The following is a 72,089-nucleotide window of genomic DNA, read 5'->3' as shown; positions in this document are numbered from 1 at the left end:
TTTTTTCCCCACAAATAGAGCTTTCTTTTGGTGGTATTTGATCACCTTTGTGGTGATCAAATTTATTATTTATTTGTTTTATTATTTTTTGCGCTATAAAACAAAAAAAGAGCGACAATTTTGAAGAAAAAAAAAAAAAAAAAAAAAAGATTTTTTTGCCATAATACAAATATCCCCCCCCCCAAAAAATAATTGTATTCATCAGCTTTTACCGATATATATTTTTCTACATATTTCTGATAAAAATGCCAATAAGTGTATATTGATTGGTTTGTGCAAAATTTTTAGCGTCTACAAACTATGGGATAGATTTAGGGATTTTTTTTTTTTTTTTTTTTTTAATTGTTTTTACTGGTAATGGCGATGATCTGCGATTTTTAGCAGCACTGCGACATTGCGGCAAAAATGACACTTTTTGGGGACCAATGACATTATTACAGTGATCAGTGCTATAAAAATGCACTCAATGTAAAAATGACACTGGCAAGGAAGGGGTTAACACTAGGGGGCGATCAAGGGGTTAAGTGTGTTCCCTCAGCGTGTTCTAACTTTAGAGGGGGGGGGGGGGGGGGAATAGGCTGCCATGAACATGACAGATCACTGGGAACAGAAGATCTCCTGACATGTCATCTGGCAGAGCGGGGACATCGCCTTGTTTACATAGGCGTTCTGCCTCTGTACACCGCGATCGCGGGTCTCCGGGCCGACATGGAGCCCGCCAGACCAACAGGCACGCTCCCGCTATCTCCTATGTAAAGCCCGACAAACTCCCACGGCGGTTTGCGCAGGAGAGCCGACCTGTCGCAGTATAATGATGGTGGCTGGTCGCCAAAGCGGTTAACCACTTACTGCCAAATCAGGTACCTAGTACGTCATTTAAAGCGGAGCTCCACCCAAAAAGGGAAGCGCCACTTGTTCGCACCCTCCCACTTTCTGGTAAGATCACTGCACGGCAATCTGCGTCGTGTCCAGCACTTCCTACTTCCCCCTCCCCCCCCCGCTGCCTTCTGGGACCTGTGTGTGTCCCAGAAGACGACGGAACCATTCAGGAAAGCGCAGAGCGACTTGCAGTAGGAAATGGGCCTTGAAGCCCGAGGGCTTCAGGCTGGTTTCCCCTTACTTGCAATGCCGATGCCTGCACCCAAATGATGGACGAAACACGTTCGGGGAGCCGACATCACAGGATCCACAGACAGTTCAGTGTCCTTATAATAACAGTCAGCAGCTACAGCTGCTGACTTTAATTTTTTTTATTTTTTTTTGGTGTTTGTTTACAGGCTGGAACTCTGCTTTAACGTCAAGTGATTGTACCTGTACCTTGTAGCTGCAGGCATCACCATGGCACCATTTTTTTTTTGTTTTTTAGAGCCGACGGTCGGCTCTCTTGTAATATCGATCGAAGCGGATAACAAGGGATCCCCCACTGCCCGTTCTGTCCCACCCGGAAAAACAAGCTACAAGCCGGCGCGTCCGCCAGCTAGTCAGAGACCCATACAAAGCCAGGATTGGCTTTGATCGGCTTTTCGCTATGGTATCCCAGTAGCGAGGACATGACATCCACTTCCGGTTTGCCCAGGTTTCAGCTGCACAATTTTTTTTGAAAATTGAAAAAGTAGTAAAAAAAAAAAAAAAAAAAAAAAAAAAAAAAAGCAGATTTTGGCGTTTTGAATGCTTCCAAAAGGCAGAGGAGGAATTTCGGGGTTTTATAGACCCCAGATCCCTCCATAAAGAATACCAGTCTCGTGCCTATTGCTGTCATACGGGATGTTTACTTACACCAATAAAAGTGATCAAAAAAAAAAAAAAAACATTTTAAAGATAGAGCAGAATATATATTGGTCTAAACTGATGAATTTTTTGGAAATGTTTAATAGCAGAAAGTAAAAAAAAAAATAACATAAAAAATAAATATATATATATTTTTTTTTCCCCTCAAAATTGTCGCTTTTTTTTTGTTTATAGCGCAGAAAAAAAAAAAAAAAAAAAGCTCTATTTAGGGGGGGGAACGGACATCAATTTTATCTGGGTACAGCGTCGCACGACCGTGCAATTGTCAGTTAAAGTGACGCAGTGCCGTATTGCAAAAAAATGGCCTGGCCAGGAAGGGGGTAAATCCTTCCGGGGTTAAAGCGTCACCTATGGACAGTAAATTCTGCGCCAATTGTCTCAGTGGCACGGCGTGTGCAATTTTAAAGTGTGACATGTTTGGTATCTATTTACTTGGGGTACACATTGTCCTTTATAATTTTACAAAAAAAAAAATAAATAAAATTAATATATATTTATTATGTTACGTATTTTTTTGCATTTAAAATTCAAAAAAAGTGTATTTTTTTTTTCCCCAAAAATTGCGCTAAGCAAAATTTCACGAAAAATTGCAAAACCTGTCAAATGCTATCAGCCCTGCCCTAATCCCCTGTGTACATAAAAAAAAAAAAAAAAATAAAAAAAACACACTTTTCCACTGTAAAAGATGGAGAGGAAAGTCCTAACATACTTCCTGTCCTAGGGTGACAACGCTCCATAGATGTGTCCCAGGAAGTGCACAGCAAGTCACAACCTGCTGTATGATAGTGAATGGCAATCTCAGCCTGGAACCTCGCCAGGCCACGCCCCCAACGTGTTTCACTCCGAACACCAGAGCTTACTTATGGATGCAGCACAGTGAGCGTGTGTTGTCACCTAAGACAGGAAGTGTGTTACTGGCAGGATCATCAGGTGAAAAAGAGAAGTAAGCTTGAATTAAAATAAAAATACAAAAGCAGCCACTACATCTAATGACTGTTAGGACTTGTTTACACTTGTTTTGACTTTAACAAACATTAATGCACCTACCATTTCAACATGCTTTTTTTTATGTGTTTTTGAAGATTTAATAAAGCTTGGCAAATACCGTGTGTGTTGTCTGTCTGTTTAAAAGGGGCCTAGGAGAACCCCAGCTCAGTACTAACCCCCAGCTCTGCCAAGCCCCCGCCCGGTACTGACCCCCCGCTCAGTACATCCCCCGCTCAGTACTAAACCCCCCAGCTCTGCCAAGCCCCCGCCCGGTACTGACCCCCCCAGCTCTGCCAATCCCCCGCTCGGTACTAACCCCCCCAGCTCTGCCAATCCCCCGCTCAGTACTAACCCCCCCAGCTCTGCCAATCCCCCGCTCAGTACTAACCCCCCAGCTCTGCCGATCCCCCGCTCAGTACTGACCCCCCCCAGCTCTGCCGATCCCTCGCTCAGTACTAACCCCCCCAGCTCTGCCGATCCCTCGCTCAGTACTGACCCCCCCCAGCTCTGCCGATCCCCCGCTCAGTACTGATCCCCCAGCTCTGACGATCCCCCGCTCAGTACTAAACCCCCCCAGCTCTGCCGATCCCCCGCTCAGTACTGACCCCCAGCTCTGCCGATCCCCCGCTCAGTACTGACCCCCAGCTCTGCCGATCCCCCGCTCAGTACTGACCCCCAGCTCTGCCGATCCCCCGCTCAGTACTGACCCCCCCCAGCTCTGCCGATCCCTCGCTCAGTACTAACCCCCCCAGCTCTGCCGATCCCTCGCTCAGTACTGACCCCCCCCAGCTCTGCCGATCCCCCGCTCAGTACTGATCCCCCAGCTCTGCCGATCCCCCGCTCAGTACTAAACCCCCCCAGCTCTGCCGATCCCCCGCTCAGTACTGACCCCCAGCTCTGCCGATCCCCCGCTCAGTACTGACCCCCAGCTCTGCCGATCCCCCGCTCAGTACTGACCCCCCAGCTCCCGCTCAGTACTGACCCCCCAGCTCCCGCTCAGTACTGACCCCCCAGCTCTGCCGATCCCCCGCTCAGTACTAAACCCCCCCAGCTCTGCCGATCCCCCGCTCAGTACTGACCCCCAGCTCTGCCGATCCCCCGCTCAGTACTGACCCCCAGCTCTGCCGATCCCCCGCTCAGTACTGACCCCCAGCTCTGCCGATCCCCCGCTCAGTACTGACCCCCAGCTCTGCCGATCCCCCGCTCAGTACTGACCCCAGCTCTCCCGATCCCCCGCTCAGTACTGACCCCCCAGCTCCCGCTCAGTACTGACCCCCCAGCTCCCGCTCAGTACTGACCCCCCAGCTCTGCCGATCCCCCGCTCAGTACTGACCCCCAGCTCTGCCGATCCCCCGCTCAGTACTGACCCCCAGCTCTGCCGATCCCCCGCTCAGTACTGACCCCCAGCTCTGCCGATCCCCCGCTCAGTACTGACCCCCAGCTCTGCCGATCCCCCGCTCAGTACTGACCCCCAGCTCTGCCGATCCCCCGCTCAGTACTGACCCCCAGCTCTGCCGATCCCCCGCTCAGTACTGACCCCCAGCTCTGCCGATCCCCCGCTCAGTACTGACCCCCAGCTCTGCCGATCACCCGCTCAGTACTGACCCCCAGCTCTGCCGATCCCCCGCTCAGTACTGACCCCCCAGCTCCCGCTCAGTACTGACCCCCCAGCTCCCGCTCAGTACTGACCCCCCAGCTCTGACGATCCCCCGCTCAGTACTGACCCCCAGCTCTGACGATCCCCCGCTCAGTACTGACCCCCAGCTCTGACGATCCCCCGCTCAGTACTGACCCCCCAGCTCCCGCTCAGTACTGACCCCCCAGCTCCCGCTCAGTACTGACCCCCCAGCTCCCGCTCAGTACTGACCCCCCAGCTCCCGCTCAGTACTGACCCCCCAGCTCCCGCTCAGTACTGACCCCCCAGCTCTGCCGATCCCCCGCTCAGTACTAACCCCCCCAGCTCTGCCGATCCCCCGCTCAGTACTAACCCCCCAAGCTCTGCCAATCCCCCGCTCAGTACTAACCCCCCCAGCTCTGCCAATCCCCCGCTCAGTACTAACCCCCCAGCTCTGCCAATCCCCCGCTCAGAACTGACCCCCAGCTCTGACGATCCCCCGCTCAGTTATGACCCCCCAGCTCCCGCTCAGTACTGACCCCCCAGCTCCTGCTCAGTACTGACCCCCCAGCTCCCGCTCAGTACTGACCCCCTAGCTCCCGCTCAGTACTGACCCCCCCGCTCCCGCTCAGTACTGACCCCCCAGCTCTGCCGATCCCCCGCTCAGTACTGACCCCCCCAGCTCTGCCGATCCCCCGCTCAGTACTGACCCCCCCAGCTCTGCCGATCCCCCGCTCAGTACTGACCCCCCCAGCTCTGCCGATCCCCCGCTCAGTACTGACCCCCCCAGCTCTGCCGATCCCCCGCTCAGTACTGACCCCCCCAGCTCTGCCGATCCCCCGCTCAGTACTGACCCCCCCCAGCTCTGCCGATCCCCCGCTCAGTACTGACCCCCCCAGCTCTGCCGATCCCCCGCTCAGTACTGACCCCCCCAGCTCTGCCGATCCCCCGCTCAGTACTGACCCCCCCAGCTCTGCCGATCCCCCGCTCAGTACTGACCCCCCCAGCTCTGCCGATCCCCCGCTCAGTACTGACCCCCCCAGCTCTGCCGATCCCCCGCTCAGTACTGACCCCCCCCAGCTCTGCCGATCCCCCGCTCAGTACTGACCCCCCCAGCTCTGCCGATCCCCCGCTCAGTACTGACCCCCCCAGCTCTGCCGATCCCCCGCTCAGTACTAACCCCCCCAGCTCTGCCGAACCCCCGCTCAGTACTGACCCCCCCAGCTCTGCCGAACCCCCGCTCAGTACTGACCCCCCCAGCTCTGCCGATCCTCCGCTCAATACTAACCCCACCGCTGTGCCGATCTCCCGCTCAGTACTACCCCGCCAGCTCTGCCGATCCTCCGCTCAATACTACCCCCCCCCGCTGTGCCAATCCCCCAATCACCTCCTGCTATATTACTCCCATGCTACCACGTGTGACATCTGCTAATCTCTTCTTCCCATTCCCCCAGCTCTGCTGATCCTCTGCCGCTCAGTCCTCTCTCTCCAATCCTGTTCACCTTCCACTATTGCGTATCCATGTTGCACACCACATCTTCCGTATCCTAGTTGCTTCACTCCAGCCCTGCCCCCCACTCACCTTCCTGCTGCTCCGCGCTGCACACCAGGAGCCACGTCTGCACCAGACACTTCCACAATACATACACATGAATCGGAAGCGACTACTGAGGTCTTTCTGGTTTGCTTGCCGATTTCCCAGTGCATCCTGGGATATCTCATACCTGCAATACCTCCAAAACAAAAGTAAAGCTAAATAAAAGCCCCTCAAAAGCTGCAGGCGCTGTAATCACTCTGCATTCCCAATAGGGCTTTATCCTAAGCCCCTTGAGGTAAGGGCATTGGGAGCACATATACAGGGGGAACGAGTTCAGCTGCTGTATTCACTCCAATATAAAGAAAAGTCAGAAATACCATCACTGCAGTCACTTTACTTAGCTGATTGATCGCATCATTGTTTTCACCATACACCTTTTGGCTGGAGGCTAGTGGCCATTCCTTTTTTTGTGCTTTTATCACCATTTTACCACTATTACACACTTGGATTGGATTTATAATTAGTTGTTGTACACAGATCACGTGACACATTAGTTAGTATTTATGTATGATTATTTCATTGATTTTTATGTGCTTGCGCGAAATCCTACTTATATACAATTTATTATATGGTGATACAGTGTGCACTATTGATTTCGCTGTAAGCGCGTGTTGTCAGACTTCTATAGAGGCTTTGGAGGACGCTTTGAAGCACCAAAGTATAATTTTTGAAGCAAAGCAAACACAATGTGTGAACAGGACTATACAGAAACCATTTTATTTAGTGAGGAGCTTTGATTGGCATTTACAGTGCTAGAAAAAAAAAAAAAAAGTGTCACGTGCCACAATTTGAAGCAAGTGTAAACAAGCCCCCAGGCTGCAATGTGTTACATTTTTGTTCTCGGGTTTAGATAAACTTTACCTGAATTCACCGGAGCCCTCCGGCCTGGATAAAACCTGCAGATGTGCCGAGATATCTGTGCCGGATTTTGCAGCAAACGTCAAATGCCGACTGCAAGAAGAAGTTGCTGTGTAGCAACAACTGAGGATTGCGTAACTGAGGAGTGAGCAAATTCCTTCACCTGATTACAACACACATTACAGCTGACTGTTTAACCCCCAATACAAATATACCGAGTCCTGAAGTCTCCGAGTTCTCTAAGGATCTTTTCAGCCGGTTGAGGCAGAGGACAATGTATGTGAACCCGAAAAAAAAAATAAATAAATTATTATATATATATATATATATATATATATATATATATATATATATATATATATATATATATATATATATATATATATATATATATATATATATATATATATATATATATATATATATATAAAAAATAATGTGAAAAATAATGTGAAAAAAGACCAATAGACTGACCTGCTTAGTAGTGAAGCTTCCTGCTTCCCCTGTGCCGCTTCCCTGAACTTTTATTTTGGAGCATGCAATGATTGCAGCATAGGACCCCCCCCCCCCCGATCCCCTTTCACGAGTCCAGGCACCGCTGAGCATGCATTAAGCATCTACTCCTCTGTTGCCAGCTTCAACATGCATAGGAAGCAAAATTCCAAACCCCCAGCAGAGATCTGTGGACTCCAGGAAGTGAGGAACGATGTTCTCCTCTGGCTGCCCATGTAACACGTGTGTGTCAGGGAAGAGCGTGGGCTTCAATGGCCATGTGATGCACATATGTTTTCGTTGGCTGCAGAGCTTTCTACGCGCTCCCAGCACAGTGATGGAGATATAACAGACCGCTCTCTGTCTCTGCTCATAACAGGGAGCCAAGAGGGCCAGATTCCAATCATGTGACAACTGTGACAGCCAAATTATAGCGGTCACATGATCAGCTAATATTTCCAGCGCTTGGTGTAAAGACGCTACAGGGGAATGATTGCTCCCACCGACACCAACGCTGGGACACTATTCCCCCCACTGATACCAACGCTGGGACACTATTCCCCCCACTGATACCAACGATGGGACACTATTCCTTCCACTGATACCAACGATGGGGCACTATTCCTTCCACCGATACCAACGATGGGACACTATTCCCCCCACTGATACCAATGATGGGACACTATTCCTTCCACTGATACCAACGATGGGACACTATTCCTCCCACCGATACCAACGATGGGACACTATTCCTTCCACCGATACCAACGATGGGACACTATTCCCCCCACTGATACCAATGATGGGACACTATTCCCCCCACCGACACCAACGCTGGGACACTATTCCCCCCACTGATACCAACGCTGGGACACTATTCCCCCCACTGATACCAACGATGGGACACTATTCCTTCCACTGATACCAACGATGGGACACTATTCCTTCCACCGATACCAACGATGGGACACTATTCCCCCCACTGATACCAATGATGGGACACTATTCCCCCCACCGACACCAACGCTGGGACACTATTCCCCCCACTGATACCAACGCTGGGACACTATTCCCCCCACTGATACCAACGATGGGACACTATTCCTTCCACTGATACCAATGATGGGACACTATTCCTTCCACTGATACCAACGATGGGACACTATTCCTTCCACCGATACCAACGATGGGACACTATTCCCCCCACTGATACCAATGATGGGACACTATTCCTTCCACTGATACCAACGATGGGACACTATTCCCCCCACCGATACCAACGATGGGACACTATTCCTTCCACTGATACCAATGATGGGACACTATTCCCCCCACCGATACCAACGATGGGACACTATTCCTTCCACTGATACCAATGATGGGACACTATTCCTTCCACTGATACCAACGATGGGACACTATTCCCCCCACTGATACCAACGATGGGACACTATTCCCCCCACCGATACCAACGATGGGACACTATTCCCCCCACTGATACCAACGATGGGACACTATTCCTTCCACTGATACCAACGATGGGACACTATTCCTCCCACTGATACCAACGATGGGACACTATTCCTCCCACTGATACCAACGATGGGGCACTATTCCTTCCACTGATACCAATGATGGGACACTATTCCCCCCACTGATACCAACGATGGGACACAATTCCCCCCACTGATACCAACGATGGGGCACTATTCCTCCCACTGATACCAACGATGGGACACTATTCCTCCCATGGACAGCAATAATAGAGTCATTTTAACAGCATTGTCCGGTGGGAAGTGTCTGCTGTGAACAGATCTAATAAAAACGGTGCCAACAGCCTGCGAGTTCCTGCTATGGCCTGAAAAACAATAGCTTCAGGTCTCTTTATGAGCAAACAGAAACACAATGGAGAGTCAATGATACAATAATAAATATAAAAGAATTGTCCATAACCTCGGAGGTGACATGTGATCAATACGCACACAGCTTCTGCAGACCCACACCCATTGGGTACACACAATACACGGATCCTGCCAGGTTTACCAGCAGACTTTGGACCCTCCAGGTGCCCCCCCAACCCCCCACCATATATTGGTACAGATCTAAAATCAATTTTGCCACATTTATGTAAGCACAACCATTAACATATGAAGAATTTTTAACACGGTGATGTAATCTTATAAGAAATTTTAGTCGTTTTTAAATCTGCAGCTTGCAAAATTTGGAGATCCCGCCATGGAGGTCCTTGTTCAGGCATTTCCTTTTATAGGGGGGGCAACACTCTGTCCCCCCCTCTCCTAACTGCGCGCCTGTGTTGTCACCATCAGGAGACTCAACTTGAGAAATGCAGACGTAGCTGGAGTTCATGTGGACAGGAAGTGGCTGCAAACAGCGGGCAAGGGACCAGCGGGAGATGGTACACAGTGCCCACAGGAAAAACAATCTCATTCAGTTAGTGTTTACATCGACTGGTAAATGGGTGTCATGTGACAGGAGGTGATTGATTCAGGGGTTTTTTTTGTTTTGTTTTTTAAGGATCTTAAAAGGTTTGACCACAAGTTCTCAATGCCACTTGCTGCCAAATCACTAAATATATACAATAAAAATATATTTTATATATATATATATATATATATATATATATATATATATATATATATATATATATATATATATATATATATATATATATATATATATATATATATATATATATATATATATATATATATATATATACATACACACACACACACACACAGTATCTCACAGGAGTGAGTACCCCCCTCACATTTTTGTAAATATTTTCTTCTATCTTTTCATGTGTCAACACTGAAGAAATGACACTTGTCTACAATGTAAAGTAGTGAGTGTACAGCTTGTATAACAGTGTAAATTTACTGTCCCCTCAAAATAACTCAACACACAGCCATTAATGTCTAAACTGCTGGCAACAAAAGTGAGTACACCCCTAAGTGAAAATGTCCAAATTGGGCCCAATTAGCCATTTTCCCTCCCCGGTGTCATGTGACTCGTTAGTGTTACAAGGTCTCAGGTGTGAATGGGAACAGGTGTGTTAAATTTGGTGTTATCGCTCTCACTCTCTCATACTGGTCACTGGAAGTTCAACATGGCACCTCATGGCAAAGAACTCTCTGAGGATCTGAAAAAAAAAAGAATTGTTGCTCTACATAAAGATGGCCTAGGCTATAAGAAGATTGCCAAGACCCTGAAACTGAGCTGCAGCACGGTGGCCAAGACCATACAGCGGTATAACAGGACAGGATCCACTCAGAACAGGCCTCGCCATGGTCCACCAAACCAGTTGAGTGCACGTGTTCAGCGTCATATCCAGAGGTTGTCTTTGGGAAATAGACGTATGAGTGCTGCCAGCATTGCTGCAGAGGTTGAAGGGGTGGGGGGTCAGCCTGTCAGTGCTCAGACCATACGCCGCACACTGCATCAAATTGGTCTGCATGGCTGTCGTCCCAGAAGGAAGCCTCTTCTAAAGATGATACACAAGAAAGCCCACAAACAGTTTGCTGAAGACAAGCAGACTAAGGACATGAATTACTGGAACCATGTCCTGTGGTCTGATGAGACCAAGATAAACTTATTTGGTTCAGATGGTGACAAGCGTGTGTGGCGGCAACCAAGTGAGGAGTACAAAGACAAGTGTGTCTTGTCTACAGTCAAGCATGGTGGTGGGAGTGTCATGGTCTGGGGCTGCATGAGTGCTGCCGGCACTGGGGAGCTACAGTTCATTGAGAGAACCATGAATGCCAACATGTACTGTGATATACTGAAGCAGAGCATGATCCCCTCTCTTCAGAGACTGGGCCGCAGGGCAGTATTCCAACATGATAACGACCCCAAACACACCTCCAAGATGACCACTGCCTTGCTAAAGAAGCTGAGGGTAAAGGTGATGGACTGGCCAAGCATGTCTCCAGACCTAAACCCTATTGAGCATCTGTGGGACATCCTCAAATGGAAGGTGGAGGAGCACAAGGTCTCTAACATCCACCAGCTCTGTGATGTCGTCATGGAGGAGTAGAAGAGGACTCCAGTGCCAACCTGTGAAGCTCTGGTGACCTCCATGCCCAAGAGGGTTAAGGCAGTGCTGGAAAATAATGGTGGCCACACAAAACATTGACACTTTGGGGCCCAATTTGGACATTTTCACTTAGGGGTGTACTCACTTTTGTGAGATACTGTATATCTATACTATATACCCAATCGCAGCGCCACATGAAAATGCTACACCAACTATACCAGGGGTCTCCAAACCACGGCCCTTCACTTCTATTTAAATTGTCTTTGGGGCACTATTCCTCCCACTGATACCAATGATGGGACACTATTCCTCCCACTGACACCAATGATGGGACACTATTCCTCCCACTGACACCAACAATAAGGCACTATTCCTCCCACTGATACCAATGATGGGGCACTATTCCTCCCACTGATACCAATGATGGGGCACTATTCCTCCCACTGATACCATGTTACAAATATACATGTAATGCGCATATATATATATATATATATATATATATATATATATATATATATATATATATATATATATATATATATCTCAGTTGCTGCATTATTTATAATAACAGCTGAAAATAGGTCAGACAGCATATATATACTGATATATCCTGTACACACACACAGATATAGTGAATAGCATTACACAGAATATAGAATACACATTACACAACAACTAAGTGCCTACAGACTATAGATAATATGACTGAAGGTGCAGAATGGGTCCAGGACGAGTTACCTGCAGGTGCTGGGGCCCCTCTCGGGTTCAGGGCTGGCAGTCAGGGGCCCCTGGGACTCCTCAGGCCTCTCTGCTTGTTTATTCTCACCAACTTCACTCCAGCCTCAGGTCACCACTGAAGACAAGCAGCCGGACAGACAGTACCCAGCGCGCTCTGCTGACACCTGCCGGCAGGGGGGAGGCACTGCGTTCTTCTAAGGCAGGACTATAGAGTAACGTAAGCCAGAAGGGACACGGCGCGCTCTGCTGACACCTATTGCCCGGAAGAGATAGCGCGGGGAAACCATAGAGTGATGTACGTAGCCGACCAGAAAGCACAAAGCGCGCTCTTCTGACACCTTGTGCCCGGAAGAGATAGCGCGGGGAAACCATAGAGTGATGTACATAGACGACCAGAAAGAACACAGCGCGCTCTGCTGACACCTGCTGCTTGGAGCAGGTAGTTGATTTGTGTTGTCAATAGCAACCTGTAGAATATTATATATATATATATATATATATATATATATATATATATATATATATATATATATATCTAGATATAGATATATATATAGATATATCTCTCTCTCTCTCTCTCTCTCTCTCTCTCTCTCTCTCTCTATATATATATATATATCTATATATATATATATATATATATATATATAGATATATATATATATATACACAGTCAGTGGCATTGCAAGTTAAGACTGGTTGCTATGAACAACCACACTTTTTCTCTTCAGCCCATTTACCGTTTCTGTAGAGAATAATTGTATTTATCCTTGTAAAACGCTGGCCTAACCCATATCTCTCTGACCATTCCATCACTTTTCCATGCGATGTGACTAAATTGATTGATTTGAGTAAGGATCATAAAAAAAAAAAACAAAGACCCTCCAATCGATCGACTTAGTGATCTCTTCATCAATTTCGACTCCGCAAGTCAATAGGCCCTGGTGAAATTTTTATTGATCGCTTCTGATTAAAATATCAGCATGTACGTCAGAACACAAATCGAAATTCAGATCAATCGGATGATCATTTTTACTAGATCGCTTCTGATAGACCGTATTTTCGATCAATGCTGCGTGTGCTGCATCGTTCGGTATTTTAAAGGGTTAGTTGACTTTTACTACATATTTGTCTATACAGATAAAGGGCATCTATAGATAGTCTATAGACCTAAGTTGGATAATGCCCCTGCTATAGGTGTACCTCATGAAGCCTGAGTTGAAAACTCCCAGGACGTTGCTAAGGAAGTTGCTAAGAGACTTCCAGCTGTTACCGCTCACCTTCACCATCACAGGAGTGAGCTGTCAAATGCTGAGCTCAGAGCTACTGCCTCATGGGAGAGAAAGTGCATGTGAGGAGCTTTGAATCAGAGAAAGAGCTCCCTCCTGTGATGGCGGAGGTGAGCAGTAATGGCTAGACCTCTCGTAGCAATGTCATTAACAACATCCAGGGAGTTTTCCAGTCAGGCTTCAGGAGGTACGCAAATGGCCTACATCTATAGCAAGGGTGTTATCCAACTATGGTCAAAGCTGTACAGTTTGCTTTTACTTACAGATGTCCCTTATCTGCATAGGTAGTTTTATGGTAAAGGTGAACTATGCCTTTAAATGATGATAGAATGTTTGTGATCGCTCAGGACCCAAGAGCTTACCTTTAATTCCAGGTGTCTTCAATATAAACTGCCTGCCTCCATCTCTGCCTGGACACTGACCATTATCTTGCCTGCTGCTTGCCCTGATCTCTGCCTGGACTCTGACTATACCTTTGTCTGTCTCCTGCCTTGACCTTTGTCTGGACTCCAACAATTCTCTTGCCTGCTTCTACCTCTGCCTGGGCCCCAGCTTTTCTGACTACTCTATTCTTGCTTGTCACCCACCTTGACCCTCCATATTATCACACCACTGTCTCCACAAGAAGCTATCCTGTCTCAGTGACCCCTCAGTGGGGCAATTCTGAGGGCCACACTCTGGTGTCAGCTTGTAGCAAAGTAGCTCGGGGGCCACAAGGTCAATTGCCTGCCTCTTACCAGCACATCAGAGCCCCCCTTCGCATCAGAGGTCCCCCCTTCACATCAGAGCCCCCCTTCGCATCAGAGGTCCCCCCTTCACATCAGAGGTCCCCCCTTCACATCAGAGGTCCCCCTTCACATCAGAGGTCCCTCCATCACATCAGAGCCCCCTTCACATCAGAGGTCCCTCCATCACATCAGAGCCCCCCTTCACATCAGAGGTCCCCCCATCACATCAGAGCCCCCCTTCACATCAGAGGTCCCCACAACACATCAGAGCCCCCCTTCACATCAGAGGTCCCTCCATCACATCAGAGCCCCCCTTCACATCAGAGGTCCCCCCATCACATCAGAGCCCCCCTTCACATCAGAGGTCCCTCCATCACATCAGAGCCCCCCTTCACATCAGAGGTCCCTCCATCACATCAGAGCCCCCCTTCACATCAGAGGTCCCTCCATCAGATCAGAGGCACATTACATCGGAGGTCGCCCCATCACATCAGAGTTTCCCCTTCATATCAGAGTCCCCCCTTCCCTCTTGACATCAGAGTCCCTCCTTTTATGTCAGAGTTCCACCTTCATATCAGAGACCCCCCCCCCCATCACATCATAGATTTCTTGTCATGTCAGAAGTCCCCCATCACATCAGAGGTCCCCCTTCACATCAGAGGTCCCCCTTCATATCAGAGGTCCCCCTTCACATCAGAGCCCCCCTTCACATCAGAGCCCCCCTTCACATCAGAGGTCCCCCTTCACATCAGAGCCCCCCTTCACATCAGAGCCCCCCTTCACATCAGAGGTCCCCCTTCACATCAGAGGTCCCCCTTCACATCAGAGGTCCCTCCATCACATCAGAGGTCCCCCTTCATATCAGAGGTCCCTTCATCACATCAGAGGTCCCCCTTCATATCAGAGGTCCCTCCATCACATCAGAGGTCCCCCTTCATATCAGAGGTCCCCCTTCATATCAGAGGTCCCCCTTCATATCAGAGGTCCCCCTTCATATCAGAGGTCCCCCTTCACATCAGAGCCCCCCTTCACATCAGAGGTCCCCCTTCACATCAGAGGTCCCCCTTCACATCAGAGGTCCCCCTTCATATCAGAGGTCCCCCTTCATATCAGAGGTCCCCCTTCACATCAGAGCCCCCCTTCGCATCAGAGGTCCCCCCTTCACATCAGAGCCCCCCTTCGCATCAGAGGTCCCCCCTTCACATCAGAGGTCCCCCTTCACATCAGAGGTCCCTCCATCACATCAGAGCCCCCTTCACATCAGAGGTCCCTCCATCACATCAGAGCCCCCCTTCACATCAGAGGTCCCCCCATCACATCAGAGCCCCCCTTCACATCAGAGGTCCCTCCATCACATCAGAGCCCCCCTTCACATCAGAGGTCCCTCCATCAGATCAGAGGTACATTACATCGGAGGTCGCCCCATCACATCAGAGTTTCCCCTTCATATCAGAGTCCCCCCTTCCCTCTTGACATCAGAGTCCCTCCTTTTATGTCAGAGTTCCACCTTCATATCAGAGACCACCCCCCCCCCCCATCACATCATAGATTTCTTGTCATGTCAGAAGTCCCCCATCACATCAGAGGTCCCCCTTCACATCAGAGGTCCCCCTTCATATCAGAGGTCCCCCTTCACATCAGAGCCCCCCTTCACATCAGAGCCCCCCTTCACATCAGAGGTCCCCCTTCACATCAGAGCCCCCCTTCACATCAGAGCCCCCCTTCACATCAGAGGTCCCCCTTCACATCAGAGGTCCCTCCATCACATCAGAGGTCCCCCTTCATATCAGAGGTCCCTTCATCACATCAGAGGTCCCCCTTCATATCAGAGGTCCCTCCATCACATCAGAGGTCCCCCTTCATATCAGAGGTCCCCCTTCACATCAGAGGTCCCCCTTCATATCAGAGGTCCCCCTTCATATCAGAGGTCCCCCTTCACATCAGAGCCCCCCTTCACATCAGAGGTCCCCCTTCACATCAGAGGTCCCCCTTCACATCAGAGGTCCCCCTTCACATCAGAGGTCCCCCTTCATATCAGAGGTCCCCCTTCATATCAGAGGTCCCCCTTCATATCAGAGCCCGCCTTCACATCAGAGCCCGCCTTCACATCAGAGGTCCCCCTTCACATCAGAGGTCCCCCTTCACATCAGAGGTCCCCCTTCACATCAGAGGTCTCCCTTCACATCAGAGGTCCTTCCATCACATCAGAGCCCCCTTCACATCAGAGGTCCCTCCATCACATCAGAGCCCCCCTTCACATCAGAGGTCCCTCCATCACATCAGAGCCCCCCTTCACATCAGAGGTCCCTCCATCACATCAGAGCCCCCCTTCACATCAGAGGTCCCTCCATCAGATCAGAGGTACATTACATCGGAGGTCGCCCCATCACATCAGAGTTTCCCCTTCATATCAGAGTCCCCCCTTCCCTCTTGACATCAGAGTCCCTCCTTTTATGTCAGAGTTCCACCTTCATATCAGAGACCCCCCCCCCCATCACATCATAGATTTCTTGTCATGTCAGAAGTCCCCCATCACATCAGAGGTCCCCCTTCACATCAGAGGTCCCCCTTCATATCAGAGGTCCCCCTTCACATCAGAGCCCCCCTTCACATCAGAGCCCCCCTTCACATCAGAGGTCCGCCTTCACATCAGAGCCCCCCTTCACATCAGAGCCCCCCTTCACATCAGAGGTCCCCCTTCACATCAGAGGTCCCTCCATCACATCAGAGGTCCCCCTTCATATCAGAGGTCCCTTCATCACATCAGAGGTCCCCCTTCATATCAGAGGTCCCTCCATCACATTAGAGGTCCCCCTTCACATCAGAGGTCCCCCTTCACATCAGAGGTCCCCCTTCATATCAGAGGTCCCCCTTCACATCAGAGCCCCCCTTCACATCAGAGGTCCCCCTTCACATCAGAGGTCCCCCTTCACATCAGAGGTCCCCCTTCACATCAGAGGTCCCCCTTCATATCAGAGGTCCCCCTTCATATCAGAGGTCCCCCTTCACATCAGAGGTCCCCCTTCACATCAGAGGTCCCCCTTCACATCAGAGGTCTCCCTTCACATCAGAGGTCCTTCCATCACATCAGAGGTCTCCCTTCACATCAGAGGTCCCTCCATCACATCAGAGGTCCCCCTTCACATCAGAGGTCCCTCCATCAGATCAGAGCCCCCCTTCACATCAGAGGTCCCTCCATCACATCAGAGCCCCCCTTCACATCAGAGGTCCCTCCATCACATCAGAGCCCCCCTTCACATCAGAGGTCCCTCCATCAGATCAGAGGTACATTACATCGGAGGTCGCCCCATCACATCAGAGTTTCCCCTTCATATCAGAGTCCCCCCTTCCCTCTTGACATCAGAGTCCCTCCTTTTATGTCAGAGTTCCACCTTCATATCAGAGACCACCCCCCCCCCATCACATCATAGATTTCTTGTCATGTCAGAAGTCCCCCATCACATCAGAGGTCCCCCTTCACATCAGAGCCCCCCTTCACATCAGAGCCCCCCTTCACATCAGAGGTCCCCCTTCACATCAGAGCCCCCCTTCACATCAGAGGTCCCCCTTCACATCAGAGGTCCCCCTTCACATCAGAGGTCCCTCCATCACATCAGAGGTCCCCCTTCATATCAGAGGTCCCTTCATCACATCAGAGGTCCCCCTTCATATCAGAGGTCCCTCCATCACATCAGAGGTCCCCCTTCACATCAGAGGTCCCCCTTCACATCAGAGGTCCCCCTTCACATCAGAGGTCCCCCTTCATATCAGAGGTCCCCCTTCACATCAGAGCCCCCCTTCACATCAGAGGTCCCCCTTCATATCAGAGCCCGCCTTCACATCAGAGGTCCCCCTTCACATCAGAGGTCTCCCTTCACATCAGAGGTCCTTCCATCACATCAGAGCCCCCTTCACATCAGAGGTCCCTCCATCACATCAGAGCCCCCCTTCACATCAGAGGTCCCTCCATCACATCAGAGCCCCCCTTCACATCAGAGGTCCCTCCATCAGATCAGAGGTACATTACATCGGAGGTCGCCCCATCACATCAGAGTTTCCCCTTCATATCAGAGTCCCCCCTTCCCTCTTGACATCAGAGTCCCTCCTTTTATGTCAGAGTTCCACCTTCATATCAGAGACCACCCCCCCCCCCCCCATCACATCATAGATTTCTTGTCATGTCAGAAGTCCCCCATCACATCAGAGGTCCCCCTTCACATCAGAGGTCCCCCTTCATATCAGAGGTCTCCCTTCACATCAGAGCCCCCCTTCACATCAGAGGTCCCCCTTCACATCAGAGCCCCCCTTCACATCAGAGCCCCCCTTCACATCAGAGGTCCCCCTTCACATCAGAGGTCCCCCTTCACATCAGAGGTCCCCCTTCACATCAGAGGTCCCTCCATCACATCAGAGGTCCCCCTTCATATCAGAGGTCCCTTCATCACATCAGAGGTCCCCCTTCATATCAGAGGTCCCTCCATCACATCAGAGGTCCCCCTTCATATCAGAGGTCCCCCTTCATATCAGAGGTCCCCCTTCACATCAGAGGTCCCCCTTCACATCAGAGGTCCCCCTTCATATCAGAGGTCCCCCTTCACATCAGAGGTCCCCCTTCACATCAGAGGTCCCCCTTCACATCAGAGGTCCCCCTTCACATCAGAGGTCCCCCTTCATATCAGAGCCCGCCTTCACATCAGAGGTCCCCCTTCACATCAGAGGTCCCCCTTCACATCAGAGGTCCCCTTCACATCAGAGGTCCCCCTTCACATCAGAGGTCCCCCATCACATCAGAGGTCCCCCTTCACATCAGAGGTCCCCCTTCACATCAGAGGTCCCCCTTCACATCAGAGGTCCCCCTTCACATCAGAGGTCCCCCTTCATATCAGAGGTCTCCCTTCATATCAGAGGTCTCCCTTCATATCAGAGGTCCCCCCTTCACATCAGAGCCCCCCTTCACATCAGAGGTCCCCCCATCACATCAGAGGTCCCTCCATCACATCAGAGCCCCCCTTCACATCAGAGGTCCCTCCATCAGATCAGAGGTACATTACATCGGAGGTTGCCCCATCACATCAGAGTTTCCCCTTCATATCAGAGTCCCCCCTTCCCTCTTGACATCAGAGTCCCCCTTTTATGTCAGAGTTCCACCTTCATATCAGAGACCCCCCCCCCTATCACATCCCATCATAGATTCCTTGCCATGTCAGAAGTCCCCCATCACATCAGATTCCTCCCTTCACCACAGAGTCTCCCCTTCACATCAGACGGGGGGACCGCTCTCCATTTTTTAAATTTTGACATGGGTTCCCCCTCAAGATCCATACCAGACTCAAAGGGCCTGCCAAAATTGAAAAAAAAAGACGGGGTGGGGTTCCCCCCCAGGATCCTCAGAACACAAGTCGCATGCCACAAGTCAGATCAGTTAAGATGATAATCCCGACTTCCGTTCAAATCCATGGGCTGAAATCGTGTCCAAGTCGGACCAAAGCAGTGCAGGAACCATATTCAAAGTTGGGCAACCACAAGTGGGACCAGTTAAGACGGCTCTCATAAGGAACCATTCATTTTGACATATCATGCGACTTGTGCTCTGGAAGTCGGATCGCATATCGCACCAGTGTGACCCGGGCCTTAGTGCCGGTTCACACAGGGGCGACTTGTCTGGCGACCTAGCCGCCTGATAAGTCGCGTCCCGTTCTCTACTACGGAACCATTCTAATAGGAGGCACGCAAGTCGCTCCGACTTAGAAAAAGGTTCCTGTAGTATTTTTGCTGCGACTTCAGGTGACTTGCATTGACTTCTATACAGAAGTCGTTTTGCAAGTCGCCGCTGAAGTTATGTGCAGGTCGCCTTGGTGAGGCGACCTGCAAGTCGTGCCGCCCCTGTGTGAACCAGCACTTACTGTCAAAGCTTAATTGAACAAGCTGAAGTTAGAAACTGATTGGCTACTATGCACGGCTGCACCAGATTCTTAGTACTTCAGTTTTAGTAAATCTACCCCTATGTAATACAACATAATTTTATAGCATATAATATTAAAAAATAATGAAATTGTAATATAATATAATGCACTGCAATGCGATGCAGTTTACTACTGTGTAATATAAATTAATATAATAAAATTATATTTTAACATAATAAAATGTAATGCAATTGACCTGAACACCATAAAACATAAAAAATGTAATTAAGAAAAATTCTAAATAACATAATAAAGTATAATGCAATATAATTTAATACCATATTATATAAAGTAATAGACAAAAAATATATAATATAATGTACAACAATATAGTTTAATATCATATAATATTAACAAAAAAATGACATTTTAATATAATATAATGCAATACAATACCGTTTTCTACCATTTAATATAATAAAATTATAGTATAACTTAATATAAGGTAATGCAATTGAACTGAATATCATAAAACATAGAAATATAATTAAGAAAAATGTTAGATAACATAATAAAATATAATGCAATATAATTTAATACCATATAATATAAAGTAATAGAAAAAAATATATAATATAATGTACAACAAAATAATTTAATACCGTATAATATTAACAAAAATAAAGACATTTTAATATAATATAATGCAATACAATACAGTTTTCTACCATGTAATATAAATAAATATAATACAATTATAGTATAACTTAATATAAGGTAATGCAATTGAACTGAATATCATAAAACATAAAAATATAATTAAGAAAAATGTTAAATAACATAATAAAATATAATGCAATATAATTTAATATCATATAATATAAAGTAATAGAAAAAATATATAATATAACGTGCAACAACATAATTTAATACCATATAATATTAACAAAAAAAAATGACATTTTAATATAATATAATACAATACAGTTTTTTACCATTTAATATAAATTAATAGAATAAAAATTTAGTATAACTTAATATAATGTAATTACAATTGAACTGAATACTGCATAATATAAAATACATAAAACTTTTTTTTTTTTTAAATAATATAATAAAATATAATGTAATATAATTTCATACCATATAATATAACGTAATAGAAAAAACATGTAATGTAATACAACATAATTTAATACCATATAATATAAAAAAAATAAAAGAAAATGTAATCTAATATATGTCAATTCAATACAATGCAGTTTAGTGCTGTTTATTATAAGCTAACATAATAAAATGATAATACAATGTACAACAACAACATGATTTAATACCATATAATATTAACAAAAAATTACATTTTAATATAATATAACCCAATACAATGCAGTTTTCTACCATTTAATATAAATTAATATAATAAAATTATAGTATAAATTAAAATAATGTAATGAAAATTGAACTGAATGCCGCATAACATAAAATACATTGAAAAAATGTAAATAATATAATAAAATATAAGTCAATATAATTTAATACCATATAATATAACGTAATATATAAAAATATACAATGTAATACAACATAATCTAATACCATATAATCTAAAAAAAAAAAAAAAATGTAATCTAATATATGTCTAATATATGTAATGCAATGCAGTTTACTGCTGTTTATTATAACATAAAAAAATGTAATTCAGTTTAATTTCATACCATATATAATAAAATGTGATTAAAAATACTATAATACAATATAATATAATACATAAAATATAATATAATATAATGCAATACAATATAATGTAATACCATATAGAATAAAATAATCTAAATAATAATAATAATAATATAGTAACATAAAAATGTATGAAATAATATACAAAATAATATAATAAAATAAAACTGAATATAATTTAATACCAGGTGAGATAATATAATATAATATAATATTATATAATATAATAGAATGCATCATAATTTAATCCAATAAAACTATAAAATACAATGCTTTTTTAGCAAATGATATAAAATATAAAGTATCATGTTCTGATGTAAGATTATATTTAGTAACATATAATTGCACAGGAAGTAAACAGTAAATATTGTAGCTCATAGTAATAAACAATGTAACACGTAGGCTCCTCTGTAAACAAACATCTCTGTTGGCCCCACAGTCACATGTGACAGCCCAGCACTCTATCCCCCAGAATGCAGTGCGGCGGGGCTGTGTGTGATTCAGGCTCCAGCCTTGTGCTCAGAGTACAGAAGGGGGAAGAGTCTTGAGCAGACAGAGCTGTGTGTACACTGGGTAGCATGGAGCATTTCTTGCAAGGTTGCAAATCCGCCTTACAGGTAAGCAAACACCCTTTAATTCACTGCATGGGCACAGGTCTGCATTGCATGCTTGCCTGAAGAGCTAGCAATCCACTCTGGTATCATGGGATGCTGACATAAAGATTCAGCCACCCGATGCCCTGTGGTAAAGAGAGGGGTGCACAGTACTGTGCAGTGACCGCATTCATAGGATGACCCCATGGAGGAGGAAATATTCAGGTCTTAAAGCCACAGTGCAGCGCATGTTTGCCTGAAGAGCTAGCAATCCACTTGGGCATCATGGGGGGGGGGGCCTGACTCAAAGACTTGGCCACCTGATGCAATCTCTGTGCTCCCCGTTCCTATATTTGTGTAAGAAAGGGGTGCATGTTGACCACCTTCGTAAGATGACCACGTGGAGGAGAAAAATATCTAGGTCTTGAAGCCACCGTGCGGCAAATGCTTGCCTGAAGAGCTAGCAATCCACTCTGGCATTATGGGGATGTTGGCTCAAAGATTTGGATGTAACTTCTGCGCCCCATTCTTATATTTGTGTAAGAAAGGGGTGCATGGTGACCACATTTGTCAGATGACCCCCGTGGAGGAGGAAATATTCAGGTCCTAAAGCCACAGTGCGACAAATGCTTGCCTGAAGAGCTAGCAATCCACTCTGGCATTATGGGGATGTTGACTCAAAGATTTGGATTTAACTTCTGTGCCCCATTCTTATATTAGTGTAAGAAAGGGGTGCATATTGACCACATTTGTAAGATGACCCCCATGGAGGAGGAAATATGCAGGTCCTAAAGCCACAGTGCGGCAAATGCTTGCCTGAAGAGCTAGCAATCCACTCGGCCATCATGGGGGGGGGGTATGCTGACTCAAAGATTTGGCCACCTAATGCAACCTCTACATCCCGTTCTTATATTTGTGTAAGAAAGGGGTACATGGTAGCCGCATTCGTAAGATGACCACGTGGAGGAGAACAATATCTAGGGGGTGTTGGCTCAAAGATTTGGCCACCTAATGCAACCTCTGCGCCCCATTCTTATATTTGTGTAAGAAAGGGGTACATGGTAGCCGCATTCGTAAGATGACCACGTGGAGGAGAACAATATCTAGGGGGGGTGTTGGCTCAAAGATTTGGCCACCTAATGCAACCTCTACATCCCGTTCTTACATTTGTGTAAGAAAGGGGTGCATGGTGACCACATTTGTAAGATGACCCCATGGAGGAGGAATTATCCAGGTCCTAAAGCCACAGTGCAGCAAATGCTTGCCTGAAGAACTAGCAATCCACTCGGCCATCATGGGGGGGGGGGTGCTGACTCAAAGATTTGACCACCTGATACAACCTCTACATCTTGTTCTTATATTTGTGTAAGAAAGGGGTGCATGGTGACTGCATTTGTAAGATGACCCCGTGGAGGAGGAAATATTCAGGTCCTAAAGCCACAGTGTGGCAAATGCTTGCCTGAAGAGCTAGCAATCCACTCTGGCTTTATGGGGATGTTTTCTCAAAGATTTGGCCACCTGATGCAATTTCTATACCCCGCTCTTATATGTGTATAAATGTGGGGTCCACAGTACTGTTCATAGGATGACCACATGGAGAAGTGAATATTTGGGTCAATCATAGTGGCCTCCTCCAACTATTAGGTAGCGGCACCGATATCTTCCAGCCTTGGCGGTCACCAGTGCTGCCATACCGTCATCCGCCATCATCCCAGTCTACTCAATGATCCAGTGTTATTGGGGACACATCATCCATATCTGTATTTAAGGTAAGCCTGTCTAAGGTCACTTCCGGCAATTGGAAGGACTTTGGAAGGTTTACGCCAAATTGCTCACCAATCGCACAGAATTTGGGTAAATTTTCCAACCACAATTTTTTACAATCTCGCCATATTTCACCCTTACACGGAGGGAGTTTTGTGACACTAGAACTCCTATCTGTAATGAAAGGTCATGTACATAGAACGCTACTGTTAGTGTTCCCACTACTTCTACCAGTGGGTGATCCTCAGCCTTTGAGGGTCTTTCAATTATAATAATCGTTTTGTGTTTTTTTTCAGCGATCGTCCTCTCTCTCTGCGTTGTTGTGGTTGTCACTTTTCAAGTGAGAGTTCAAAGTGTCTCCTGATAACCTGACAATCCAGAAGGGAGAGGGAAGGGCAGAGACATCTGTCCACATTCCATAGAATGTACAGTGACAGGCCGGGGACATTTCCTCCTATGTACACTGCTCACGTCATTCTCGGTATCTGTTCTTATTCTGTATGTATGGACTCTGCACAGTACTACTTCTCTTGTCCTGTATGCCGGGTGTAATTCTCGGTATCTGTTCTTATTCTGTATGTATGGACTCTGCACAGTACTACTTCTCTTGTCCTGTATGTCGGGTGTAATTCTCGGTATCTGTTCTTATTCTCTATGTATTGATTCTGCACAGTTCTACTTCTCTTGTCCTGTATGCCGGGTGTAATTCTCGGTATCTGTTCTTATTCTGTATGTATGGACTCTGCACAGTTCTACTTCTCTTGTCTTATATGCCGGGTGTAATTCTCGGTATCTGTTCTTATTCTGTATGTATGGACTCTGCACAGTACTACTTCTCTTGTCCTGTATGCTGGGTGTAATTCTCGGTATCTGTTCTTATTCTGTATGTATGGACTTTGGCTTTGTAATGACAGGTCCCCTCAAATTATTGAAACCAGCGGATGATCATGACAGCCAACCAGCGTCCCCCATCACAGCCGTTGTCACACACAGCGTGTTTATCTCTAGCAGTCGTGTTATCAGCTCTTAGGGCCCTCGGTCTGTTCCCCCGTCACATGACTTGTTTTTCGTGGTAGCAACAGCGTCTCTTTTTTTGACACCCTGACAGGCCTTTCCTTGTGCCTCGTTTTACCGCAGGCCTCTGAATGGAGTCATACAAGTTCTTCACTGTCACATGACGGGCAAGTCTGCTAGGCTGAGCTCCATGGGCCGTTGGAGAGAGATGTTTTTCAGGAAATTCTTACCACATGCCATGTCAGCCTGTTATGAAATATTGTTGGTGTCTGGGGGATGGCATGGATAGAGACTGAGAGAGAGGACCCGCCATAGTATTGCTTTTCATTCAATGTTGGTTGGTGGAGGGGTCCTCAGTCCGTAGAATTGCTCCTTAATGTTGGTTGGCAGAGGGTCCTCAATATGTAGAACTACTCCTTACTGTTGGTCGTATGATTGCTTCTCACTGTTGGTTGGCAGAGGGGTTCTCAATCTATAGAATTGCTGTTCATTGTTGGTTGGTGGAGCGGTCCTCAGTTCTTAGAATTGCTTCTCACTGTTGGTTGGTGGAGGGATCCTCAGTTCTTAGAATTGCTCCCCACTGTTGGCTGATGGAGGGGTCCTTAGTCTGTAGAACTGCTCTTCACCATAGGTTGGCAGAGGGGTCCTTAGTCCATAATATTGCTCCTCGATGTTGGTTGACGGAGGGATCCTCGGTGAGTAGAATTGCTCCTCACTGTTGGTTAGTGAGGGGGTCCTCGGTCTGCAGAATTGCTCCTCACTGTTGGTTGGCGGAGGGGTCCTTAGTTTGTAGAACTGCCCTTCACTGTATGTTGGCAGAGGGGTCCTTATTGCATAGAATTGCTCCTCACTGTTAGTTGGCAGAGGGGTTCTCAGTATATAGAATTACTGTTGGTTGCTTGAGGGGTCCTCAGTTCTTAGAATTGCTCCTCACTGTTGGTTAGTGAGGGGGTCCTCAGTCTGCAGAATTGCTCCTCACTGTTGGTTGGCGGAGGGGTCCTTAGTCTGTAGAACTGCCCTTCACTGTAGGTTGGCAGAGGGGTCCTTATTGCATAGAATTGCTCCTCACTGTTAGTTGGTGGAGGAGTCCTTAGTCTGTAGAACGGACCTTCACAATAGGTTGCAGAGGGGTTCTCAGTCTAAAGAATTACTCCTCACGGTTGGTGGAGGGATCCTTAGTCTGTAGAATTACTCCTCATGGTTGGCTGGTGGAGGGATCCTCAGTTCGTAGAATTGCTCCTCATTGTTGTTTGGTGGTGGGGTCCTCAGTGGAGTTGGAACAGGGGTTGCAGCTGTGGCTGGGAAGCCAATCTGTCACGCCACTGCACTAACCTGTGATAACACTTGTGGCCCATTCAGATTCTTTGAATCCAGTAATGCGTGGTAAAGCGTCAACCCACATAGTGTGGCGCATTGCTGCGCCTTTCATTTTGAATGCCATCTCCACGCACTCGCATTGCAGAGTAACACACCACCATACATTAGGGTGCAGGTCAGCTTGTTGGCAGCCCATTGCAATCCTAACAATGAATTTCTCTTATTTGGTTCCTTTTAATTTCTTACCTATAACTTTGAACGCATTTTGTTTTATTTGGTTTATAAGTGCAGGTTAAAATGAGGTTGGTGAGAGCGGAAGGTCGTGGGAGGAGCAGAGAAGACAGTTTGGTTAGCATGTAGGAACGAGGTTGGTAAGCAGGAGGTCTTGTGAGGAGCAGACTGCTGGTTGGTGAAGGGGTCTCCAGCCTATAGAATTGCCCCTCACCGTTGGTTGGTGGAGGGGCCCTTAGTCTGTAAAACTGCTCTTAACTGTGGGTTGGCAGAGGGGTCCTCGCTCCATACAATTGCTCCTTGTAGGTGGTTGACAGAGGGGTCCTCCGTCTATAGAATTGCTCCTCATTGTTGGTTGATTGAGGGTTCCTCAGTCTGTAGAACTGCTCCTCACTGTAGGTTGGCAGAGGAATCCTCAGAGGACGGTTTGGATGATATGGTAAGACGAGATTGGTAAGTAGGAGGTCTTGAGAGGAGTGGAGAGGATGGTTTGGGTGATATGTTAAGATGAAGTTGATGAGTAGGAGGTCTTGAGATAAATTTGGTGGCTTTTGTAGAATAAATACACTTTTTAGTAGGAACAAATTGATAAAATAAGCTCAAAGTGGTGATACAAGACCACGTGATTGAATTGATCCTGGTGGTTGAATGGAGTAGTGTGGAAGGGAAGGGTAGTATAAGCTGCTGTTGGATAGGTAGATGGTTAAGATGAACCTGTTTGTAGACAAGTCCAAGAAAACATTGGTTCAGCGTGGCATTCCTGGTTACCACTAACAGGTCTTTTGCCCAATTTCTTCATTAGTGTGGGTCAGCATAAAAGTAATCAGGTCACCAAAACCTGCACTGTACCTTGACCGGACACTTCTTCCTGGTTCCTCCCTGGCTGAGACGGGTACCAGTTTTAGGGTAGGCCACCCATGAAATCCGAGATGAGTCCATTTGTTTTTCAATGCTTGTCTAGTAAACAACAAGACATACAACTTCTTCCATATTCAGCAATAGCGAATGCCAGTACTTTCCCCCAGGGCAGCCATCTTTAGTCCTGTCCCCTTTTGAGTCCTTCCTAGGACTCCTAGGTGTTTCCCCAGCTGAGGAAATGCCAGTTTTCTTGCAGTATCACCCCATCTCAAAAGAGGGACCCACCACTCACAGGGGTCAGCTACAGAACTATTTCCTCCCTTCTCTAAACTTCCCAGCAGACTGACTCACTCTCCAAGGCAAGCCAACCCACAATTTATAAGGTGGGGAAGGGCGCCACCTAGTTGCCAAACTAGGAACTGTTCTAACACCCCCTTACATGTTGCTTTCTATGTATAGGTAAAGCAACATGTTTTTGCTTGTTTAACTTATGTATCCATTTAGCCATATCTGACTTTTGGTGACTCTTGTGCCGCGTACACACGAACGGACTTTCCGGCAGAAAAGGTCCGATGGAACAAATCCGTCGGACATTCCGATCGTGTGTGGGCTTCATCGGACCTTTTCTGTCGAAAAATCTGACGGACCTTAGAAATAGAACATGTTTCAAATCTTCCCGCCGCCCTCATACCTATCGAAAAAAGCTTTCCTCTGTATGCTAGTCCGATGGACCGAAAACGACGCAAGGGCAGCCATTGGCTACTGAACTTCCTTTTCTAATCCGGTCGTACGTCATCACGTTCGAAACGATCGGACTTTGGTGGGATCGTGTGTAGGCAAGTCCGTTTCGTCGGAACTCCGCTCGTGTGTACGCGGCATAAGGGGTTGATTTACTAAAACTGAAGAGTGCAAAATCTGGTGCAGTTAGTAGCCAATCAGCTGCTAACTTCAGCTTGTTCAATTAAGCTTTGACAAAAAGCCTAGAAGCTGATTGGCTTCTATGCAAAGCTGCATCAGATTTTGCAACCCTATGGGCCAGCTCGTTGAGCACCACATCTGATATACTTTAAAACCGTAGAATTCTTGGTGAATTTTTTTGTAAGGTAGGTCCCCAGGTCTTTCCAACCCTCCCCAGTTGCGAAACGGCATGTAGAATGTGTTAACATGTGCATAACCAATTTGTACGCACATACTCGGGGCCAGTTTGAGCAGGAGCCAATTAACCTACCAGCATGTCTTTGGAGAAGTCGAAGTAAACCCACACACACCCGCGGCTAGTGTCCTGGCCAGGATTTCAGGCCAGGGACCCGAGTGCTGGAAGGCATAAGTGCTAAGGTAGCACCATCGATGGCCAACTTTGTGTAGATTCAAATACATAACACACCAATGGACCATAAGAGTTTATCATAAAAGTTTGATGTCGCAATAAGGGGCGTGGCCTGTTAAGATCGACCGTAGACACAGGGAAGCGGAAGAGTAGACGTGTTTTTCCTACAACACGCTCGAAATAATTGGCAGCAGAACAGGCGGCCGTGTTCCTAGCTGCTAAAATCAGTGTTGTTGGTCGGGACAAAGAGTTTGTTGACTGGTAAATGCGGGGTTGTGTGTTCGCTATAATTATACAGGCGATCGAAGTTTGCAGTTACAAAAAGGGGTTTGTTTGTTGAGATCTTTATGGTGGCTATTGCTGAAAATGCTTTACCGTAATACCTGGTACAATAAAAAAAAAATATTTTTTGGGCTTACTGGTTTGGGGTCTTTTTGGATCAAATCCAATCTCTTTTTTCTTTTTTTTTTGTAAAAACTGTCGTTTTCAATCCTTAATAAAGTAGTCTCTGGTGATCCCGCCATCAAGGTCCTTGTTTAGGCACTTCCTGTTATAGCGGGTGGTGTCAAACTAAATTTTAATTGCGGGGAGCATCAGCAGTATGGTTGCCCTCAAGGGGCCACTTGTATCTGAGGGTACGCTACGTCCGGAGCACAGGGTTCAGGAGTGCGCTACGTCCGGAGCGCAGGGTTCAGGAGTGCGCTACATCCGGAGCGCAGGGTTCAGGAGTGCGCTACGTCCGGAGCGCAGGGCTCAGGAGTGCGCTACGTCCGGAGCGCAGGGTTCAGGAGTGCGCTACGTCCGGAGCGCAGGGTTCCGGTGTGCGCTACGTCCGGAGCGCAGAGTTCAGGAGTGTGCTACGTCCGAAGCGCAGAGTTCAGGAGTGTGCTACGTCTGCAGCGCAGGGTTCCGGTGTGCGCTACGTCCAAAGTGCAGGGTTCTAGTGTGCGCTACGTCCAAAGTGCAGGGTTCCGGTGTGCGCTACGTCCAAAGTGCAGGGTTCCGGTGTGCGCTACGTCCAAAGTGCAGGGTTCCGGTGTGCGCTACGTCCAAAGTGCAGGGTTCCGGTGTGCGCTACGTCCAAAGTGCAGGGTTCTGGTGTGCGCTACGTCCAAAGTGCAGGGTTCTGGTGTGCGCTACGTCCAAAGTGCAGGGTTCTGGTGTGCGCTACGTCCAAAGTGCAGGGTTCTGGTGTGCGCTACGTCCAAAGTGCAGGGTTCTGGTGTGCGCTACGTCCAAAGTGCAGGGTTCTGGTGTGCGCTACGTCCAAAGTGCAGGGTTCTGGTGTGCGCTACGTCCAAAGTGCAGGGTTCTGGTGTGCGCTACGTCCAAAGTGCAGGGTTCTGGTGTGCGCTACGTCCAAAGTGCAGGGTTCTGGTGTGCGCTACGTCCAAAGTGCAGGGTTCTGGTGTGCGCTACGTCCAAAGTGCAGGGTTCCGGTGTGCGCTACGTCCAAAGTGCAGGGTTCCGGTGTGCGCTATGTCCAAAGTGCAGGGTTCCGGTGTGCGCTACGTCCAAAGTGCAGGGTTCTGGTGTGCGCTACGTCCAAAGTGCAGGGTTCTGGTGTGCGCTACGTCCAAAGTGCAGGGTTCTGGTGTGCGCTACGTCCAAAGTGCAGGGTTCTGGTGTGCGCTACGTCCAAAGTGCAGGGTTCTGGTGTGCGCTACGTCCAAAGTGCAGGGTTCTGGTGTGCGCTACGTCCAAAGTGCAGGGTTCTGGTGTGCGCTACGTCCAAAGTGCAGGGTTCTGGTGTGCGCTACGTCCAAAGTGCAGGGTTCTGGTGTGCGCTACGTCCAAAGTGCAGGGTTCTGGTGTGCGCTACGTCCAAAGTGCAGGGTTCTGGTGTGCGCTACGTCCAAAGTGCAGGGTTCTGGTGTGCGCTACGTCCAAAGTGCAGGGTTCTGGTGTGCGCTACGTCCAAAGTGCAGGGTTCTGGTGTGCGCTACGTCCAAAGTGCAGGGTTCTGGTGTGCGCTACGTCCAAAGTGCAGGGTTCTGGTGTGCGCTACGTCCAAAGTGCAGGGTTCTGGTGTGCGCTACGTCCAAAGTGCAGGGTTCTGGTGTGCGCTACGTCCAAAGTGCAGGGTTCTGGTGTGCGCTTCGTCCAAAGTGCAGGGTTCTGGTGTGCGCTACGTCCAAAGTGCAGGGTTCTGGTGTGCGCTACGTCCAAAGTGCAGGGTTCTGGTGTGCGCTACGTCCAAAGTGCAGGGTTCTGGTGTGCGCTACGTCCAAAGTGCAGGGTTCTGGTGTGCGCTACGTCCAAAGCGCAAAATATTGTTTTTTTTTTTTTTTTTTTAATGTTCGGTATTTTTTTGTTTATAGCACAAAAAAAAAAATAAAAACGTCAGAGGTTATCAAATACCACCAAAATAAAGCTCTATTTATGGGAAAAAAAGGACGCCAATTTTATTTTGGGTACACGTCGCACGTCCGCGCAATTGTCAGTTAAAATAACGCAGTGGCGTATCGCACAAAATGGCCTGGTCATGAAGGGGGGTGGTAAAACCTTCCAAAGCTGCAGTGGTTAATGTAAAACGATCAATTGTTTTCCATCCTGGCTGGCCAACTCAGTTTGATCAAATCCAATCTTGGACTCGGTTCACGCTGCCGCAATGCGAGAACCCGTGCGAATCCACAGCGGGTTTCCGGCATTGCATACAACATACAGATTGTATGGCTGAAATCGCATCACATTGGGACCAAAGTCGCACTGGACCCTTTTTTTTTTTTGGTCCGCACCAGAATCCGATCGCATGGGTGTTCACATCCAATGCGATTCGATTCCTGTCCGAATTGACAGATCGCGCTGGCTGACTGACTCGTACGGCTGAAATCGCATCGCACAGACATCTCATGTGATCTGCACAGCAGTGTGTTTGCGAATCGCATGTGACTGACATTGCGGCAGTGTGAACCCGGCCTAAATCGAGTTTTAATTGTGGCCGCACACATTGATCAAATCCACAAGCCAATCGAATAGCCATAATTGTTCTCCCGATCAATTCAGACTCCGCTTAGATCAGATTTGATCAATCTGAGTCAATCGGTCGGGGTGGAGTATATATTGATCTGTTTTGCTGTTTTGAATCAATCGGCGGCACTTTCGTTGGTGGGTAGGATCATATTTCGATCAATCAGTATATGAGATCACATGGCAGAAACAGAGATGCAATCGATAACTCGCCTTCGCAAGTCATGGTATCTTAACTATCAATCAAAATCCACTAACCTCCCGCCGCGGGGTTTGACCTATCATTGATTATTATCGATTATTCCTATCGGAGGAGATCAAACGGAAAGGAAATCGATCGTTTTATTGAAGAGCGTATTGCTGCCATGTCCATTATCCATGTAATCTCATCATCTGATCAATCGAATTACAATCATATTAATAAACAAAGTATCTTGGTGCTGCTAATCAATGCAAAACGTTCGATAAATTTTCCGCACTGTCTGATCTACTCAGCTTGATCGATTTTGATTGGAATTTAATCTAATGGTGGCCATACACGCTTTTTTATTTATTTATTTTTTTTTGATCGATGTACCGTTTGATCAAACAGATTGAATCCCCAAAAAACGAACAGCTATAATCTCCCTTCCAGTCGATTAAGGTCCCAGTCACACTTAAGTAACTTTGGACCCCAAAATCGCATGAGAAGTCGCACCCCATGTCTCCCAATGAATACCGTTCCTATCTCTGCGACCTAAAGTCGTTCCTGCACTACTTTTGGTCCGCCTTTCATGCGACTATAGAGCCAAAGACTTCAATGTAAACCCTTAAAAGTTGCATGAAAGTCGCACCCCATGTATCCCATTGAGTACTAATCCTATTTGTGCGACCGAAAGTCGCAGTGACTGTAAAGTAGTTCCTGTAAACCCTCCAAAAGTTGCATGAAAGTCGCACCTATTGTTTCCCAATGAGTACTGCTCCTATCTGTACGACCTAAAGTCGCAGCGACTAAAGTAGTTGCTGCACTACTTTGGTCGGACTTTCATGCAACCTGAGGGCCACAGACTTCAATGTAAAAGTTGCATGAAAGTCGCACCCCATGTTTCCCAATGAGTACTAATCCTATTTGTGCAACCAAAAGTCGCAGTGACTGTAAAGTAATTAATGTAAACCCTCAAAAGTCGCATGAAAAACACACTTAATGTTTCCCAATGAGTACTGCTTTTTTCTGTGCGACCTAAAGTCGCAGCGACTGTAAAGTAGTTTCTGCACTACTTTGGTCCGGCTTTCATGCGACTTGAGAGCCACAGACTTCAATGTAAACCCCCAAAAGATGCATGAAAGTCGCACCCCATGTTCCCCAATAAGTACCGTTCCTATCTGTGCAACCCAAAGTCGCAGTGACTGCAAAGTAGTTCCTGTAAACCCTCAAAAACCCTCAGGTCACATGAAAGTCTCACCTAATGTTTCGCAATGAGTACTGTTCCCATCTGTGCGACCTAAAGTCGCAGAGACTGTAAAGTAGTTTTTGCACTACTTTTCTCTGATATTCATGCGACTTGAGGGCCACAGACTTCAATGTAAACCCTCAAAAGTTGCATGAGTCTCAACGAATGTTTCCCATTGAGTACTAATCCTATATGTGCAACCAAAAGCCGCAGTGACTAAAGTAGTTCCTGTAAACCCTCAAAAGTCGCATGAAAAACACACCTGTTTCCCAATGAGTTACTGCTCCTTTCTGTGCAACCCAAAGTCGCAGTGACTGTAAAGTAGTTTCTGCACTACTTTGGTCCGACTTTCATGCGACTTGAGGGCCACACACTTCAATGTAAACCCTCAAAAGTTGCATGAGTCGCAACTAATGTTTCCTACTGAGTACTAATCGCATATGTGCAACCAAAAGTCGCAGTGACTGCAAAGTAGTTCCTGTAAACCCTCAAAAACCCTCAAGTCACATAAAAGTCTCACCTAATGTTTCCCAATGAGTACTGTTCCTATCTGTGCGACCTAAAGTCGCAGCGACTGTAAAGTAGTTCCTGTAAATCCTCAAAAGTTGCATGAAAAAGTCACCTGTTTCCCAATGAGTATTGCTCCTTTCTGTGCAACCCAAAGTCACAGTGACTGTAAAGCAGTTTCTGCACTACTTTGGTCCGACTTTCATGCGACTTGAGGGCCATAGACTTTAGGGTAAACTTTTTAAAGGTGGCACCCAATGTTTCCCAATGGGTACCGTTCCCCATTGAGTACTAACCCTATTTGTGCAACCAAAAGTCGCAGTGACTGTAAAGTAGTTCCTGTAAACCCTCAAAAGTCGCATGAAAGTCGCACCTAATGTTTCCCAATGAGTACTGCTTTTTGTCTGTGCGACCTAAAGTCTCAGCGACTGTAAAGTAGTTCCTGCACTACTTTGGTCCGACTTTCATGCGACTCGAGGGCCACACACTTCAATGCAAACCCCCAAAAGTCGCATGAAAGTCGCACTGCACGTGATATACATGCGACTTGTGTGCGACTGTGCAGAGCACAAACAATCACATTAGTCGAAGCCAAAGTCGCCCTGTAAAGTCGCACTGTAAAGCGCACAAATTTGAAGTTGAACAAGTGTGAACGGAGCCTTCAGCTTTTATTTTTATCAGATTCAATCAATCGGCCCGGATGAAATTTGATTGTTTTGCATCGATCGGCACTGGAGTTACAATCCTATTCGGATGTATCAGATTATGAGAATACATGGTGGGGACAGAGACACGATCGATCATTTTATAATCGTCAATTATAAACCTTAAATCTTAACCATCGATCGAAAAAAATCCACTTCCCCCATGTGTGTGTGTGTGGCATATCGATCAGCTATAGATATCAGTTACTCCTAAGAATGATCAGAAAAGCAGATGATCGTTAAGCAACGATGCCGACTGCGCTGTCTGCCTTCTAGAAAGCTGCTAGAGGCGTTCCGCTGAACATGTGACCGTCGAATGTGAGATTAGCTTTACAATCGCTCTCCGCTAATAGTGAAATGTGCCTCATTGCCCCTTTAAAAGCCCCAAAGTAGGCGATTATGTTTTATGGTGATGGCGCTCGGCGGGGAATTAATGCGTTTTATTGATATGGTTTCCGGTTGGGCGGGGCGGTCCCGGCGTCTCAAGGTCATCGCTCTGCCAGGAATTCCCATTTGTAACTTAAGTACCTCCATTTTCAAATCTTTTCCCTTTTAACGACCAGGAAAAAAAAAAAAAAAAAAAAGAAGAAGTGTAATTGGCTTGTTGTTCCTTTGTGTACAGCACAGCGTTCTATTCCTGGATCGCTGATCTTCCTCTCCGCTCTCCGATTTCACTCTCCGGGCCCCGAAAATTCCCTTCCCAGCATTAAAGGGCTCCAGACCAACATAAAAAAAAGTGTGTGTGTGTGTATATATATATATATATATATATATATATATATACTTCACACTGCTAAACTCTGTACACTGTGCTGTACGTTATATACTCCACACCGTTCCCTTCCTTCTACTAATGTCACAGTATTCTACTATTATTCAAAGTTACTTTATAATATTATAGGTTAAAGTAAAGCTGTTGTCTGCATTATATACTCCTCACCACTTCACTCTGTACATTGTGTTGTATGTTATATACTCCTCACCACTTCACTCTGTACACTGTGTTGTATGTTATATACTCCTCACTACTTCACTCTGTACATTGTGTTGTATGTTATATACTCCTCACCACTTCACTCTGTACATTGTGTTGTATGTTATATACTCCTCACTACTTCATTCTGTACATTGTGTTGTATGTTATATACTCCTCACCACTTCACTCTGTACACTGTGTTGTATGTTATATACTCCTCACCACTTCACTCTGTACACTGTGTTGTATGTTATATACTCCTCACCACTTCACTCTGTACACTGTGTTGTATGTTATATACTCCTCACTACTTCACTCTGTACATTGTGTTGTATGTTATATACTCCTCACCACTTCACTCTGTACATTGTGTTGTATGTTATATACTCCTCACTACTTCATTCTGTGCACTGTGTTTTATATTATATACTCCTCACTACTTCACTCTGTACACTGTGTTGTATGTTATATACTCCTCACTACTTCACTCTGTACACTGTGTTGTATGTTATATACTCCTCACCACTTCACTCTGTACATTGTGTTGTATGTTATATACTCCTCACTACTTCATTCTGTGCACTGTGTTGTATGTATTATACTCCTCACCACTTCACACTGTGTTGTATGTTATATACTCCTCACCACTTCACTCTGTACACTGTGTTATATGTTATATGCTCCTCACTATTTCACTCTGTACACTGTGTTGTATATTATATACTCCCTCACTACTTCACTCTGTACACTGTGTTGTATACTCCTCACCACTCCCCTCTGTACACTGTGTTGTATGTTGTATACTCCTCACTACTTCACTCTGTACACTGTGTTGTATGTTATATACTCCTCACTATTTCACTATGTACACTGTGTTGTATGTTATATACTCCTCACCACTTCACTCTGTACACTGTGTTGTATGTTATATACTCCTCACTACTTCACTATGTACACTGTGTTGTATGTTATATTCTACACACCGCTCCCCTCTGTACACTGTGTTGTATGTTATATTTTACATACCACTTCACTCTGTACATTGTGTTGTATGTTATATACTCCTCACTACTTCACTCTGTACACAGTGCTGTATGTTCTATAGGCCTCACCACTCCCCTCTGTACATTGTGTTGTATGTTATATACAAACGACTTCACTATATACACTGTGTTTGTATGTTATATATTCCTCACCACTCCACTATGTACAGTGTGTTTATGTGATATACTCCACATCAATTCACTCTGTACACTGTGCTGCATGTTATATATTCCACATTGCTCTACTCTGTATGCTGTGCTGTACATTTCATATTTTGCATTGCTGTACTTTGACCACTGATGTATGATATACAGTTTACTGCATACTTCTCTATCCTGTATACTGTGCTTTATTTTATATGCTCCACCCAACATTCTGTGTAAACTGTGCTGTATGTTATATACTTCACACTGCTCAACTCAGTACACTGTGCTGTATGTTATATACTTTACACTGCTTTACTCTGCGCACTGTTTTGCATGTGATCTGCATCAGACTGCTCTACTGTTACATACCCCATGCCATTTCACATTTTACACTGTGCTGTACATTATATACTCCACACTCTTCCAGTCTATACACTGTGCTGTACATTATATACTCCACACTCTTCCAGTCTATACACTGTGCTGTACATTATATACTGCACGCTCTTTCAGTCTATACACTGTGCTGTATATTATATACTGCACACGCCTCCAGTCTCTACACTGTGTTGTACATTATATACTGCACACTCTTCCAGTCTACACACTGTGTTGCACATTATATACTCCACACTCCTCCAGTCGATACACTGTGCTGCATGTTATATACTTGACACTCCTCCAGTCTATACACTGTGTTGCACATTATATACTCCACACTCCTCCAGTCGATACACTGTGCTGTATGTTATATACTTGACACTCCTCCAGTCTGTACATTGTGCTGTAAATTATATACTGCGCGCTCCTCCAGTCTATACACTGTGCTGTACATTATATACTGCACGCTCCTCCAGTCTATACACTGTGCTGTACATTATATACTGCGCCCTCCTCCAGTCTATGCACTGTGCTGTACATTATATACTGCGCGCTCCTCCAGTCTATACACTGTGCTGTACATTATATACTGCGCGCTCCTCCAGTCTATGCACTGTGCTGTACATTATATACTGCGCGCTCCTCCAGTCTATACACTGTGCTGTACATTATATACTGCGCGCTCCTCCAGTCTATGCACTGTGCTGTACATTAAATACCCCACACTCCACCAGTCTATACACCATGCTGTACATTATATACTCTACACTCCTCCAGTCTCTACACTGTGCTGTACATTATATACTGCACACTCCTTCAGTCTATACACAGTGCTGTACATTATATACTGCACACGCCTCCAGTCTCTATACTGTGCTGTACATTATATGCTCCACACTCCTCCAGTCTATACACTGTGCTGTACATGATAGACTCCACTCGTCTATGTTTGCTGTCATTTACAGTATACTGCACACCGCTCCACTCTGTACAGTGTATGGCACAATGTATATCTCAGACCCGCTCTGCTTTGTGCACTGTGCTGTAAATTATATGCTCCACACTCCTCTAGCGTATACACTGTGCTGTATATTATATACTCTGCATTGCTCTACTATAGTTGCTCTTTTGAAACCAGCGCATCTTGGACATTTGGAGACAAATTTTTCCCCAAATATATATATATATGGCCGCCACGTCACGCGGAGTGGCTCCGCTCACCTCACTTTGCCAGGGTGAACTCTTCGATCGGCACATGCCGTTTCTATAGCGTCCCGGGATAAGAGCCGCTCCATTTATTCCTTCCCGCTAATTCAGCTTTTAAGTGACGCCGCGCAAATATTGTTTTTCCCCAAACAAATGGGCCGTGCGAGTCCGGGACCCGGGGCATATGGCGCTTTGTGTGCTCTCCCAGCATTAGGCCTTCAAGCTCTCTCTCCATAAATCAATTACTGAGCCTCTCGTTGTGTAAGCACATTATGGTTTTGCTGTCCGTCGCTCTCCATGAAGAATGGGCGCTGTATCTGGGTAACGGGTGAACCGTGCCGTCGTTTGAGGACATCGGCGGTTTTTAGGGCCCCTGGCATTGGAACTTCTTGAATCATCCAGGTGCTCAAATGTTTTAGTTCCTTAGCGATGCCACTTGTCCATTTATTGACCCGGATAATTGTTTGTTGGCTTTAGTCCTCGCTGACCGCATTGGGGACAAGATGCCGGCTCGTGAGTGAGTGATCGCATAGGAAAAAAAAAATTGAGCGCAAGCCAGAGCAGCAAACCAAGTAAATCGGAAAATTGTTAATGCAAATTCATTAAATTTCGCAACTGTGTTGAGGTTAGAAAGGCCGGTAGGGCTCACTTCTACACAGCTGCAGTGCTTCAGAGGTCTCTCTTCACTCCGGCAGCTGCAGGGACCTGCCTCGTCTGCAGCACCAAGGCATTTGAGACAGCAAGGGACAACGTTTATGGTACATAGGAGGAGAACCCATGGACTCTACACCACCAACCCTTTGGCGGGCCAACAAGCTCATTCCAAAGCATAACCAACCCATTTGTAAGTCAACTACATCCATTCCAAACCATAACCAACCCATTGACAGGCCATCTACCCTATTCCAAACCATAACCAATCCACTGGCAGGCCAACTATGCCGTTCCAAACATAACCAACCCATTGGCAGGCCAACTAGCCCATTCCAGACCATAACCAACCCATTGGCAGGCCAACTATCCAATTTAAAACTATAACCAACTGACTGGCAGGCCAAGTACGCCATTCTAAACCATAATGAACCCATTGGCAGGTCAACTACCCCATTCCAAACCAAAACCAACCCATTGTCAGGCAAACTACCCCATTCCAAACCATAACTAACTCATTGGCAGGCCAACTACCCCATTCCAAACCATAATCAATTCATTGGCAGGCCAACTTCCCCATTCCAAACCATAATCAATTCATTGGCAGGCCAACTACCCCATTGCAAACCATAATCAATTCATTGGCAGGCCAACTACCCCATTCTAAACATAACCAACCAATTGGCAGGCCAACTATCCCATTCCAAATCACAACCAACCCATTGGCAGGCCAACTATGCCATTCCAAACCATAACCAAAGCATTGGCAGGCCAACTATGTCATTCTGAACCATACCCAACCCATTGGCAGGCCGACTATGTAATTCTGAACCATACCCAACCCATTGGCAGGCCAACTATGGCGTTCCAAACCATATCCAACCCATTGGCAGGCCAGCTATTCAATTTTAAACAATAACCAACCCATTGACAGGCCAACTATCCCATTCCAAATCACAACCAACCCATTGGCAGGCCAACTATGCCATTTCAAACCATAACCAAAGCATTGGCAGGCCAACTATGTAATTCTGAACCATACCCAACCCATTGGCAGGCCGACTATGTCATTCTGAACCATATACCCAACCCATTGGCAGGCCAACTATCTCATTCCAAACCATAACCAACCTATTGGCAGGCCAACTACCCCATTCCATACCGAAGTCCATGATGATGCGGAATGTCCAGTAGGGTTCAGATTGCGTTAGAACATCTTTACATTAACAGAACTTGTTAGCAAACCACCTTTTCTTCATAAAGAGGCATTTCCAACATGGCAGTTTAAGGCAAGTTTCAATAGAAAAACCATCTTTCAGAAGTGCTAGTAGCTTTCCCAAACTAAAAGTCCTTGCTAGTATTTAGCGTTCTCCCGCTTCCACCCAAAGGGGAAGTCCTTGCCTGCACTTTGATCATGGCTCCTGGTCCCACATGCTTCTCATCAACCGCTCCTTGGAAGGTGTGGCCAAATCGACCAAACTCTTAGTTTGGCAGGTTAGTCACTGTCCCTGATGCTTTCCCATCCAGTACACCCCCATTCTCTGTCACAGTACATGGTATCTGCGACCAGGGCTTTTTTTCAGGGGGAACTTGGTGGAACTCAGCTCCACCACCTCTGGCTCAGACCCTTTGGTGCCTGCCCACCACAATCACTTGTAAACACAGAATTCTGGTTTCTGTGTTTACAAGTGACAGCTCTGCACTCTGTATGTAATGCAATCCTGGTATTTAATGCTCCTTTAAGACCCTCCTACTGTTTTTGTGAATTTTGACTGAACACACCCACTATTTGATGTGATCTGGAGGGTGTGTGTAGGGGTGGGGTTTTGTGGGGCCGTGGTTAAGTTCCAGCACCTATTGTTTGAGAAAAAAAGCCCTGTCTGCGACCCTTGTCCACACCAAAATGGCTGCCAAAATCTTGCAAGCTAAGTTGTGACACAGGCCTCTCCAAGATGGCGCCCAGAGCAGAAGACACATTAGCCCCTATGTTTTGACCAGTGACATGCACCCTCGTAACCATGGCTTCCTCTGACAATATGACTGATGTTCTACACTATTTTTGATCACAGCATCAGTTTATTTACAGAAAGTGGAGCCCTCAATAACCATACAAGTCTGCATCGTGTAACATAAGGCAACAGTACAATTTTTCAAAAGATCTCTACTTCTTTATGAAAAAGTGATCCTTAAGGTCCAGTTTAGTGACCGACTAGACTGAGATGAGGTCATCAGTGTGCTTCTGGCAGGAGGAAGCGTTTTCTTCCACATTGAGGTGATCCTACCCAGCTCTTTTGCAGAAGCTTCAGAGGTTCCAGTCTCGATCTCTTCTCCTGTTCAGCCAGCTATCCATCCAGTTACCCCATCCATTCCTCTACCCTGTTGATAGTCTACAGCATGGGGTCTCCAAAACTATGGCCCTCCAGTTGTTCAGGAACTACAATTCCAGCCTAGTCATGTCTGTGAATGTGAGTTTTACAATGCCTCATGGGAAGTGTAGTTCTGCAACATTTGGAGGGCCGTAGTTTGACCATCCCTGGTCTACAGATACAGATGAAAGTTCCAATGGACCAAGGGAGTCTGCACTTCTCCTAGGAGCGCCATATGTGCTGTGTACTTGTATACTCTTTGGATTCAGGAAGTGACCCTGGATGATACCTGAAAAAAAAAAAAAAAGATGGCGCCATGCGGAGAGAAAATCAGATAAAGGCAATATCAGGGTGAGTACTGAAGCATTAATAGTAAATACGTTGATTTCCTGAGTCTACCCCCAGAAAAGGTCTTTACATTATAGCTGACGAAAGCTGTCTCACTGTCGCAATGACGCGGGAACACGGTGACTAATCCCACTTTGGTCCCGGTGAGAACACCTTTTTTTGTACATTAAACACGCCGCTTCTGTTTGGTTAATGGGGCCGCTCGCAATTTGTTGTTGTTCTATTCACGTCACGGAAGTTTAAGTGCTCGATGTGTTTGTTTTGCGGCCTATAGGAGAGATTACAGAAATGGATGTTGACTCAAACTGTGATAATCATCATATTAGTCCTGATAGGATTTATTACACAATGCACGCTCAAAGTATAAATCAACCTAAAAAAAAAAAAAAAAATCACTAATTAATGCTAATAGTTTTCCCAGCTGTGTATTTAAAGGACCCCTCCCCAGGTGAGACAGAAGAGGAGATATTTGACATTTATTGAACTTTGCTGGGCAGCTTATTGGCCTACCTTAGATGCTATTTTTGAAAGGGGCCTAAAGTAGACACATTATATGGAGCAATAGTATCATTTCTAAACAGGTAACACCTTTTCTCTTCAAGCCATCCTCAAGCTCAGCTTTTGAAATATTTTGTTTTCTCCTCCTGTCCTGTACTTTTGTGGTTTGAAAATAGGAGGTGATTATGGTCAAGCATTGGCCTCCATGATTGTCCCATGGCTTTATCCTTCTGTGGGATGGTCACGTGACCGCACATTGCCTACTGGATTATGGGAAGGAAAATGGAAAAGCAGCATCTACGTTGGCCCAGAATAAGGATTTAGGATAATTCTATTGACTGTATCCTATAACATAATATGGCAAGTGATCAGTAAAATAGGACAATGACTGTGGGGTTGACTATGGGCAACGCTAAAGGGGCCCTGTCATCTTATAAACACCGGAACTTAATTGACATTTTTCTTCTCTTCCCCAGAAAAAAGATGGTAACGACTTCCACGTGGTCCTCGGGAATGAAGCCTGTGATTTGGACTCCATGGTTTCCGCTATAACCCTAGCCTACTTCCTCTCCAAGGTATGCCTTCATGTTTGATAATCCATCCAAAGCTGGCCACACACCAGTAGAATTTTTAAGGAAGGTCCATTCAAATTCAAATTAAAAAGTTAATGGAGTTAAATGGATAACAGGTTATGACTGTGTAGTGGCAAGGAAAACCGGAGAAGGTTTGAAAGCCAACAAAATTCTAAAGTTCGAACTTCAAATGTAGAGTTCAAAACATTGGTATGGCAATCCAACTACATTTTTCAGGGTTTTCCTATGAAATTTGTCAAGTCCATAATGATTCTATAAAATGTTCTGAAGTTCTGACGTTCAACTGAAATTCTACTGGTGCACGGGCAGTTTAACTCAACTCATGACTCATCTGCCTCCCTATTGGTCCATAGGTGTATTTGAAAGCCTTGGCCAATCATGATAAGTTGTGTCTGGCCAAGATTCCTCCTTCTGTTTGCATTAACATGTATGTTCAGTCATGCTTAGACGATTCCACTATACATGTCTATGTGGAATCCTGTGGAGGAAAAGATCCTGTAACGGCTGAATTTACTTTATAAGCAAAGATGATGGGAAACCAGGTTGAAAGTAGAGTTTTCCTTTTAACTTCTTTTTTTTTTTTTTTTTGTTTAGACCTCTTCTAGTAAAAACTTGGTGTACATACCAGTATTGAACATCCCTCGAGAAGACTTCCCGCTCAGGACAGAATGTAGCTTTTTCCTGCGAGAAAACAGAATATCGGAAGATCTGTTGACGTTCCGTGATGAAGTAGACCTGGCTGACCTCTATGAGTCGGGTCAGCTGTCGTTGTCACTTGTGGATCACAATGTGTTACCCAGGTAAGGGTGAAACCCACTTGCCATGAACCCAGCCAAGAACTGCACTGCCACCATGATCTACATTATCATCTCATCTTTAAGTCAATATCTTAGTCCAGGAAATAGATGGTGGCCCTAGATTATTCTTAAACCAAGATGGCAGAACAGTAACTCCTCTCTAATTGGGAGGCTCCTTCTGAGGTTTCAATCTGCAATAGAGAGTCTCTAAGCAGGCAGCATTCGCTGTGTTGACTCTGCTTTGGGAGTCCTTTGTCATGTAATAAATGTTTAAATTGGCCAGTTCCCTAACTTTTACTATATATCCTTCTTATTTCAGTAAATACTAGAATAGCCATTCCCAACTTTGTTAACATGGAGGAATCTTTGAAAATACTTTCCAGGCTCAGGTACCCCTGCTGAGCATGATGGTTGATTGGAAGAGTGATCCTTACATTGTGTATTTTGGGAATAATCCCCCCTCCTACAGATAGTTAAAAAGATCTTTGAATTCAGTGGTTATTTCTCTGAGAGATAAGGAACTGACCATTGCTCATGGAACCACTGACAGCCTCTGGAGGAACACTGGTTGTGAAAGGTTGTACTAGATCAGCGGTCTCCAAAGTGCAGCCCGGGAGCCATATGCAGCTCTTTGCTTGCCTTTATCCAGCCCTTGGGGCACTATTTCTACCAATGGTACAAGGCACTGTTCATCCACCGACATCACCAATAAGGCACCATTCCTCCCACTGACACCAACAATGAGACAATTACTCCTTCCACTGATATAAATGTTGGAACACTATTCCTCCTACTGAAACCAACAATGGGGCACTATTACTGCCACTGACACCAACAATGAGGTAGTATTCCTCTGACTGATAGCAACAACAATGAAACGCTATTTCTCCCACTGACTCTTTCAATTGGGCACTAGTCCTTCCATTGACACCAATGATTGGTCACCATTCCTCCCAATGATATAAATGTTGGCACACTATTCCTCCCGACTAACACCATGGATGGGACACTATTGCCCCCACTGACACCAACGATGGGGCAATATTCCTCTGACTGATCGCTACAACAATGGAGCACTATTCCTCCCACTGACACCAATGATGGAGCACTATTCCTCCCACTGACACCAGTGATGGGGCACTATTCCTACCACTGACACCAATGATGGAGCACTATTCCTCCCACTGACACCAGTGATGGGGCACTATTCCTACCACTGACACCAATGATGGAGCACTATTCCTCCCACTGACACCAGTGATGGGGCACTATTCCTACCACTGACACCAGTGATGGGGCACTATTCCTCCCACTGACACCAGTGATGGGGCACTATTCCTCCCACTGACACCAGTGACGGGGCACTATTCCTCCCACTGACACCAGTGATGGGGCACTATTCCTCCCACTGACACCAGTGACGGGGCACTATTCCTCCCACTGAAACCAATGATGGGGCACTATTCCTCCCACTGACACCAGTGACGGGGCACTATTCCTCCCACTGACACCAGTGACGGGGCGCTATTTCTCCCACTGACACCAGTGACGGGGCGCTATTTCTCCCACTGACACCAGTGACGGGGCGCTATTTCTCCCACTGACACCAGTGACGGGGCGCTATTTCTCCCACTGACACCAGTGATGGGGCACTATTCCCCCTACTGACAGCAATGATGGAGCACTATTCCTCCCACTGTCCCCAACAATAGGGCACTAATATTGCTACTAACGCCAATAATGGGTCACTATTCCCCTGCCTGATAGCTACAACAATGGGGCACTATTTGTCCCACTGATACCAACGATGGGGCAATATTCCTCTCTTCTATGTAAAATGCATCAGTAGGGTGAAACCCCAAGATGAATGGGGACACTTGTTCCTGAACCCTTATTGGAGGTATAAAAAGCCGTTACAACCTCCACCAATAATATAAAAAAACACACTTTTGGATAACAAACCTTAACTTAGTTTTGATGGTAAATTTATTTCTACTGTCACATTCATTCATTAGGTCTGACTCGTATATGGAAGACGTGGTGACAGAGGTCATTGACCATCATCTTTTGGAGCGGAGGCCTTCTGCAAACTGCCGGGTCACCGTGGAGCTGGTGGGATCCTGTACCACTCTGGTGGCGGAGAAGATCATTCAGGAGGCACCACAAATCCTGGACTTCCAGCTTGCATCCTTGCTTCAAGGTGAGTGATGATGTTTGCCAGGAAACTTTAGAGCTGCTGAGAAGAGTCACTATCTCTGTGTCCTAAAGATCATGGTCACCGAGAGAGAAAGTGACAGGAAGTCCAAACCTTGCAGTTGTGTCTGAACAGGAATAAAGGGGGAAATCCTCCAATGGGGACACATGTTCCCATGATAATTACCTGGGATCTGGGAATTACCTTCCCTCACTTTGGATGGATTTCCTCTCACTTTCTTTTTTTTTTTTGTCCCCAGGGCAGGAAGTTTGCCCAGTGGCACTTACAATAAGGTGTCTGCACACTACTTCAAACGGCATGATTCATCAGCCTATTGCATCCCCAGGGTTTCATTAAACTTTAGGGTTCCTTCAGAAATTTCTAGGGGTTCCTTGGACTGTCAACAGTGATGGATTGCTCTTCCTACTAACCAGCGCCTTCATAGTTCTGGCGTCAATGTTACCTGACAGAGCTAATGGCATGGGACCAGTGGAACCTCTCCTCTCATCTCTCAGAGAACACTGGTCTACCAGTAAATGAAAGTAGCTCAATTTTACCAGAATTGGGTCGCTAATAAAGTAAAATTAAGTCCTGAGTATTAATTGGCTCCAGTTTCCAAGATACAGCTTCAGGTCAAAGTTGCATCAAAATAATTGGAAATTACGAGGGGGGATGTGCGATTATGCTCCATAGCTCTTCTGCAAAATGTGATATAGCAATGAGAATGGTGCCACACATATCATTATAAATTTATCATTCATTTATTGGTTTTTCATGCTCCCTCCACAGCTTTGGGACTGCGAGAGGCATGGACTTTTTCTTCTTGTTTAGCCAATGAGACAGATGAAGTTTCACATGTAATGCAACAATAATGAGGGGTCCAACTCTTGTCCTGATCCCCTATTTTGCATCCAAAATATAGGTGGTGTGCCTTTTTTACCACTGCCGTCATACTGTACTTTTGAGATGCAAATGTAACCTCGCCACAGATGTAGCAGAAGTTATCTGCCTTGTTTGAAAAGTTTCGAGGCATCTTGGCTTCTGAGGAAAAATATCACGCAACTGTTCCTTGGAAATGTTAGGCAATGACACTTCCACAAGCCACCAGATATAACTGTATGATGCGTAGATCTGACCAAGACAAATGTACCTTGAAATAAAAGAACAAATTACAGTTGGGTAGTAATCTTCTCAAAGTGAAGATAAATTTATACACTTCCATGTGGTACCATTTTCATTGTTCTACCATACTTTGTCGAGAAGTTACGAGGCATCATGATCATCAGACACCTCCCTCTCTTGTAGGCAAATATCCCCGCCTGTGTATAAATCCTTATTGTGAAATATCTTGAAAACTTTAGTCAACCAGCACCGTTATCACCTGTTTTCTAATTCATCTAATCAAAATATGTAAGAATTCGCACATTTTATCTTGGAAATCGATAATTTTCCAAAATTCGTAGACCAGTTTTAAGTAACCATTGACCCCAATGATTTTAAAGGCTGTCTGTATTCTTCCCACTGTCCAACAGTGTAAGGAACATTCTTCCCACTGTGCACCAGTGTAAGGGGCATTCTTCCCACTGTCCACCAGTGTAAGGGGCATTCTTCCCATTGTCCACCAGTGTAAGGGGCATTCTTCCCATTGTCCACCAGTGTAAGGAGCATTCTTCCCACTGTCCACCAGTGTAAGGAGCATTCTTCACATAGACCTTAAGGTTACTTTCACACTGAGGCATTTTACAGGCGGTATAGCGCTAAAAATAGCGCCCGTAAAGCGCCTCTCCTGTCAATCCAGTGTGAAAGCCCAAGTGCTTTCACACTGGAACGGTGCGCTAGCGGAACGTTAAAAAAGTTCTGCAAGCTGCATCTTTGCAGCGCTTTAGGAGTGGTGTATACAGTATACATTGAAATCAATAGGCAGGGCCGCTGAAGCACCTGCATGCAGGCGCTTTTAACCCTTTATTCAGCCACTAGCGGGGTTAAATGTGCCCGCTAGTGGCTGAAAAGCACCTCTAAAATGACAGTAAAGCGCCGCTAAAACTAGCAGCGCTTTACCTCCGACGCCCCCGTGCCTCAGTGTGACAGTGCCCTAAATGGTAAGGAGCATTCTTCCCACTGACCACCAATGTAAGGGGCATTCTTCCCACTGACCACCAGTGTAAAAGACATTCTTCCCATTGGCCACCAGTGTAAGGGGCATTCTTTCCTTCTCATTGGTCACAAGTATAAGGGGCATTCTTCCCACAGGCCTCTAGTAATGAGCATTTTTCCCATTCACCACCAGTGTAAGGGACATTCTTCCTACTGGCCACCAGTAAGGGACATTCTTCCCACTGACCACCAATGCAAGGAGCATTCTTCCCACTGGCCACCAGTTTAAGGGGCATTATTCTCTTTGGCCACAAATGTAAGGGACATTCTTCCCATTAGCCACCAATGTAAGGGACGTTCTTCCCATTAGCCACCACTGTAAGGAGAATTCTTCCCATTTACCAACAACGTAAGATGCATTCTTCCCTCTAAACTCCAGTGTAAGGAGCATTCTTCCCACTGGCCACCAGTAAGGGGCATTCTTCCCACTGGCCACCAATAAGGAGCATTCTTCCCACTGGCCACCAGTAAGGAGCATTCTTCCCACTGGCCACCAGTAAGGAGCATTCTTCCCACTGGCCACCAGTAAGGAGCATTCTTCCCACTGGCCACCAGTAAGGAGCATTCTTCCCACTGACCACCAGTAAGGAGCATTCTTCCCACTGGCCACCAGTTTAAGGGGCATTATTCTCTTTGGCCACAAATGTAAGGGACATTCTTCCCATTAACCACCAATGTAAGGGACACTCTTCCCATTAGCCACCAATGTAAGGGACGTTCTTCCCATTAGCCACCACTGTAAGGAGAATTCTTCCCATTTACCAACAACGTAAGATGCATTCTTCCCTCTAAACTCCAGTGTAAGGAGCATTCTTCCCACTGGCCACCAGTAAGGGGCATTCTTCCCACTGGCCACCAATAAGGAGCATTCTTCCCACTGGCCACCAGTAAGGAGCATTCTTCCCACTGGCCACCAGTAAGGAGCATTCTTCCCACTGGCCACCAGTAAGGAGCATTCTTCCCACTGGTCACCAGTAAGGAGCATTCTTCCCACTGACCACCAGTAAGGAGCATTCTTCCCACTGGCCACCAGTAAGGAGCATTCTTCCCACTGGCCACCAGTAAGGAGCATTCTTCCCACTGGCCACCAGTAAGGAGCATTCTTCCCACTGGCCACCAGTAAGGAGCATTCCTCCCACTGGCCACTAGTAAGGAGCATTCTTCCCACTGCAGTAAGGAGCATTCTTCCCACTGGCCACCAGTAAGGAGCATTCTTCCCACTGGCCACCAGTAAGGAGCATTCTTCCCACTGGCCACCAGTAAGGAGCATTCTTCCCACTGGCCACCAGTAAGGAGCATTCTTCCCACTGGCCACCAGTAAGGAGCATTCTTCCCACTGGCCACCAGTAAGGAGCATTCTTCCCACTGGCCACCAGTAAGGAGCATTCTTCCCACTGGCCACCAGTAAGGAGCATTCTTCCCACTGGCCACCAGTAAGGAGCATTCTTCCCACTGGCCACCAGTAAGGAGCATTCTTCCCACTGGCCACCAGTAAGGAGCATTCTTCCCACTGGCCACCAGTAAGGAGCATTCTTCCCACTGGCTACCAGTAAGGGGCATTCTTCCCACTGGCCACCAATAAGGAGCATTCTTCCCACTGGCCACCAGTAAGGAGCATTCTTCCCACTGGCTACCAGTAAGGGGCATTCTTCCCACTGGCCACCAATAAGGAGCATTCTTCCCACTGGCCACCAGTAAGGAGCATTCTTCCCACTGGTCACCAGTAAGGAGCATTCTTCCCACTGGTCACCAGTAAGGAGCATTCTTCCCACTGGCCACCAGTAAGGAGCATTCTTCCCACTGGCCACCAGTAAGGAGCATTCTTCCCACTGGCCACCAGTAAGGAGCATTCTTCCCACTGGCCACCAGTAAGGAGCATTCTTCCCACTGGCCACCAGTAAGGAGCATTCTTCCCACTGGCCACCAGTAAGGAGCATTCTTCCCACTGGCCACCAGTAAGGAGCATTCTTCCCACTGGCCACCAGTAAGGAGCATTCTTCCCACTTGCAACCAGTAAGGAGCATTCTTCCCACTGGCCACCAGTAAGGAGCATTCTTCCCACTGGCCACCAGTAAGGAGCATTCTTCCCACTGGCCACCAGTAAGGAGCATTCTTCCCACTGGCCACCAGTAAGGAGCATTCTTCCCACTGGCCACCAGTAAGGAGCATTCCACTGGCCACCAGTAAGGAGCATTCTTCCCACTGGCCACCAGTAAGGAGCATTCTTCCCACTGGCCACCAGTAAGGAGCATTCTTCCCACTGGCCACCATTAAGGAGCATTCTTCCCACTGGCCACCAGTAAGGAGCATTCTTCCCACTGGCCACCAGTAAGGAGCATTCTTCCCACTGGCCACCAGTAAGGAGCATTCTTCCCACTGGCTACCAGTAAGGAGCATTCTTCCCACTGGCCACTAGTGTAAGGGGCATTCTTACCACTGACCACCAATGTAAGCAGCATTCTTCCCATTAGCCACCAATGTAAAGAGCATTCTTCCCACTGACCACCAACAAAAGGAGCATTCTTCTCATTGGCCACCAGTAAGGGGCATTCTTCCCATTGGCCACCAATTTAAGGAGCATTCTTCCCAATAGCCACCAATGTAAGGAGCATTCTTCCCAATAGCCACCAATGTAAGGAGCATTCTTCTCATTGGCCATCAATGTAAGGGGCATTCTTCCCACTGACCACTGGTATAAGAGGGATATTTGCAGTGACCACCAATTTAAGGGGCCCCTTCGCTACTGACCACCATTGTAAGGGGGCACCTTTCGATCTTACCAAAAATGTAAGTAACATTCTTCCCACTGACCACCAATGTTGGGAGGCATTCTTCCCACAATTCTTAACCAGTTACGGAAGGTGGTAGCTTTTTTACCAATGAACTTAAAAAATGAACATAAATCAGGGTTGCCCAGGATTGGTAACGTTGGTGGCCAGCCTGTTCTAGATTCAGTTTCAGCAATAACCACCGACACCACATGCTCTTGTCACTCTCACAGGTACAATCATATTGGACTGCGTGAACATGGCTCCAGCCGCTGGTAAAGTGACCCCAAGAGACACAGAATATGTCACCATCTTGGAGTCGAAGTTCCCCAATCTGCCTCAGAGGGACGCCGCTTTTGACTCTTTGCAGAACGCAAAGTTCGATGTCTCAGGTACACGCTGCAAATGCAAGGAAACGAAAACAAGGTTCTTAATATTCCTTTTGTTAGAGAAGAATTCTTCCATTTTTATGTAACACAGCCATACATAAACCCAGCGTGATTTCAAAGAAGCTACATCCCATTTCCAATGCAAGAAAAATAAATTGCATTTTTTAGTATTCACATGATTCTAACCGACAGGTACCTGTGCAGAAATTAGAATTTTAGACCCAGTGCATGGCCACTCTACTGCTCTAGGATGCCATAGTTGAAAAAAAAATGTTTTTTTTATAAAAGTAATATTCACTGTTATTATTTCTTCATTTTCCAAAACACTGTGGCAAAATATTACAAATTCAGAAAACTTGCCATGCCTCCTACTAAATACCTTGGACTGTCTACTTTCCAAAAACGGATCATTGATCATTTGGGGGGTATTTGTGCTGTCCTGGCCTTTTTCTCTGGCCTCAAGAAATGAGACAGGCCGTCTTTCAGTACATCAGGATTGATGAATTTATAGATATATATACCATAGATTGCGGACTCTATAACTTTTGGCTTGAAGTTGGTAACTGGTCACCAACTTCAAGAATCGTCTGACCTTTGTGCTTGCCAACAAGGGTTTCTCCACCAACTACTAAGTCATGTTTGCTTGGGGATCAAATACTTATATTACTCATTGAACTGCAACTTAAATTTAAAGCATTTGTATTAGACATGTGCAATTTGTTTCGTTCCGAATTCGTTTTTTTAACGAATTCCGATAAAACCCGTTTTTAACAAATTTTTTCAAATATTTGTAAATTCTAAGATTCGTAAATTTGAATATTTGTAAATTACTATATTTGAAATGTGAAAATCCGGAAATTTGGAAAAAAAAAATTCGGAAATTCGAAAACCCGAAAATTTAAAAATCTGAAAAAATAACTTAACTATTAAATTATCGGTATTGGAATTTCCTTTCAAATTTGGCTGTTAGTGAACGTAACGAATACGAATTTATCCAGAGTTACGAATTATCTGAAATAACGAATGCCGTATCTAAACGTATGGAACTTAACAAATTAATAATAAAAACTTTTTTTTATTATTATTATTATTATTTATTATTCATTTGTTCCGTTCCATTCGTTTAGATGCGGCATTTGTTATTTCAGATAATTTGTAACTTTGGATAAATTCGTATTTGTTACGTTCACTAACAGCCAAATCTGAAAGGAAATTCCAATACCTATAATTTAATAGTTATTATTAGTTAGTTAGCTATTATTTCAAATTTTCTTTTTCTTTTTTTTTTTTTTTTTTTTTTTTTTTTTTTAATTTTCGGATTTTCTTTCTTATTTCTGGATTTTCGAATTTCTGGATTTCCGGATTTTCGAATTTTTACGAATTTACAAATGTTCGAATTTACGACTTTTGATAATGAATGACCCGAAAAATGAATAAAAAAAACCCCCAAAAATAAATGAAACGAAAACAAACAAATTTTTCAGCAGTGCACATGTCTAATTTGTATCGTGTTTTTTCTGGATTTTTGGTTGATATTCTGTCTCTCTTATCATATAAAATACACCTATGATAAAAATGACAGATCCTTTATTTCTTTGTAAGTGGGCAAACTTACAAAATCTGCAGGGGATCAAATAATTATTTTCCCCACTGTAGAATTACAAGTGTTATGATTTTACATATCAAGTTTTATCTTTTTAACCTGTAAATAAAAAAAACAAAAACAAAAAAAAAAAAAACCTGTTCAATTCAACTTGACGGAAGTTTCATATCTGTGGGTGTATCAGAGGTCCACTTTAAGCAAGCCTACTTTTTCTCTCCTGCAGGTTTAAGTACGGATCAGATGCTCCGGAAGGATCTGAAGGCCTTGACAAGTCGTGATGTTAGTCTGGCCGTCAGTGCGATCTACATGCACATAGAGGTAAGTCCGTGCTCCACCTCCATAGTCCATATATGAAAGTGTAACTAAAGTCAAAAAAAGTTTTTTTTTTTACAGTGGAGATGGATAGTTTTATAGTGTTTTTTGTTTTTTGTTTTTTTTTTATAGTGGAGATGGATAGTTTTATAGTGTTTTTTTTTATAGTGGACATGGATAGTTTTATAGTATTTTTTTTATAGTGGACATGGATAGTTTTATAGTGTTTTTTTAATTTTTTTTATAGTGAAGATGGATAGATTTATAGTGTTTTTTTTTTTTGTTTTTTTTTTTTCGTTTTGGTATAGTGGAGATGGATTAGGACCCCTAGTTAGTTTTTTTTTTTTTTTTTTTTTTTATTACTGTCTGTGCCCCCCCCCATTGGAAAGATTCATCTTTCTATTTGTCCTGGTAATTATTCTCACCAAAGGTGAAAGCAAAAATGCCACATTTTGGGTTGTCACCAGAACAGGAACAGAGGCGAAATCTTCCAATGGGGGCACTAGTTTAGGGATTTCCTCACTCCAGGAGGGATTTTCTCTAACTTCCTGTTTGGCTGGAACAGGAACTAAAGGGGAATCTCCCCAATGGGATACAGATGGCAAAAAAAAAAACTGACTGAGGTTATAACCCTTGCTTACTCTAGAATGAAAAAAAAAAAGTTAAAGGGCTGCAAGAAAACATAATTTGATCACCTCTGCGGTTCTTATTTTTTGCACTATCAACAAAAAAAGGGCGACAATTTTGAAAAAAAAAAAAACACAATATTTTATACTTTTTGCTATAATAAATATCCCCAATTTTTTTTTAAAAAAAAGGCAAATTTTTTTACTCGGTTTAAGCCGATATGTATTCTTCTACATGTTTTTGGTAATAAAAATTGCAATAAGCGTATATTGATTGGTTTGCGCAAAAGTTATAGCGTCTACAAAATAGGGGATAGATTTATGGCATTTTTATTATTATTATTATTATTTTTTACTAGTAATGGCGGCATACTGTGCTTTTTTTTTTTTTTTTTTTTTAAATCAGGACTGTGACATTATGGCGGACACATCGGGCACTTTTGACACATTTTTGGGACGATTGACAATTATACAGCGATCAGTGCTATAAAAAGGCTCCTTGCTGGTTTGCATGAGTTTGCAGCAGTAAAAACTGTATTATACCAATATAATGCTGCGCTATCCAAATGTAATCATACGGTAACCGTACTAAATCATAATATTACTGGCTGCAGTTAAATAGTGGTGGTGAGATATTCTATTCCTATATAAAAAAATCTAGTGAACATCAGAATTTATATAGGAATAGAATATCTCACCACCACTATTTAACTGCAGCCAGTAATATTATGATTTAGTACGGTTATCATATGATTACATTTGGATAGCGCAGCATTATATTGGTACAAAACTTTTTGGCACAAGCATATGGGACGTGATCAATGCTAGCAGCTGTCCTCTAATCATCTCTAACTATCATTTGGATTTTCACATGGTAGCTCGCAAGAATCTGTTTGTTTTTTAAGTAAAAACTGTATGGCCATGTAGGGTCATAGTGGGTGAAAAATTTCCGTGAAGGTGGTGCGAGTGGAATGTGACCCGAACCCTAACCAGCTGTAGAGTGCGTCATCTCCCATCAGCGTTCTTTTGTTAGACGCTCCCTAATCAGATTGCATCAATATACAAAATCCAACTAAAGATAACGTAAATCCTATTTCCTCTCCATGATATTTAGGAGAAAACAATATAGAGGAGAACAGTAGACATGTGCAATTCGTTTCGTTCCGAATTAGATTTTTTTAACGAATTTCGACAAATTTGAAAATATTCGAATTAACGAACACCTGTACATTAGAATATATAACCACTGAGTGTAAAAAAGCGCCTACTTACACCGCTCTGTGCCACATTACTTATAGATTATAAACGCATAGAAAAAATTAAAAATTAAATATTGGATTTAACTTATTGAGCTGCCTGTGGATGGTGCAAAATCAGCAGGTTAGGCTACAGTGTTATGTCAATACAGAACACAGTTCACAAATGTCAGACACAGATCAGCCCCTGGTGCAGCCTTTTCCCTTGTCCGGTTACAATGTACAGTTTGTGTAATCACTGGGGGTGGGGGGACTGAAAAAATGCTTTCTCTTGCCTGCAGGAGACTGGTCACATCACCTTAGCAAAGGCAAGATCACTAGATTGGAGATCGAGGACAGCTTTTTAATGATAAAAGGTGGAACTTTTGTATCTAAATTTTTTTTTTTAATGATACATTTGCGGTATATTGTCTAAATTCTATCTATCTAATTTATTCATATAGTCGTATAAAGTTAGCGACAGGTCCACTTTAAGCATCGGCGATATGTTTTTTTTGTTTTTTTTTACTTTGGTTTCTGAGTGTGTCCAGAGTTTTATTCCATACTCGGCTCAATTCTGATCCCCCCTCCAGGACTTCTTGCGGAGGGACGGCTTGGAGAACGATCTACAAACTTTCTGCAAAAGATACGGCTACAATGTCATCGTGGCCATGGCCATCACCTTCACTGCCGAGCATGAGCCCATCAGGCAAATTTCAGTGTACAGCCAGCAGGGGGAGCTGAGGAGACTGGTATGTATATTCAGTGAGATGCTGACATTCCCTCCTGTACTGTTTATGGGTAAACTTGGAGAGTTCATCTTTTTTTTAGGTGCCCTTTACAAGCCTCCTGTGACATTTAATAAAATAAATAAAATATCCAGAAGGATAGTGGGAACCCTTCAAAATGGGCACAACAAGTGTACAGACCCAGGAACTCAGCACAGGGATGGTGGGAACCCCTCATAATGGGCACAGTAGGTGTACAGACCTGGGAACTCAGCACAGGGATGGTGAGAACCCCTGTTTTTTTCTCTGGGACTGGGGAGGCGCAGGAGGTGGTCTCAGTGATAGGGCAATATGCAGAGGCATCAGGTTCAAAGGTCAACCAGGACAAGTGTGAAGCTTTCTGGATGGGTGTGGAAGGTGAGAGCTTTGTTCTCCCGGATGACTTCCCCTCGCCCCAACAAAAAATTCGAGTTCTAGGCATTGAATTCGGCCCAGGTGACTATGGTCATGCAAATTGGGTGAACAGGCTGGAGAATGCCGATGCCAAGGTGGCAAGCTGGAAAGGTTGGCAGCTTTCCTTGAGGGAAAAGGTTGATCTGATCAAGACTTACCTGATTCCGATTTTTCTGTATGTCAGTTTTGTTTGCGTTTTGCCAGTTTCTCTCTATACCAGGGTCTATAGTTGTTTCTTCCAGCTGTTATGGGGGAACAGAATAAACCTTGTCAAAAGGAATGTGACTTACCTTCCTATGCGGGAGGGTGGTCTAGGGATGGTCAACCCTGTAGTCTTTTTCTCTCTGATGTTTCTGAAGTACAATCTTGGTAACATGTTGGCAGAGAGACCGCCTGGGTGGGTTGGTATTTTCCAGTCCTGGTTTAGGCCCTTTCTGCGAGACTGGGAAAATGGTGGGCCAGTGAAAAGCCTGAGGGTCAAGCATGAACAGCTCCCGGCTTATGTTGCCCCGTGTTTGAAAATGCTTCGGCAGTGGCAAGTAACAGCAGGAGAAGTCAGATCTCTTCCAAGGAAACTTCTTGAGAAGCGGATCATGAGCTCTGCTTTTTGCGAGCCACTGGCCTTGAGGGATTGCCCAAGCCTGGTTTTGGGGGTGGGTTTGCGATTGATTAATTTGGAGAGAATCCCAATGAAGTTTAGGGATCAGGCTTGGCTTGCCTTTCATGGAAAACTATATGTGAAGGGCAACTTGAAGTTTCTTTCCATGAGTGATCGGGGCTGCCCGAGAGTGGAGTGTGGAGGAGTGGTGGAGTCCATGGATCATTTTCTACTTCAATGCCCTTTTAATATAGAGGTGTACAAGAGGGTGGGGAGGGCTCTGAGTATACCCTTCCTCCCCCATATGAGTTATGCAGAGTGGGTGTATGGGGCATTCCAGACTCGTCGGGATTATGATTTGGAAACACTTTTTTTAGTTAGTCTGGTAGTCCGTTATTTCACGTGGAGTGCACGGTGTCAGGTATCCTTACGGGGTAAAATCCTCCCTGTTGAAGTGGTGGTGTAGGACATTCTGGGTGAGGTTGGGAAGATTCGGGGTCTTGAGAAAGGCAGGTGGCAGCAGGAGGTCTGGATAAGGGCATGGAGGAATATCAGGACTCTGTAGCTGCTGCCTGTTGATCTCGGGGTGTGCGGCTTTTCTTTGTATTCTTGATTCACTCCTCTAGATTTTCAAAATGAAATATATTTTTGATAAAAGGCTACATGCATGGTGACGGTGATGTTCCTTAGTCTGGCTCTCCCGTAGGGATTGTGTTGTGCGCAATTTGGTTTGTACCATTTATTATGTTCTTGTTTTGTATTATCATATTCAATTATTTTGTAAATATGTTTTATTTATTTATTATGGTTTTATTGTATATAAGTTGTTGTTTGTAAGATTTTTCAATAAACAAAATTAACCCCTCATAATGGGCACAGCAGGTGTACAGACCCGGGAACTCAGCACAGGGATGGTGGGAACCCCTCATAATGGGCACAGCAGGTGTACAGACCTGGGAACTCAGCACAGGGATGGTGGGAACCTCTCATAATGGGCACAGCAGGTGTACAGACCTGGGAACTCAGCACAGGGATGGTGGGAACCCCTCATAATGGGCACAGCAGGTGTACAGACCTGGGAACTCAGCACAGGGATGGTGGGAACCTCTCATAATGGGCACAGCAGGTGTACAGACCCGGGAACTCAGCACAGGGATGATGGGAACCCCTCATAATGGGCACAGCAGGTGTTCAGACCTGGGAACTCAGCACAGGGATGGTGGGAACCCCTCATAATGGGCACAGCAGGTGTTCAGTCCTGGGAACTCAGCACAGGGATGGTGGGAACCCCTCATAATGGGCACAGCAGGTGTTCAGACCTGGGAACTCGGTACAGGGATGGTGGGAACCCCTCATAATGGGCACAGCAGGTGTACAGACCCAGGAAAACTCAGCACAGGAATCCTACTTTCTCAGAGACCATGAGGTAGTTTAGTTCTCCAACAATTAACAAAAATATTTGCATGGACAAATCCTAGTGCTAAAACTATATTGGCAACTCCATAAGCAGGCCACAAGAGGGCGCTCAAACCAAATAATTTGAGACAAAGCTACACTGTTCACAAAGCAGGGTTAACGTAAAGGGTCCCTCCACTCGAACTGAATATTTAGGTTTTATTTTACATGTTGGAGAGATAAAACGCCAAATGGGTGTTTTTGTCTATATTGGGGGGGACTATGGTGGGAAATACGATGTTCAAATCTCCGTGCTTCAATTCCCAGTTCTGGGAATGCAACAGTATCTCACAAAAGTGAGTACACCCCTCACATTTTTGTAAATATTTTATTCAATCTTTTCATGTGACAACACTGAAGAAATGACACTTTGCTACAATGTAAAGTAGTAAGTGTAAGGTCTCTAACATCCACCAGCTCTATGATGTCGTCATGGAGGAGTAGAAGAGGACTCCAATGACAACCAGTGAAGCTCTGGTGAACTCCATGTCCAAGAGGGTTAAGGCAGTGCTGGAAAATAATGATGGCCCACAAAATATTGACACTTTGGGCCCAATGTGGACATTTTCACTTAGGGGTGTACTGACTTTTGTTGCCAGGTGGTTTAGACATTAATGGCTGTGTGTTGAGTTATTTTGAGGGGACAGTAAATTTACACTGTTATACAAGCTGTACACTCACTACTTTACATTGTAGACAAGTGTCATTTCTTCAGTGTTGTCACATGAAAAGATAGAAGAAAATATTTACAAAAATGTGAGGGGTGTACTTACTTTTGTGAGATCCTGTATATACATACAGTATATGGATATTAGTACATATATACAGCAGCTGGTACAGTTGGAGGCGTGTACACAGTACAGTAAAATCTGGAAAACACTGAAATATACACGTTTGTACTCTCGTCAGGACATTATGTAACTGGATGAGTGAGGTAAGTGCCGGGACGGTCACTTATTAACCGGACCAAAGTTTAAGCTTTTACAGTTGTGAAATTTGAGTTCAGACTCCGTTGTCTCCACACTGGGCGCCTGCTGCGTGTTCTGGCTGTGTAGAGGAGGCTTTGCGACCTGCTGGGGGGTGAGCACAGTTTTATTTTCTGGGTGGGGGGGGAGTTGGGGGTATAATATTCGATGGCTTCTGGAGGATTTAATATTCTTGATGGCCCTGGGGGGGATGGGCAAGCCAAAAACTTTTTTAAAAAGTTCTGGAAAAGTGATTTCATGCTGCGGTTTGGTTAAACATTACAGGGCTTGTTGTTTTGAACCTTTGCTCACATCTGCAGCACGCTATATGCTTCCTCCTATGATGTATATTAACCCTATCATGGAGGCTGGGCAACGATATTGATCTCAGAATTGATTGGGAGGATCATGATCATTAATCAACCATTATTTATTGTTATTATTATTATTATTATTACCATTATTATCATCATCATTCTTATTATTATTGTTAATATTCTTGTTTTTATTAGTAATATATTATTATGAGCACCATTTTATTTTTAGTTTTTATTAGCATTATTACCGTATATACTCGAGTATAAGCCGAGTTGTTCAGCACAATTTTGTGCTGAAAGTGCCCCCCTCGGCTACTCGAGTCAAGCACTTTTCTGGTGCAAAGAATTACATTTTCCGAACCAACTTGGGGGCCCATATCTCAGGGCCACTTGATGATAGGAACCCCATATTTGGTGTGCAAACCCAGTGGAACTAACACTACAACATATCCAAAGCTGGGGTTCCTAGCATTAAGTGGCCCCGAGACATAGGGCCCCAAATTCGGTTCGGAGGATGTCATTCTCTGCTGCAGAAAAGTGCTTGACATTTTCCAAACCGAATTTGGGGATTTGTAGCTCAGGGCTACTTGGTGCTAGGAACCCCAAATTTGGTATGCAAACCTAGTGGAACTAGCACTATAACATAGCCAAAGCTGGGGTTCTTAGCACCAAGTAGCCCCGAGATATTGGGCCCCAAAATTGTTTCAGAAAATGTCATTCTCTGCTGCAGAAAAGTGCTTGACATTTTCTGAACCGAATTTGGGGCCCTGTATCTCGGGGCCACTTGGTGCTAGGAACCCCAACTTTGGATATGTTGTAGTGCTAGTTCCACTGGGTTTACACACCAAATGTGGGGTTCCTAGCACCAAGTGGCCCAGAGATACGGGGCCCCAAAGTCGGTCAACTGTATCCATCTGCAGCAATGTCATTTCGGGACCCTTTGGGTCCAGAGACCCCAAATTTTGGCTGCAGCTAGGGGGGCATCTAGGAACCCTTAACTACCAAGTTTGAAGTTCGGGGGACCTATGGCTGCAAATGGGCACAGTAAGGCTGCAAATGGGCATTGTTGACCCTCTTTTCCACTTACAGTAGCTGCGCATTTCTCACCCTAGGCTTATACTCGAGTCAATAAGTTTTCAAACTTTTTTGTTGTAAAATTAGGTGCCTCGGCTTATATTCGGGTCGACTTATACTCGAGTATATAGGGTATTATTTACCAATTATTATTTTATATTATTATTATCATCATTATTATTATTGCTTTTATTAGTATTCTTTAGTAATGCCAAACATGTATCATTATTATTCGTTATTTTTGATAGTATTATATATTATTACTAATATCATTATTATCATTATTTATTATTTTTGTTTGTTATTATTAGCATTATTATTATTATTTACCAATTAAGTATTATTATTATATTATTATCATCATCATCGGTATTTTTAATATTATTGCTTTTATTATTACTAATATCATTATTATCATTATTTATTATTTTTGTTTGTTATTATTAGCATTATTATTATTTACCAATTAAGTATTATTATTATATTATTATCATCATCATCGATATTTTTAATATTATTGCTTTTATTAGTATTATTTATTATTGCCAAACATGTATCATTATTATTTGTTGTTTTTGATAGTATTATTTATTATTACTAATATCATAAGCATTATTTATTATTTTTGTTTGTTTTTATTAGCATTATTATTATTTACCAATTATGTATTATTATTATTATTATCATCATCATCAATAATCTTGTTAATATTATTGCTTTTATTAGTATTATTTATTATTGCCAAACATGTATCATTATTATTTGTTGTTTTTGATAGTATTATTTATTAAAACTAATATCAATATTTGTTATTTTTGTTTGTTTTTATTAGCATTAATATTATTTACCAGTTATGTATTATTATTATCATCATCATCATTAATATTTTTAATATTATTGCTTTTATTAGTATTATTTATTATTGCCAAACATGTATCATTATTATTATTTGTTGTTTTTGATAATAATGATAATAGTAGTAATAAATAATACTATCAAAAACAACAAATAATAATAATGATACATGTTTGGCAATAATAAATAATACTAATAAAAGCAATAATATTAAAAATATTGATGATGATAATAATAATACATAATTGGTAAATAATATTAATGCTAATAAAAACGAACAAAAATAATAAATATTGATATAAGTTTTAATAAATAATACTATCAAAAACAACAAATAATAATGATACATGTTTGGCAATTTTAAATAATACTAATAAAAGCAATAATATTAACAATATTAATGATGATGATAATAATACATAATTGGTAAATAATATTGATGCTAATAAAAACAAACAAAAATAATAAATAATTATAATAAATAATACTATCATTATTTATTATTTTTGTTTGTTTTTATTAGCATTATTTATTATTACCAAATATGCATTATTATTATTACTATTATGTACCAATTATGTATTATTATCATCATAATTATTGATAATGTTTTTAATACTATAATGTATTATTACCAATTGTTTCATACTAATATCATTATAATTATTTTTAAAGGTTTTTATTAGCATTATTATTAAAAAATTTATTATTATTATTAGCATTATTTATTACCAATTATGTTTTATTATTATTATTTATTACGTATTATTTACTAATTGAGTATTTATTATTATTTAGAATTATTTATTATTATTTATTGGTACTCATATAGAGCTGACAATTTATGCAGTGTTTTGCATGTTGTACTTTCACATCAGTTCTTACCCCAAGGAGCTTACAATCTAAGATCCTTATCTCACATGCATGCACACAGATACTAGGGCCAGTTTAGACCGGAACCAATTAACCTACCTTTAGGACTTGAGAGGAAGCCAGAGTACTCAGAGGAAACTCATGCAAGTACATGCAAACTCCATGCAGATAGTGTCCGGGGCGGGATTTGAACCAAGGACCCCCCAGTGCTGCCAAGCAGAAAGGCCATTTCTACCCAGTTTTAGGAAGACGCAACCACTGCAGGATCGTCCCGTAGAACGATTGTTGTGTAAACATGATGGACTCGCTGGGATTGTCTTGCTTGTTTGTATCTGGGCATGTGATATTTGAATCTCTGCCAAGACACCATCTGCATGGAGTTTGTATGATCTCCCTGTGTGTGAATGGGCTTCCTTTTAGGTCCTCTAAATTATTCCCACACTGCAAAGACATGCTGGTAAAGGAGTTTGGCTCCTGTCTTGCATGTGAGATAGGGACCTGAGATTGGAAGCTCCTTTTGGCCAGGGACTGGTGTGAATGTACAGTATGTAAAGTGCTGTGTAAACTGTCTGAGCTATATAAATACCTGTAATAATATTTCACTTTCTGGTTTTTCCAAAATGTCCAATTTGAAAATGTCCAAATTGGCCCCAAAGTGTCAATATTTTGTGTGTCCACCATTATTTTCCAGCACTGCCTTAACCCTCTTGGGCATGGAGTTCACCAGAGCTTCACAGGTTGCCACCGGAGTCCTCTTCCACTCCTCCATGATGACATCATGGAGCTGGTGGATGTTAGAGACCTTGCACTCCTCCACCTTCTGTTTTGAGGATGTCCCACAGATGCTCAATAGGGGTTAGTTCTGGAGACATGCTTGGCCAGTCCATCACCTTTACCCTCAGCTTCTTTAGCAAGGCAGTGGTCATCTTGGAGGTGTGTTTGGGGTCGTTATCATGTTGGAATACTGCCCTGCAGCCCAGTCTCTGAAGGGAGGGGATCATGCTCTGCTTCAGTATGTCACAGTACATGTTGGCATTCATGGTTCCCTCAATGAACTGTAGCTCCCCAGTGCCGGCAGCACTCATGCAGCTCCAGACCATGACACTCCCACCACCATGCTTGACTGTAGACAAGACACACTTGTCTTTGTACTCCTCACCTGGTTGCCCCCACACACGCTTGACACCATCTGAACCAAATAAGTTTATCTTGGTCTCATCAGACCACAGGACATGGTTCCAGTAATCCATGTCCTTAGTCTGCTTGTCTTCAGCAAACTGTTTGCAGGCTTTCTTGTGCATCATCTTGAGAAGAGGCTTCCTTCTGACCAATTTGATGCAGTGTGCGGCGTATGGTCTGAGTACTGACAGGTTGACCCCCCACCCCTTCAACCTCTGGAGCAATGCTGGCAGCACTCATACGTCTATTTCCCAAAGACAACCTCTGGATATGACGCTGAGCACGTGTACTCAACTTCTTTGGTGGACCATGGTGAGGCCTGTTCTGAGTGGAACCTGTCCTGTTATTCCGCTGTATGGTCTTGGCCATCGTGCTGCTGCTCAGTTTCAGGGTCTTGGCAATCTTCTTATAGCCTAGGCCATCTTGATGTAGAGCAACAATTCTTATTTTCAGATCCTCAGAGAGTTCTTTGCCATGAGGTGCCATGTTGAACTTCCAGTGACCAGTATGAGAGAGTGAGAGCGATAACACCAAATTTAACACACCTGCTCCCCATTCACACCTGAGACCTTGTAACACTAATGAGTCACATGACACCGGGGAGGGAAAATGGATAATTGGGCCCAATTTGGACATTTTCACTTAGGGGTGTACTCACTTTTGTTACCAGCGGTTTAGACATTAATGGCTGTGTGTTGAGTTATTTTGAGGGGACAGCAAATTTACACTGTTATACAAGCTGTACACTCACTACTTTACATTGTAGACAAGTGTCATTTCTTCAGTGTTGTCACATGAAAAGATAGAAGAAAAGATTTACAAAAATGTGAGGGGTGTACTCACTTTTGTGAGATACTGTATGAATGTGTGTGTATGTATGTGTATATTTATATACACACACACATTTACAAATATATATATGTATGTGTGTATATATATATATATATATATATATATATATATATATATATATATATATATATATATATGTATGTGTGTGTATATATATATATATATATATATATATATATATATATATATATATTATTTTTAAATATATATATTAAAATATTATATATAATGTATATTTTAATATAATAAATAATTAAAGATATATATATAAAAAAAATGAGGCTGACTGTTTTTGCCACAAGAACAGGCCCCGGGTAAGGTGGAAGAATCTTCTGTAGCCCTCGGGAGCCATTTAAAGCCCATTGTACCCTTAAAGCAGAATTAAAGTCTTTTTTATTTTTTTATTTTTTTTTTTTAGTAAAAGTGCTGACAGGCAGGCAGTATGTCTCTTCTGTCATATAAATGTTCTTCCGTGGCTGTCAGCACTTTTTCCTATACACACACAGTCACGTATGCACAGCTCAATGTACAGTCTCTGCACGGTTCTGTGCCAGGGAAAACACCATCTGTGTGTATAAAGGTGACATCATCCTAGGCCAGCCAATCAAGATGACCGAAGGCTGAATTCCAGAGTCTGTACACCTGCACCTTTTCATTTCCTCATAGTAAACCCTTGATTTTAGTGAGGGGGGGGGGGGGGTGGGGAGTGGTGTAGGGGTTAATATGATAATATCCTACAGCAAAAAAAAAAAAAAAAAGTTGAAGACGAGGGGATCCTTTAAGAAATTGGAAAATTGTGTGTATAAAAGCTTCTATCCCTTCACCATTTAGCTTCACTAGGGGATGAAACAGGTCTGTATGCCGTGTTTTCTGAGATTAGTTAATCATTGAACTCAAAAGTATAAATAAGGAAAATACTGCGTTATAGCCACTAGATGGCGCTGAGGAGCTTCCTATGATACTCAGCAATCTAGTGGCCATACGGCAGCATTTCCCCCTATTTACACTTTTTTTCAATGAATACTAATCGTTCTGTAGAAATTATAGCATAACATCCAATAAGTCCCATTGCCACATAAAAAATGTACATGCGGTTTTGTTGGATTGACCGCTCTGTGAATTATTTTATAAATACACCCCATAGTGTCTGTGGCTGATCACATGCAGTGTTGTACTACACTTAAAGCACAACTTCATCTTTTATGAATGTTTTATTTTTTATTTTTTTAATACATTATTATGATTAGTGTTCTTGTTTAAAAATTGCTATATTTATATTGTATATAAAAGGAGAATAATAAAGACAATAATAATATAGTTAGTGTGTATATGAAGGAAAAAAAACATATAAAAATTGTTATTACTATTCATTTTTAGTATATAAAAAAGAAAATGATAATATTCATTTTATTTATATAGAAGGAAAAAATATAGAAAATTATTATTTTTATATAATATATAGAATATTATTATTATTAGTAGTGGTAGTATTCATATTATGAGAAACAATAAATAATTGTTGATGTGTGTGTGAATAATAATATTGTTATTTACATGGTAAAAGAAAAGTATATAAAAAGTGTTGTAATTCCTATTATTATTATTATATAGTATATATAAAAAAGAAAACAATAGTTATTTATATAGAAGGAGACATTTATATAAAAATTACTATAAATATAGTATATGGAAGGAGAAAATGAATAATCATAATATTAATTATGATGTTATAATTGGTTTTAGAAAAAAAATATATAATCATTATATAGTAGATAGAAGGAGAATAATAATGATTTTATACAGAAGGAGAAAAGTATATAAAAGTAAAAAAAAGTAAATAAAATTTGCTTTAAATACTATTATTATTTAGTGTATATATAAAAAAGAAAATTATAATTTATACTTATTTAAGTAGAAGGAGAAAATTTATATAAACATTGTTATAATTAGTATTAATATATAGCATGTAAAAAAATAATAATAATTTTATTTATATAGAAGGAAAAAAAAATATAACTATTTTATATATTATATAAAATATTAGTAATAGTAGTTTTATTCATATTATGAGAAACCATAATATGACCTATACTAAAATTGGAACGATACAGAGAAGATTAGCATGGCCCCTGTGCAAGGATGACACGCAAATTATATAAACATTGCTGTAAATACTAATATTATTTAGTATATATAAAAAAGAAAATAATAGGAAAACATTTTATAAAAATTACTATCATTATATAGTATGTAAAAAGAGAAAAATAATGCTATTATTAATAATATTATTATTATGGGAGAAATATATAATTATTACAGGAGAAAAATAATAATTATTATCATTGTTAATTTATTTTTTTATTTTTTCATTGAAATCATTTAGGTGACCAGAACCTTGGAGAAAGCCACAAACCCCTCCCTTGACTTGTCTCTGACCGGCCAGGGACCTTGCAGTCACGTGACCACCTACCGCCAAGGAAACACGGGGGCGTCACGTAAAAAAGTGCTGCCCATCTTGAAGGACTTCCTGAGAAAGATCGACAGCTCCTCCCGACCCATGCAGGCGTTCCAGGATGCCGAGGACTCCAAAGGACAATCGGGATTCAATGAACAAAGTTCGGACAATCATTTTGAGGTGTTCCCGGCAGATGATGGGGATCAGCCGGACTCCCAGGACAGTTGTGCCGGGGATGAATCCAAGGGAAGGGACTGCTGGGCCCGTTTCGGGAAACAATTGGAGGACGGTTTAGAGGATGAAAACTCGTTCCCACCTACTCCTATGAACAGTCTTGTGGAAGGTTGCCCCTTGGACCGAGGTCTACCGAAACTGACGGCGGAAGCCATCTTAGAAAGGATTAGCCGCATTACTGTTAGGGATTCGGAGGGAAATTTAACAAACGGGAGCCAATGATAGGGTTTTAAAAAAAAAAAACGGGCTCCGGCCAATAATATAAATATATATATCTCAAGGTACTTCTCAAACAACAATGCAATTTCATCTTTTTTGATACACGTTTGATAGTAACACACCAAATTCTGGTTTTATTTTTGAAACGCGATCGTAGTGAACGTTGTATATGTTTTACAGAGGAAAAAAAAATGTAGAGAAGAGGAAAAACTGCTCTTGTTGCCTCTAGCAACCAACCGGACTCTTTTCTACTAATTTTAAATTAACTTCAATTTTATCTCCAGCCATCTTTTTTTTTTTTTTTTCAAAGTTAGCATTTCAGCCATGATTTTACTTCTATCTGTGACCCCAGTGTGGATATTTTCCTTCACTTCCTGTCCCAGTGACACCAAGTCGAGAAATGGGGGGGGGTCATCAAGACAGGAGGGCACAGACAGCAATAAAATACACTGTAGCAGTCCTAACCCTTCCTTCTCCTAAACAAAATGTGTTTTTGGTATTCTCGGTGTCCCCATTCCAGAGATTTTCCATCACTTCCTCTTCTGATAGCAAGTGAGGGGAAATCTCTAAAGTGAAGCAGACTGCAATAAAAATCTGACCCAGGCTCTAACTCTTCTCTATTATATCTAAAACAAAAAATACTTTTTTTCTTTTTTTTTTTTTTTTTTCTTAAATCAAGCTTTAACCTCTTCCTGCAGATAGAAGCCGGCCCTTTATGGTGATCTTAAAGTGACAGTAAACTCCGGTTTAAAAAAAAGTTGTATTCAAGTATGTATTCTCAACTCAAAAAGTACATTCTAATGCTCTCAGCTTTCTTCCAAATCTCCAAATTCCTTTTTTTTTCTGCTCCTGTTAGAGGGTGGCTACATGCATTCATTCTCCATGCAGAGCCGTCTTTAATATTGATTGGACCCTGGGCAAACATTTTTCTTGGGATCCCCCTCCCCACCCCCCGCTCGAGCTTGACTCAAAATCATTTTACTGCAGCAGATCAGGCAGCAATTGCGATTGGTTGCCAGAGATCACCGTATCATTACTGCCCACTGATTAGTTGCTAGAGGTTAATGCATATCATTACTGCCCACTGATTGGTTTCTAGAGGTTACTGCACATTATTACTGCTCACTAATTGGTTGCTAGAGGTTACTGCATATCATTACCGCTCACTGATTGGTTGCTAGAGGTTATTGCATATCATTACTGCTCACTGGTTGCTAGAGGTTCCTGTACATCATTACTGCTAACTGATTGGTTTCTAGGGGTTGCTACAAATCAATATTGCTCGCTGATTGTTTGCTAGAGATTACAGCAGATCATTACTGTTTACTGATTACATCCTACACATTATCACCTCTGTATCAAATTGTGAGTGTGGCCAAACTGCACTAACATTGAGCATTGTTACATACCAGTAGTTCAGGTATGAACTATATACAGAAGAGTGCGCTACGTATGGAGTGCAGGGTTGAGGGGTGTGCTAAGTACGGAGTACAGGGTTGAGGGGTGCGCTAGGTGCGGATTGCAGGGTTGAGGGGTGCGCTAAGTGTGGAGTGCAGGGTTGAGGGGTGCGCTGTGTGCAGAGTTCAGGGGTGCGCTGTGTTGCAGGGTTCAGGGGTGCGCTGTGTACAGAGTGCAGGGTTCAGGGGTGTGCTGTGTTGCAGGGTTCAGGGGTGCGCTGTGTACAGAGTGCAGGGTTCAGGGGTGCGCTGTGTGCAGAGTTCAGGCATGCAAAATTTGCAGAGTGGGTGTGCGCTGTGTGCAGAATGCATGGTTGAGGGTGTGCGCTATGTGCAGAATGTATGGACGAGGGGTGCGTTATGTGCAGAATGCAGGGTTGAGGTGGTGCGCTAGGTGCAGAATGCATGGATGAGGGGTGTGCTAGGTGCAGAATGCATGGATGAGGGGTGTGCTGTAACCCCCCCCCCCCGGTACAAAGTTCTCCTCCCTCCAGTTCCGAGCTCAACCCCCCCCCCCAGCTTTCCCCCGAATTCTCTCCCACCAACTAGAAAACAAGAGCAGCCTCAACTCAGATCGTGTCCGTGCAGCTGCCGTTCTCTGGAGGAGCTGTGTGGATGCACCGCCCCCTCCCTCCTCTGCTCTCACAGAGATCGATGTGTGCAGCAAGGAGGTGTCTGAACGGCCGCATGGAGAGGAATGCTGTCACCTGAAAATACAGAAGCAGCGCTCCTCTCCCAGGGGACAGTAGCGAGCAGCCAGCGTGACTAGCGTTGGTGGTGACGGAACTCCGGTCCCCAGTGGCCAGCAGTGCGGGCTCAAGGGGCAGCTACTAAGAGCCCCCCAACAATGACAGGGCCCAGGGCAGCTGCCCCTTTTGCTCTGCGTTAACGATGGCCCTGTCTCTATGGTTCCACTGTATGTAGGAACGTAACCACCCTATCTTGGCCCCACTGTATGTAGGAACTGCTTTGTACAAATTGGACTTACTTTTCTGTTAAAGGTGCATGTGAGCAGCCTCACCAAAGCGGGTCAGATAATAAGTCATTTACAACATTGGACATCAAATATAAATGTTCCCATGCCTCTTATTCATGCATCTTGGGGTTTTTTGGCTGTCTGTGTCCCCATTCCAGAGAGTCACCCTCTCTATTTGTCATGGTGGCCATTGACCATGGAACAAGTGATGGAAAATCCAAACTTTTGAGTTGCCACCAGAACGGGAAGAGAAGGGAATTCTTCCAGTGGGGACTTTTGTTCTTGTGACCACTGTCTATGTGAGGAATTCCAAGATTTTCAAGAACATCTTGTGTTGTCTATGAAATGAGAAGTGAAGGAAGATTTCCCCAGATGGCATAAAGAAAGCTGTTAGAAGACAGGAAATGAAGGAAAATCTCCCCCCGTGGGACACAGATGGCCAGACCAACGGAAAAGTCTGTTGTTAAGCCAAATGTGTTTCAGGCATTATAAGGGACCCTCCTCATCAGGCCTCTAACCATTCAGGAAATAGAAATACTTGAACTGAAAAGAACTCTGATTTGCAAATTAGCTTTAAGGGATTGTGGGATTGATGGGGTAACTGGTTTGGCTATTAACCCAAAAAAGCTTGATACTGAGTTTTTTCATCAATAAACAGACTTTAGAACTTGCCATTTTTTTCACTGACCACCACTGTAAGGGGCATTCTTCCCGCTGATCACCAATGTAAGGAACATTCTTCCCACTGACCACCAATGTAAGGAACATGCTTCCCAATGTCCACCAATGTAAGGAGCATTCTTCCCACTGATCACCAATGTAAGGGGCATTCTCCCCCACGGATCACCAATGTAAGGGGCATTCTTCTCACTGATCACCAATGTAAGGGGCATTCTTCTCACTGACCCCCAACGTTAGGAGCATTCTTCCCAATGTCCACCAATGTAAGGAGCATTCTTCCAACTGATCACCAATGTAAGGAACATTCTTCCCACTGATCACCAATGTAAGGAGCATTCTTCCCACTGACCACCAATGTAAGGGGCATTCTTCTCACTGATCACCAATGTAAGGGGCATTCTTCCCACTGACCACTAATGTAAGGAGCATTCTTCCAACTGATCACCAATGTAAGGAACATTCTTCCCACTGATCACCAATGTAAGGAGCATTCTTCCCACTGACCACCAATGTAAGGGGCATTCTTCTCACTGATCACCAATGTAAGGGGCATTCTTCCCACTGATCACCAATGTAAGGGGCATTCTCCCCCATGGATCACCAATGTAAGGAAGTATAAAATAATAATTGAAGCGCTTAACTCTATAATCAGTAAAAAATTAAAAATGCATTGCTGTGCATCCCGCACATAAAATTCACCCGTGTAAAAAACAACCAGTGTAAAAATCCAATTCTGTTCTAAGTGTTACAAAAGCTCATAAAAACTAAAAAGGGTAAACCGTGATCTTACACAAAAATAAATAAGTGAAGATGCTCAAACGTGTATATAAAGAACTAATCATCCATCATAAAAATATAAATAATAAAAATTAGTAAGCTAAATGTGTACGTGATGTGATTAAACAAGAAGAAAGAGGCGATAAAAACAATAAAAAGGACTGATATATATTATGTCCCAACAATTGTGGTTCTTGATTGATTAATTGGAGTGTCAGCTTGTCATTTAAACAATTCTTCCATCCACCTCCATTCTCATCAAGGACAGCTTACCACACCCTTGATTATATGTAAATCAAAGAAATGAACAAGGAAAAAAATCATTGCGCAATGAACTCCATGTAATACACCAGCAAAAACACACTCAGAGGTTCACTCACGTGCTCCCAGTGGTTATAAAAGCATATGAAACAAGCATTAGCAGTCAGCCGCTGTGGACGAGAGAAAGGATCGCTGCAGTGCACCGCTCTGTGTCAGCCTGCAGAGTGCGTCCTTGGCTCCTCCCCCGCGTTGCGTCACCGTCACGTGACTTTCTCAAGGAAGTCACAGCAATGCATTTTTAATTTTTTACTGATTATAGAGTTAAGCGCTTCAATTATTATTTTATACATTTTTGTGAAGGGATGTTGAGCACCTAGTATTGATAGCAGCCTTTCTCTTATATATGATCAGTTTGATTTTTGCTATATTTTAACCATCACAGCGCTTTGTATTTTTTCATATTTTACCAATGTAAGGAGCATTCTTCCCACTGACCACCAATGTAAGGAACATGCTTCCCAATGTCCACCAATGTAAGGAGCTTTCTTCCCACTGACCACCAATTTAAGGCGCATTCTTCCAACTGATCACCAATGTAAGGGGCATTCTTCCCACTGACCACCAATGTAAGGGGCATTCTTCTTACTGATCACCAGTGAGAAGAATGTAAGGGGCATTCTTCTCACTGACCCCCAATGTAAGGAGCATTCTTCCCAATGTCCACCAATGTAAGGAGCATTCTTCCAACTGATCACCAATGTAAGGGGCATTCTTCTCACTGATCACCAATGTAAGGGGCATTCTTCCCACTGACCACCAATGTAAAGAGCATTCTTCCCACTGATCACCAATGTAAGGGACATACTCCCCCATGGATCACCAATGT

At 44.0% G+C, this 72,089-nt stretch overlaps 1 protein-coding gene and 1 non-coding gene across 2 annotated transcripts; both read left to right on the top strand.

Moving 5' to 3' along the window:
- Positions 1–22,259: 22,259 nt before the first annotated feature.
- On the top strand, positions 22,260–70,156 carry PRUNE1 (prune exopolyphosphatase 1). The gene is made up of 8 exons (XM_073609604.1): positions 22,260–22,409; positions 42,600–42,698; positions 43,311–43,516; positions 45,529–45,713; positions 50,863–51,021; positions 52,845–52,939; positions 55,388–55,546; positions 66,527–70,156. The coding sequence occupies exons 1-8, from the start codon at positions 22,371–22,373 to the stop codon at positions 67,052–67,054; spliced, it is 1,470 nt and encodes a 489-aa protein (XP_073465705.1). The 5' UTR covers positions 22,260–22,370; the 3' UTR covers positions 67,055–70,156.
- LOC141120788 (U6 spliceosomal RNA) lies at positions 66,207–66,317 on the top strand. The gene has a single exon (XR_012239944.1). It is a non-coding gene; the product is annotated as a U6 spliceosomal RNA (small nuclear RNA).
- Positions 70,157–72,089: the final 1,933 nt, after the last annotated feature.

This window comes from Aquarana catesbeiana, linkage group LG13 (assembly GCF_042186555.1).
Source record: "Aquarana catesbeiana isolate 2022-GZ linkage group LG13, ASM4218655v1, whole genome shotgun sequence".
Taxonomy (NCBI): domain Eukaryota; kingdom Metazoa; phylum Chordata; class Amphibia; order Anura; family Ranidae; genus Aquarana; species Aquarana catesbeiana.
The sequence above is the reverse complement of the archived record's forward strand: the minus strand, read 5'-3'. Positions and strand labels throughout refer to the sequence as shown.

Coding starts and splice junctions, on each gene's coding strand:
- PRUNE1 (XM_073609604.1), top strand. CDS start 22,371: ATGGAGCATTTCTTGCAAGGTTGCAAATCCGCCTTACAG. Junction 22,410..42,599: donor GTTGCAAATCCGCCTTACAG/GTAAGCAAACAC, acceptor TCTCTTCCCCAG/AAAAAAGATGGTAACGACTT. Junction 51,022..52,844: donor CGCAAAGTTCGATGTCTCAG/GTACACGCTGCA, acceptor TCTCTCCTGCAG/GTTTAAGTACGGATCAGATG.